At 34.6% G+C, this 71,425-nt stretch overlaps 5 protein-coding genes across 13 annotated transcripts; 2 read left to right on the top strand and 3 right to left on the bottom strand.

Moving 5' to 3' along the window:
* Window positions 1-15,022: 15,022 nt before the first annotated feature.
* Window positions 15,023-24,579, bottom strand: LOC112706246 (kinesin-like protein KIN-4C). Of its 2 annotated transcripts, none has more exons than XM_072200738.1 (27): window positions 24,149-24,579; window positions 23,854-24,000; window positions 23,427-23,579; window positions 23,094-23,338; window positions 22,814-22,953; window positions 22,236-22,360; window positions 21,798-21,834; window positions 21,166-21,257; window positions 20,969-21,085; window positions 20,758-20,871; window positions 20,550-20,633; window positions 20,292-20,463; window positions 19,920-20,020; window positions 19,599-19,697; window positions 19,389-19,502; window positions 19,200-19,316; window positions 19,024-19,104; window positions 18,779-18,850; window positions 18,604-18,697; window positions 18,460-18,491; window positions 18,137-18,237; window positions 17,414-17,485; window positions 17,083-17,310; window positions 16,766-16,910; window positions 16,448-16,519; window positions 15,818-16,339; window positions 15,023-15,704 (listed from the first exon to the last, which is right to left on the bottom strand). In XM_072200738.1, exons 1-27 carry the CDS (start codon window positions 24,272-24,274, stop codon window positions 15,363-15,365), a joined length of 3,744 nt encoding a protein of 1,247 aa, XP_072056839.1. In that variant the 5' UTR covers window positions 24,275-24,579; the 3' UTR covers window positions 15,023-15,362. The 2 variants fall into 2 exon arrangements, with proteins under 2 accessions (XP_072056839.1, XP_025613228.1); XM_025757443.3 differs by having other exon boundaries at window positions 18,152-18,237.
* Window positions 24,580-35,646: 11,067 nt separating this feature from the next.
* Window positions 35,647-41,584, top strand: LOC112706245 (mechanosensitive ion channel protein 2, chloroplastic). 4 transcript variants are annotated; one of them, XM_025757440.3, is made up of 14 exons: window positions 35,647-36,044; window positions 36,479-36,619; window positions 36,733-36,792; window positions 37,021-37,178; window positions 38,132-38,255; window positions 38,349-38,446; window positions 38,520-38,633; window positions 38,873-38,933; window positions 39,263-39,412; window positions 39,593-39,703; window positions 39,866-40,033; window positions 40,139-40,252; window positions 40,472-40,528; window positions 40,615-41,584. In XM_025757440.3, the coding sequence occupies exons 2-14, from the start codon at window positions 36,539-36,541 to the stop codon at window positions 41,413-41,415; spliced, it is 2,097 nt and encodes a 698-aa protein (XP_025613225.1). In that variant the 5' UTR covers window positions 35,647-36,044; window positions 36,479-36,538; the 3' UTR covers window positions 41,416-41,584. The 4 variants fall into 4 exon arrangements, with proteins under 4 accessions (XP_025613225.1, XP_025613226.1, XP_025613227.1 ...); XM_025757442.3 differs by having other exon boundaries at window positions 35,781-36,044; window positions 36,983-37,178; XM_029288348.2 differs by having other exon boundaries at window positions 35,790-36,044; window positions 36,987-37,178.
* A 956-nt stretch (window positions 41,585-42,540) lies between these two features.
* On the bottom strand, window positions 42,541-47,000 carry LOC112706244 (O-fucosyltransferase 31). Its single transcript, XM_025757439.3, has 10 exons — window positions 46,676-47,000; window positions 46,386-46,448; window positions 46,196-46,277; window positions 46,022-46,092; window positions 45,779-45,867; window positions 45,460-45,663; window positions 44,419-44,689; window positions 43,586-43,813; window positions 43,268-43,465; window positions 42,541-42,911 (listed from the first exon to the last, which is right to left on the bottom strand). Exons 1-10 carry the CDS (start codon window positions 46,808-46,810, stop codon window positions 42,702-42,704), a joined length of 1,551 nt encoding a protein of 516 aa, XP_025613224.1. The 5' UTR covers window positions 46,811-47,000; the 3' UTR covers window positions 42,541-42,701.
* Window positions 47,001-52,449: 5,449 nt separating this feature from the next.
* LOC112706242 (mechanosensitive ion channel protein 2, chloroplastic) lies at window positions 52,450-58,654 on the top strand. Of its 5 annotated transcripts, none has more exons than XM_025757434.3 (14): window positions 52,450-52,723; window positions 53,038-53,194; window positions 53,296-53,355; window positions 53,549-53,694; window positions 54,092-54,224; window positions 54,312-54,406; window positions 54,481-54,594; window positions 55,182-55,242; window positions 55,558-55,707; window positions 55,848-55,958; window positions 56,065-56,232; window positions 56,340-56,453; window positions 57,106-57,162; window positions 57,549-58,654. In XM_025757434.3, the coding sequence occupies exons 2-14, from the start codon at window positions 53,081-53,083 to the stop codon at window positions 58,311-58,313; spliced, it is 2,088 nt and encodes a 695-aa protein (XP_025613219.1). In that variant the 5' UTR covers window positions 52,450-52,723; window positions 53,038-53,080; the 3' UTR covers window positions 58,314-58,654. The 5 variants fall into 5 exon arrangements, with proteins under 5 accessions (XP_025613219.1, XP_025613217.1, XP_072056840.1 ...); XM_025757432.3 differs by having other exon boundaries at window positions 54,309-54,406; XM_025757435.2 differs by having other exon boundaries at window positions 52,491-52,723; window positions 54,295-54,406.
* Window positions 58,655-59,188: 534 nt separating this feature from the next.
* On the bottom strand, window positions 59,189-60,378 carry LOC112706243 (uncharacterized). Its single transcript, XM_025757437.3, has one exon. It carries the CDS (start codon window positions 60,239-60,241, stop codon window positions 59,402-59,404), a length of 840 nt encoding a protein of 279 aa, XP_025613222.1. The 5' UTR covers window positions 60,242-60,378; the 3' UTR covers window positions 59,189-59,401.
* Between the last annotated feature and the right edge of the window lie 11,047 nt (window positions 60,379-71,425).

Below are 71,425 nucleotides of genomic sequence, written 5' to 3'. Positions count from 1 at the left end.
AAAAAAAATTAAATTCACTCATCATATACTCATGTCAAAATCACCTGTCATGAGTTTTTCAAAATCAAAACAGAGTGATTCATTTGCTAATCCAAATATTATATCATCAACATAAATTTGGACTAGAATAAAAGAATCATTAGAGTTTTTAATGAATAGAGTAGTGTTTGTGGTGCCTCTTTGAAAATTATTTTTTTAAAAGAAAAGAACTAAGTCTTTCATACCAAGCTCTTGGAGCTTGTCTTAATCCATAAAGAGCTTTTGAAAGTTTAAAAACATGATTTGGATGCTCTTTATTTTTCAAAACCAGGTGGCTGAGTCACATACATTTCTCTATCAATAACTCCATTTAAAAATACACATTTCATATCCAGTTGAAATTATTTAAAGCCACAATGGGCAGCATATGCTAAAAGAAGCCTAATAGCTTCCATTCGGGCCACAGGAGAAAAGGATTCATCAAAATATATCCCTTCTTCTTGAACATATCCTTGTGCCACCAATCTTGATTTGTTTCTAGCAATGCCTCCATCTTCACCCAATTTGTTCCTAAATATCCACTTGGTACCAGTCACTTTCTTTCCATTTAGTTTAGGAACAAGTGTCCAAACTTGATTCTTTTCAAATTGTTAAAGCTCTTCCTCCATAGCCTTTACCCAAGAAGGGTCATCAAGTGCATCTTTGATGTTCTGAGGCTCAATTTGGGATAGAAAGGCCATTTTTGCTTCTTCATTTGTCTTTCTAGTGGATGATCGAGTTGTGACACCTTGAGAGACAGTCCCAATGACAAATTCCTGGGGATAGTTCTTCAAAAATCTCTATTCTCAGGGTCTTGAGGACTTAGGAATAGATCCGGTTAAGCTGGGATCAATGAAACTGGTATTCCCAGGAATTTTGTCAGTTTTAGGAGATAAAACGGAATTATCTCCTACAGAATCTTCTGCAACAGCAGCTTCAGAGTCAAGTTGCCCAGAATTTTCTTTTTCTTGATTTTGGGCTTTATTGGCATTACTTTCCACTTGGTTTTCTGCATCACAGTCTTCCAAAATACTTTGAATCATGTTAGTATTACAAAAAGTAACATGTATGAACTCCTCAGTAACTCTAGCATCTTGATGGTAAACTCTATAAGTTTTGCTAGTTGTGGAATAGCCTACAAACAAACACTCTTATGCTTTTGCATAAAATTTTTCTAAATTTTTTTTGTTATTTAAAACAAAATTTTGCATTCAAAGATATGAAAATAATTCAAATTTGGTGGGTGTCCTTTCCAAAGCTCATAAAGGGTTTTCTTTAAAAACTTTCTAATGATTGTTCTATTTAAAATGTAGGAAGACGTAGTAATAGCTTCCGCCTAAAAGAATTTTGGAACATCACTTTCACATAGCATGGTCCTAGCCATTTGTTGAATGCTTCTATTTCTTCTTTCAACAACACCATTTTGTTGTGGTGTTCTTGAACAAGAGAAATTTTGTGATATTCCAAACTTATCACAAAAGAATTCAAAAGATTGATTTTCAAATTCTTTACCATGATCACTTCTAATGGAAGCAATCTTTAAATTCTTTTCGTTTTGAATTCTTTTGATAAAAACCTCAAATGCTGAAAAAGTATCATTTTTATGAGCAAGAAACAAAACACAACCGAATCTAGTATAATCACCCACAATCACCAAGCCATAATATTTTTCACCCAAACTTTGAGTTTTCGTTGGACCAAAGAGATCAATATGTAGCAACTCAAGTAGTCTTTAAGTGGAAATGTCTTCCTTTGATTTAAAAAAACTCTTTATTTATTTTTTCATTTGACATGCATCACAAGTCAGATCTTTGTCAAATTTGATCAAAGGAAGACCTCTCACCGAACTCTTTTTAACAAGCTTGTTTATTTGAAACATGCTAGCATGGAACAATCTCTTATGTCATAGCTATTTTTCAGATTATTTAGAATGTAAACAAGCTACATTTTGATTCTTTAGTTCATCAAGAATAAGACCATACACATTATCACAACGATTAGCAACAAACAATACTTTATTGGTCTTTTCACTCACAACACAACATTCTAATCTTTTGAATATCATCAAGTAATCCAAATAACACAATTGGCTAATACTCAAAAGATTATGCTTCAAACCATCAACCAAAAAGACATCATCAATAAAAGTAGAATGATCTTTGCCTACTTTTCTAAATGCAATGATTTTACCTTTGCCATCATCTCCAAAGGTCACAAATCCTCCATCATATTTGTTGAGTTTGATGAAGAAAGTTGACATTTTTGTCATGTGTTTTGAGCATCCGCTATCCAAGTACCACATGTCTTTCTTCTTTTTGGATGCTAGGCAAATCTGCAAACACTCTTAAGTAACTTTAGGTATCCAAACTAATTTGGATCCTTTGAAGTTAATCCATCTTGGTTATCCAAGTGTATTAAAATCACAAATAACCTTATATGTTTAGTTTCCTACTCTTCTTTTGTCAATAAAACATTGAGAGTAAGAGTGACTAGGTTTTTTGCAATTAAAACAATGATTTTTGTGTGCATGTTGTTGAAATTGATTGAAGTTTTGATGTTGATAATGATTAAAAGAGTGAAATTTTCTATCTCTTGATAAGGGTGTATTTCTTTTGACAAATCATTTTTCATATTAGCAACTTTTTCAAAAGATTTCAGACCAGAATTTTTAAAGGCAAATGGACTTCTTGAATGAGAGGTTCTTTTGAAAAATATGGTCTTTTGAAAGCAACCTCATTATTTGACAAGTAGCCCAGACCCTACTTGTTTGGAACAAGTTCAGTTCTTGAGGAAGATGCAATTTCATCAAAATATGGCTGTTTAGAAGTAGCATCATTGTTGGTAAAATGTCCAAGACTAGATTTATCAAAACAGGTTTTTGTTTTTAAGGAAGAAGCCATGAATTTTGCAATTGGTTTTTCAAAAACTGCATCCTCTTTTGTCATATAGCCTAAACCTAATTTTTCAAACAATGGTCTTTGACTTGCAAGTAGTTTGTCCAAGTTACTTGAACTATGAGCAAAATTTGCTAAATCACAATACAATTTTTTAATCATTTCATTTAATCTTTCATTTTCAGCAACAAGTTCTTGATAAGGATCAACTATGTACTTTTCTTTAAGTTTTTCAATTTTAGATTTTAAAAACTTATTTTCTTCAATAAGATCAATAGCACATTCGGTCTCCTTCACTTTTTCTTTCAAGAAATCATTCTCAGCTTTCAATATTTCATTTTCAAATTTGCATTTGTTATATTTATTCATCAATTTCTCATAATGGTGGGTGAGATCATCAACAATTACATGTAAATCATCCATAGACAAGTCATAGTAATTTATCTCATCTAGTTGATCTTCACCAGCCATAAAATAGACTTGAGCTTCATATTTGATGGGTGTTTTTATGGAAAACTGAATTTCCAAACACACAACTCACCGGCAAGTATACCGGGTCGCATCAAGTAGTAATAACTCACTTAGAGTGAGGTCGATCCCACAGGGATTGATGGATCAAGCAACTTTAGTGGGTGATTAGTTTAGTCAAGCTAACATTGATGAATTGCGTGAAATTGTAGCCAACAGAAAGTAAATAGCAGTGAATTTAAAATTGCAGAATGTAAAATTGCAAGTAACTTAAAGAACAAGACAGTAAATTAGCTGAAATTTAAATTGCAAGAAATGTAAATTGCATGAAAGTAAAGGGGCTGGGGTGCTGGAAATTAAAAGAAAGCAGTAGATCAGAACTCAAAACTCTTGTAGCAAGCTTAAATTGCAGGAAAGTAAATTGGGAGCAATGTAAACAGAGAAGCAAAATTGCAGTGAATCAGAACTTAGAGCAATTGCAGAGGAATTAGAATTGAGCAGGAAATGTAAATGAAATTTGCAGCAAGCTTAATGTAAACTGAATTGAGGAACCAAAAAAAAGTAAAATGCAGCTCAATTGCAATAGCTAAAGGAAAGTTGAAGATCTCAAGGGTTGGATGAGACTAGAGAACAAGTCTAGATCTCACTCCCTTCCTTGATCCAACAGAAAACAAGTTTGCAGAAGAAAGAAGAATGGAAGTAGCAAATGAAAACTCAAATTCAATCCTCAATTTCTTAGAATTATGCAGCAACGCAAAACAAAGAGAAATCTCAAAGGGAGAATGAAACAGAATTCCTTCAATTCTCCACCCAAGATTCAAACTCAGAAAAGAAAAACTAAAGAGAGAGCTCTCTACTACTACTCCTAATGCTCCGTAGTGGAGCCAGCCTTTAATGCTCTCTATTAGAGCCCACCTCCCCCTAGTGAAATGAAACCAATGCCTTTATATAGGCTTTTACAAAATAAAAACGAAATTGAAAACAAATTAAATTTCAAAATAAAAAATCCTAATCTAACTGATCCTTGTGCCTTTGAGTGATGTCAATTGGGCTTTGCTTGCTTTGGAGTGGAATTGGGTTGAAGATGGATCCGAATGGCCTTAGTCTTGAGCCGCTTGCAATTTGGACCTTGGGGTATTTACGTTTGAGTCAACGTTTGAGGCAAACGTTGACTCAAACGTCTTCGTGTGTGGCATTATGCAGAAGGCCATTTGTTGTCATTGGCGTTTGACCTCACGTTTGAGGTCAAACGTTGGCGCAGGCGTGGGCTTCCTCCAGGGCATTCATCTAGCAACGTTTGGCCTCACGTTTGCCTCAAACGTTGGCGCAAACGTGAGACTCCTCCCAGGCAACCATTCAAGAAACGTTTGGCCTCACGTTTGCCTCAAACTTTGGCGCAAACGTGAGGCTCAGGCGTTGGGGTTCAAGTCTTGGGACGCTTCTTTGTCCTCTTGTCAACGTTGCTAATTTCATGCCCACTATAGACTATTATATATGGTTGGAAAGCTCTGAATGTAATCTTTCCAACGCAACTGGAAACACATCAATTGGACATCTACAACTCAAGTTATGCTCCTTTGAAGGAGATAGGGTCGCTGGCTTTGGTGTGCAACGTTTGAGGCGACGTTTGCCTCAAACGTGGTCGAAAACGCCAGATTCTGGAGGCTCAAACGCATTGTCCACCCCATACTATTATATATTGTTGGAAATCCCTGAATGTCTACTTTCCAATGCCATTGGGAGCGCATAGTTTGGAGCTTCATAGCTTGAGTTATACTCCATCGAAGGTGCAGAGGTCAGTTGGCTTCACTGCAGGTTGACACCATGTTCATTTGTGCACATTTCGGGGCAGTTTTCTCCCTCAATTTTAGTATTCACCATGCAGTGCCATATATGCTTGGAAAGCTCTCGATTCCTACTTTCCATTGCTTTTTAAATCATCTCATTTGGAGCTCTGTAGCTCAAGTTATTCTTGTTGGAAGTATACCCCTTCAGGATGTGGTTGCACTCTTCCTCATGTTTGAGTCCAAGTTTGAGGCAAACTTGAGCTCAAACGTGATCCTTCTTCTTGCCCCTTGCTGTCCCCTTGCTCTCCCATTTTCTTCAACCTTCTTTCAAGCCTCTTTCCACCTATCATCAATCAACAATTGCATCAAAGTTATGCTATAATCATGAGAGTTCTTCTTCTTCTTGATATATAAGCAATTATTGCACAAAAACTCATAAAAATGCATCAATTCATCCATGGTTGATTGAATCTAAGGAAACTTGAATTTCTACCTAAATGGCTTACTTGTAACTCAAGAAAGTGCATAAAACCTATAAAAAAACAAAGAAAAAACATAGAAAAACATGACATGATGACATGTCATCAATATTCAGAGTCATCTTCCTCATCCAAATTATTTTCTAAATTCTTCCAAGAAGTCATGAGCACTTTCTTCTTTTCCTTCTTTGCCTTGTCCTCCTTTTTATCTTAGGACAGTTGAACTTGAAATGTCCAGCTTCCTTACAGTTATGACATATTATTTTGCTCAAATCCTTCTTGTACTCCTTTGAGCTTGATTCTTTGTGCCTGTCTTTGTTCCTCATTAGCCTCCTTAGTCTCCTAGCAAAAACCACAAGTTTGTCATATGAAAATTTGTGATAAGACTCACTCTCATCAGGTTCTAATTTTGATTTTAAGGCTATTTCTTTTTTCTTTGTGTCTTGGATTGTGTGTGATTTCATAAGCTAGAGGTTTCTCTCTTAGCTCATCATAGGTTAGTGGACTTAAGTTGTTACTCTCAGCTAGGACAGTGGCTCTTGTTTTTCATTCTTTTGTAAGGCTTCTAAGGACCTTTCTCACTAGAGTTTGTTCAATGTGTGTTAAACCCATAGCATCAAAGCTGTTGATGATGATTGAGAATCTCTCAAATATCTCATCAATGCTTTCTCCATCCTTCATGGTAAACATCTCATACTTATTTTGCAGCATATCAATCCTTGTTTTTTTTTACCTGTTTGGTGCTTTCATGTGTGACTTGGAGTTTCTCTCAGATTTCTTTTGCCATCTTGCATCTAGACACATTTCGGTACTCCTCGAAGCTGATAACACAGTGTAGCAAGTTGATAGCTTTAGCATTCAGTTCCACTTTCTTTTTGTCATCATCATTTCATTCAAGTTCCTCCTTTGGAGTCACCACTCCATTAGCACTAGTCTTTATTGGAATTTTGGAACCACTCACAACTATCCTCCATATGTTGTAATCAATTGATTGAATGAAGATCCGCATCCTTTCTTTCCAGTAAGCGTAATTTTTCCCATTGAAGAAGGGAGACCTGTTGTTTGATTGACCCTCTGTTAGCGTGTAGGCCACTGTGGTTGTGCTCAAATTATTCGCCATTGGACCTTTGCTCCAAGCTGTTAAGCTTGATTCTTGAGATGTTGGCTCTTGATATCAATTGAAGGTTCCAGAAAGCTTAGAGAAGGTGGTTGAATCTATAACCTTCTTTAACTTTGATATAGTAAGTCTTAAAACCAGAAATCAAACTTGGCTACTGTTTGGTTTGCGCAACGGATTATGCAGGAGACAATTTCATTTTGTCTCATAAAAACCAGAAAAACAGAACTAAAGCAGAAAGGAAGAATGTGGCATAGGCATATATCCTAGTTCAATTGCCTTGTGCAATGCAACCTACATCCAATCTCCACCACAACATTAGTGGAATTTTCACTATCAATCCAAGTATACATACACCAATTCCCTAGGACTTAACGTAATCCTATCTGGGCACACAAGTTTCAACATAAACTTGACTTGGCTATGTAAATACCTAGACTCACCACACTAAGTGCTTACCCAACTTAGCAAGGGATATCTCTTAGGTACATGACACAAAACAAAAAATACAACCAAAAAAAAAGTTCAAAATCATTATTGACTATTCTCTCAAGTATTTCTCTCAGCCTTTTTCACTCTATGACTTTTTCTCAATGCCTCTCTTTCTTGCCTTTTACCACTCAAAGAAAACTAAAAAAGATATATATTAAAAATGAAATACAAAACAGTAAACAATGAAGGAGATGATGATTCACAGTTTTGACCTTATGCACTGAACCCAACATCTGAACTCATAACCTTGTTCTTCATCTTGGCAGAATGCTCCCTTTAGTGTAGGTGCAATACTTTCAAGACTTCAAACTCAGTAGTGAAGATTCTTCATCTTTTCTTTTTTGTACCTTAGTCAGACCCACGGTTAGAATTTTTCCAAAGTCAACTTCTTGGACCTTGGGCTTTCAGAAATCACCCCTTCTCTTTCTTTAATCAACCCTAAAATTAGGGATTTCAAATCTGGTTCTTTGTTTGACCGAAGAGTGTAGATCAGCAGAGATTTGTTTGCTCAGTGACAATCCCAAATTCAAACCCTTGAAATTGTGCTTTGACTCCAAGTAACAATTTGAGCCATTAATTAATAGCAAAGATAATCAACCACCATTTTCTTCATTTTTTCCAAAATGGCGTTGCAGAGAGTAGGAGAAGATGTGAAGAAATCAACTTGCATGCAAATGAAAATTATTTACCTTTAACCTCTTACTTAACTTAACATGCTTTTGATTAGTGTGGTTAGACATTGCTTTCTTAATTTACTTTCTCTTTCTTTCTTCTCTGGTGTGTGAGCTTGAAGATAAAGAGCTCTCTTTCTCTTTCTTGTATTTACCTGAAGTTCACATATGAATCCTCAAGAGGATTCGCGGCATGTCAAGCCCTTGTAAGGTTCTTCGCTTTGCATCGAATTAAACCACATGCTCCACCGCTTGTGCGGGCCCCCGTCAATTCCTTTGAGTTTCATTCTTGCAAACGTACTTTCCAGGCGGGATACTTAACGCGTTAGCTACAGCATTGCACGGGTCGATACGCGCAGCGCCTAATATCCATCGTTTACGGCTAGGACTACTGGGGTATTTGATCTCATTCGCTCCCCTAGCTTTCGTCTCTCAGTGTCAGTATCGGCTCAGCAGAGTGCTTTCGCCGTTGGTGTTCTTTCCGATCTCTACGCATTTCACCGCTCCACCAAAAATTCCCTCTGCTCCTACCGTACTCCAGCTTGGTAGTTTTCACCACCTGTCTAAAGTTGAGCCTTGGGATTTGACGGCAAACTTAAAAAGCCACCTACAGACATATTAGGTTTGATTCACTAAAGCTTGGTTGGCGTTGGATTTAGTCGGTGAATCCTTTTTCCTTTCAACACACTTGAGTACATTTATCTTCATTTGTTTGGGTCTGCACAATAAAATACTTCATCAAAGTCCACTTGGATTATTAACCTAATTAACATATTTATCATCGTCAATGTGTTAATTACTTTTCTTAACTTAACATTGTCTATTATAATTGTAAATATTTAAGTGTATTATTTAAAGTAGGTAAACTACGAAAATATACCAAAAGTTGATGTTATTAATAAAAATAATTTTAAAAGATATAAATGATCAAATGTTTCATATATATACTTAAAAAGTTTTATAAATTAAATTTTGGTACTATTTTTTGGAAGTATGATTATAATAATAAGAGGTTTTCATCATTAAACTTTAGTGATTGGTAATTTATGTTAAGTAAATATTTTGCAAATTTTTTTTAATAATTGAAATTCTTTAAGAAAAATGGGGGAAAAAAGTTAGAGGTTGAATTTTGTTTATTTTTTTGTGAAATAATACATTCTCCCTCCTTGACATGCAACTTCTTCGTTATAAAAAAAAATCAAACGTGGTTTTTGTTGTAAAATAAATAAATAAAAAAAATAAATATAAAATATAAAATATAAATAAAAAATTTTAATATTAATAATTTCTAATATCAGTATCTCAATATAACTAAGATAATACATAATTTTTTAATAATATATTCACTCTTTCATGTACATATATTATTTATGAGGGTATAAACATACTATTTTATTATGTTTGTATTGTGTGTTTTGCCTCATACCATAAGATATAACCCTATTTACATAGGTACAAGTTCACTTTTTTTTTCTATTCTCATTAAACTTAAGTTTTCTATAAGAATCTTAACCAGTCGACTTTTTGAAGATTTTTGCTTTCTAAGTTGCTTTGAATGGTTAAAAGGGTCAAGACTTATTAAATGAACATGCATATCACAACTGATTTTCGTTTTCATAGCTAGCTTTAGACATTCTACTCTCTTTATTTATGTTGATGATAAAAGCAATGAGAGTGAGAAACATGTGCAGTTAGATATGTGCAGCAACCACAAAGTTAGTTAGTGTGTCCAGCTTAGCACAATTAGTTAGAATGTATTAAGCAACTCTGTAGTCTGTATATATAGTACAAACATGTAAATTAAAATTAAGTTAAGAAAATACAGATTCAAAATCACTCAATGTAATAGCTCTCTCTCTTTCTCACTTCTTTCTATCTTCTTCTCTTTTCTTGTTCATCATTTCTTCATCATTTTCATCTCAATTTGTGATACCTCACATGGTATGAGAGCTAAAGATCCATAGACAACAACCACAGCACCACGCCAATCACTAGAGCTCCAAGGAGCCCACTCAGTTAGAATGCCTTCGCTGCATTCTCGGTCATAAAACTCAACGATAGCAATTTCAAAGCGTGGAAGAAGCAAGTGTTAGCATGCATCAAAGTTAACAAACTATAGAATCACCTAGATCCAAGAAAGATCCCAGTCAAGTTCACCTTAGAAGCAGATCGAAGTCGTGGAATAGACTTCAGAATATGCAGAATGGGAGATCAAGACCAATGGCTTGTAGCGTGGCTCATAGCATCCATAGAGTCAAACTTCGTCAATCAAGCGGTGCAGTATGAATATGCATATTAGATCTCGAATGTTCTTGAAGAGTACTTTGAAGCTCGAGTCAAATCGAAAATCAAACAACTAAAAATGCAGCTGAAATCGTTCAAGAAGCAAGGTTCAACAGTCACCGAGTATATGGCCAAGATCAACCAAGTAGCAAATGCAGTGCAGTAAATGCACTAGGAGCATCACTTTAGGATTGATGAATTGTGGAAAAAAGTCTAGAGATCCCAAGGAGCAGAACTGATGAAAAGAGTGCAGAGAATTCAGGCAGAGTTGATGATAGAAATCTCAATATTAGGGTTGATGTTAGTAATAGAAGTGTCAACAAGAATAATAAGTAGTAGGATTGATGTTGATGATAGAAGCAATGAGAGTGAGAAGCCTGTGCAGCAACCACAAAGTTAGTTAGTGAGTTTATTAGTGTGTCCAACTCAGTATAATTAGTTAGAATATGTTAAGCAACCCTGTATATATGGAAGGATTACGATGTGTTCATAACACGTAGCGGAAGAAAAGAAAATAATTTTAAAGATTTATTTTGTGCTTAAACTTTATTCTAATAATAAATATATAGTAGATCAGATCTAAATACCTGTGTACGCTAGTAAAAATTACTTTCTCCTTCGATGGTACGAAGGCGCTATGCGTATCCACACCGAGACCAATCTTTGCTGTCAACTCCTTGACCAATGGACATCTGATCTAAAATGAGAAACCTCTTGCAACTCTTTGCATGCCATAAAATTCATCTCCAAGAATTAGGCTCACATACATTTATGTGTATAGAGGTAAAGGAATAAAACTCTTGTTATTCTCTCGTCTTTCTCATATTTTTCTCTACTCTTGGCATACATATATATAGTATGAGATTTGTTATTGATTTTAAATTTGAATCTCAATTGAAATTTAAATCATATATTGAAATTCTAAATTTGAATCCTTCAAATTTATGAATCATATCATAACTCAATTTGAAAACAGAATCAGTTAGGATCTCATCCAGATTTAGAAATAGAATAACTAATTATTCTCAAATCTCATTTAATATTCTCAATTATCATACTATTATTATATTCTTGGTGCTAGCAAAGAATATAATAATATTCCATTTGAATTAATATAATTATTTATTTGATCAAATCAAAATAATAATTAAATAATTTTACAACAAAGATTAGAACACTCGTTAGTGTGTGACCACATATGTTCAATACTAAGCGGGTAGTAAACTAGTCATACTAAATTTACTAATCAAGGTTGGCGTCTAGCAACACTTCTCAACGACCCGATAGTATGAAGTAATATAATTTTACTAAGAACCTTAGAAGAACAAAGTATAATTCCTTCCATCTTTCCAACTCTTGGTTAACCCTTAGAGTATGATTTAATTGTCAAACTCTAACTTGTTACCATTATTATAATGAACTGTGAATGACTTAAGAAACTCATTTTTTCATTCATTCAATCCCCTTGGCCAAGGTTTTATTCATCTCAGTTATTATAATCATAGAGCTCAAACTCTTTACCGAGAGTTGACGGATTCCTTATTGACTAATCATTAATTCTACAAGTATTTAAATCATATCCAATATCCATTCAACTAGCACCCTAAGGTATTAGGTGTCCGAAATCAAAGAATAATAAATACATTGTTAATTACTATGATAGTCGCAGGTCAAAGGAAACTCTATTACTATGTTCATCTTGCCTATTGACAAATATGCGGTAATTATAACCATTAGGAATTCTCAAAGTGAGACAGTTCAATGGTCATATCCCTATATGCACCATCTATATATATAATTTAATAAATAAGATCTATTAATCTTCATCCAATGAAGACCATTATATATATACTGATCTTTTCGCATTATTAATGTCCTTTTTAATAATCTTATGACCAAGAACAATTTAGATTAAATTATAAAAATTTATCTCTCAATATTATGATCACTATTACAATGATAAATCTCTAAATTTAATCAAGGACCTTATTATATTAACATTTTAATATAATAATAACAACAAATTATTTAACACATGATTGATTGGATTATAGTCATACTCCTTATTTCCAACATATATAGTACAAACCTGTAAACTAAAATTAAGTTCGGAAAATACAGATTCAAAATCACTTAATGCAATAGCTCTCTCTCTCTTCCTCTCTTTTCTTGTTCATCATTTCTTCATCATCTCAGGTTTTGATACCTTACAATTTACACTTATTAAAGCATACTCTATATTGTTAATTCTATAAGATGATAATTATTTTATCATATTTTAAACTCTAAATAATAGTATCTACTTATTTAGCAAAAATAAAAAAGACAGAAAAAAATGACAGAAAATTTAGTCTAATAATAATAACAAGAAATTAGCTAACCAGAAAATTATACTTGATTTTTTTATTTTAAAATTTTCTGTATTTAGAATTTTATAAAAAAAAAGTAAAAATAATAAAATTATGTTTTCACTTTTTTTTAACAAAATTCTAAAATAAAAAATAAAAGTTCAAACTTAATACGCTCTTAATTTTTCAATAAAATCTTTATGTTTTTGCTTCCTTATACTTATTAACCAAACCCTTATAATAATGGTTAGTCAAAAGTTTTTTTTAAATAGACATTTAGCAAAAATGCTGAGTTTAAAATAACATATTTTCATCTTATTTCAATTTACAATTTTAAAATAATATAAATTTAATTTGGTATTTGGTAAAGTATTTTAGAAAGAAGTTGTGCTTATAGAAATCACAAATACTTATAACTTTGAAAGTTATAGATACTTTTAAAAATATCTTAAAAAATATTTTTAAAATTATTTTATATTTATTAAATAAAAAATTTAATATAATATTATATATTAATAAATATTCATTATGAAATCTATTAGACGACTAATATTTTTTTTTGTCTTACATTTGACCTAGTACTAAGCCAATTTTTTTTTACCCTAAAATGTTAGTATTCTAACACCCTTCTTAAATTATTATAATAAAGCCACATCGCAATTTTTTTTAAACCAAGTTTCACTTAACATATGCGCGTTTTGTTGTCGTGGTTAGGGGTGTTATTGATTCGGTTTGGTTCGGTTTTAGATCAAAAACTAACTGAATCGATCTGTTTGGTTTTTATATAATACCAATTAATCGATTTATTGTCTGCACAATAATCGAACCGAACCAAAAGTGGTTTGGTTCGGTCGGTTTTTCGATTCTTAAATTCTAACTAATAGAAAATTAATCTTAATAAAATGATGTTCAAAACAATCAATAAACTGAAATAATATTATATTACATTCAAATTCAACACAATTTCAACTCATTCCAACAACTAAACATAAAACAAACACATTTGTTAAGTCTAAAATTTCTATTTCAATGTATTACTAAACCACTTTTGCGGTTCGGTTCGGTTCGATTTCTGCCGAGCCAACCGAAAACCAAACCGAACCGATCGGTTTACTTCGGAAAAAAATAAAAAAAAAAACCGATTTTTCGGTTTTTATTCGGTTGTTGTAAATTTTGGTTCGGTTTTGTGATAAATTTCGATTTGATTCGGTAACTTACACCCCTAATCATGGTTGTGGTCTTTTTCTTTCTTCTTTAGGCTTCTCCTCTTGCCTTTAATATCTTCGTCTCCTTCTTTCTTATTTTTTTTATTTCTTTTCTTTGTTCTTTTTTCTCTTCTTCCTCATTATTATCATCGTCATCTTTTTTATTTTTTTTCCATATATGTTCAGTAAATTATTGTCTACAAAAGTTTTGATGCAACACAAATTTTAGTACACAGTACATAAATTTTGGTATATAGTAAAAAAATTTTGAAGAACTATATATCCTAAATATTGACACTCAACAAATAAAATATACACAACACATAAATTTTGATACATAACACAGGAATTTTGAAAGGACAGCATGTACAACTAGGACTGGCAATGGGTAGGGTAGGATTTGGACTCTACCTTAACCCTACGCGCAAGTTAAAAACTTTTTAAAAATTCTACCCTATCCTAATCTGCGGGTTGAGAAACCCGCACTCTAAAGTTCTAAACCTTACTATATCCGCAGAAAAATAAAAAAATTTCAAACAAATATAAAAATCCAACCATTCTAAATTTCATATATATGAATAAAATAGAAAATAAAAAACTAAGTTCAAGTTAAAATTAAAAATAATAAAATCTTAGAGAAATCTAACATAAAATTACAAATGATATGATCATCAATTAGTCACCAAAAAAATAATATGATCATCAATTAGTTTAGTGGTTATTTCAAGTTTTTATAAGAGAAAAATTGTGGGTTCAACACTTACTTTCTTCACTACATACATAACTTTTACGTAGGGTAGACAACTCTACTCGAACAGGTTGGTCCGAGTTGATTACCCATTAGTAGGGTATGTACAAAATTTTTTATGCTATATCAATAAATTTATACTATGTGAAAAATTGTGATATATATAAAAATTTCTATATTATATCACTAAGTTTTTGTGATATATGCACACATTTTTTTTGTTCGATTTATGCCAACTTAATTGGACTTAATTACAAAAGTACTTTTATATATATATATATAATCACCAAAATTATTAATGCTAAATTTCATTCACAATCAAAATTTTCTTTTTATTGATGCCTGTTACTATCAATTTAAATTTTAAAAATTATTTTATCAAATATAGTTGTTATTATTTATATTTATTAAAAAAATACTTAGTTTGATTTATCGGATTGTCACCTCTTTTTAAAATTAACTTTTATAAGCTACTTAACAAAAAAAACTAGAAGCTTTTGCAAAGCAAGCCGTAGACGATCAAAACCTGTGACTTCGGCTTTCATTTCAACTGTGAGAACAAAGAAAAGCAAGCCAAACAAAAATCAGGCCAAGCCAAAATGATTGTCTACTATTGGCAAGCCACACTATACACCACTCTTCTTTATTTGTTCTGCAGACCCACCACTAGAAGATGCTAAGGTATGCATCTTACATTGTGATCTTTGGTCTTATAAAAATTCCAGAACAAGTAAAGAGGGGATAAATACATACATACAATTAGCTTCTGTTGTCTTCTTTCTCTTCCCATGATCTTTTCGATTGTAGAGGATTTCTAGACAGAACCACTTCATGCTCTTTCTTGTTGATAGATTAATCAAACTTGCCAGCATTCCTATCCCACAACGGAACATCACTGTCACTAGATGATGCTGCCCTTCGTGCAGCCCTTAATTTTAAAGGACTGTTATCTGGGTCCAAGGCATTACCTTCTACCCTAGGGGCAGAGGCAGCATGTTCAGGCTTAGAGGAGGGTAGTCTTGGTGGTATATTCAAAGTTAGTGTTTTTGAATCAAATATGTCATCAATTTGTTTCTTGGACTTGGGAGGTCCAGAATTCTCGGGTTGCAAGGAAGACGAAGGATCGGACACAACAATTGTGGCGGGTTTAGGCAATTTCTTTCTCTGATTACCCTTTTGAGCTTTTGGTTTGGCCTGCAAAAGGAAATAACAATGCTTCAAAAAAGTTGAGGGAAAAAATAAACAAAAAAAGATGCCATTAACTTTATGCAATTCTAAAGAACTTGACTTTTGGAGGGCTTACACACCAAAGTATTTCCTACGTCAGTAAGAGCCTTTCTAGGTTGTTGGCCTATTGCGGCAAGCCCATCAACCAGTGCTCCACGAAGTAACTCTGCACCTTGAGCAACAAGAAGGTTGTCTTTGTCCATCTCAACTGATCCCAGATGTGTTGACTCATTTGAGATTGATGCTCTATTAGCACACTTGGTTGCTAGGCAACCACAAGAACTACTGCAATTGTTTCTTGTGGTTTTGCACTTGCATTTTGTTGTGTTACATGATGAAGTTTTACTACAAGAGCAGCAAATATTTGATGTTATTTCTCCAGATGTACATCCAGGTTCATCTCTTGAATACTCTTTATCATCATGTTCTGAAAGGTTGATATTCTCTAAGCTTGCGTATGTGCTTGTGGATTTCCGTTTATTCTCAGTTGATTCTCCTGGCTCAAACCACTCGTCATCTGTTGCTTCCATGTCATCAAAATATTCTGATTCTGCACCAGACATGTATATATCCTCCTGTACATGTGTAGAATGGCGGTTTTCCTACGTTTAGAAGAAATTATACCGAATTAACCAATAGCAGTTTATAGTCAACTAGGAGTTAGAATCCTTTTAACCATTTTTGTAAGAAAACTAGTGTGCGAGACCAACCGGCTTGTGCAAATTCATGTTAGTGTATTCTGCTTCTCCCATAGATCCTGTATACCTCTTTAAAGTTTCACTCTGTCATAAAGTTCAAATGATAAAGAAACAATTATTTAAAAAGAAGATACTAAATAATAGGGTAATCAAAATGCTAAATATTCATTGACAGTGGAATCGTGCCCCAATTCTACAAATTGGAGCTAAAAGTTTGTAAAGTAGTAAAGAGGAATATTGGTAAGTTTCTATATACGAAGAAATTTTTTTGCAGCAAAACGTTTTTTAACCATATAGCTATTAGCTAGATGATGTGGCTCATAAACAAACCTGTGATTCCAACTGACGAGTAAGTTGAACTTTTATCATTTCCAACTGTCGAACTGCATAGTTTAACCTTACTACCTTTTCCTTTAAATCTTTAATCTCCATGTCCTTCTCTCTGCAGATTATTTCTTTCTCTCGCACTAAACACCTAAGATAAAATAAAAGCCAGATCAATATGCCAGTCAGATTACCACTTCAGGAAATTTTTGGATTACTCACAAATTAAAACCTATTGCATTTTAACACAACATAAGCAAGTTTGATAACTTTGCAAGAATTGGTTAAATCACGGGACCAAATTGTTGCAGAGAAATTGTTACCTCGAGGAAGATGCTATGTTGAACAGATAATTCATCACATTCTTAGCATCTGCAACGGACCGGACTTGGTTCCAACGTCCCTTACCACTAAAAACCCGTTCTTGCTCTTCTGCCTCTGACAACTGGGAAGCCATAGACACTAGAGATGAAGAAGAAGTAGAAAGCATGTTTTCAAGGGCAAAAATCCTTGAATTTTTGGCTCCAGGAGACATTAACACGGAGCCATCACTACAATAGCAACCAGTCAGAGAGAGACGTGCATAAAATCCCAAACTAAAACCACAAACATTGTTTCATGTTTTTAAGGGAATAGGTAATTACAAGGCATCACCTTGTACCATATTGATTCATCATCTCTACTTCCTCCTTTAGCTTACTCATCTCTGAGGCCATTTTATTCCTCCTAAAATAAAAGGATAACTAAATGAATAAGTGAGGAAAGCCCCATGGGAAAAAAAAAAATTAACAATTCAAATCCTCCCTGCAAAGTTGTCACACCATCTAGCCTAAAATAATTGGTTATTGAACTCAAATAATTAAATTTGGCACATATTTTATTACAAAATATAACCAATTGCAAATTTCTTTCTAGAGTCTTCCATTGAATGTTTATGGACTGACAATAACCATGGGTTGGAGCCAGTCTAACAACATAGAAAGGTACCTAATCCAAGAAAATTAGTATATCTGTTTAACATTTCTCACACTTTAATTTTGACTACCATGGAGAATTTTATTTTATTTTATATTTTATATTTTTTTTGCTTTGGTATTCAGTATGGAGAATTTATAAGAACTAAATTTTGCATATAGAGTAAATACTATGCTTAAGTATCCATATGCAGTGTATGTAATTGGTTAAGCCACACTTATATTTAAAAGAAAATGAGGGAGAATGACACATTATCATATCCTATAAACATAAAAACTGGGGGACTTTCCGAACATTCAAGTGAATAGATATGTGTATTATGAGAGAGGTGTTATATTTGATGGTAAATTCTAATGCAAAAATAAGATAACTTCAAATGTAATCAAGCATCAAGCGTTCCACCTAAATGTCACGTACTCTTCCATTTGACGCTCATATTCCGAGCGTACTTCGTGCACTCGAACAGAAACTTCAAGCTCATGCTCGATTGCCTTCATCAAAGCCTTGAAAAAAAAAATATTTGCATCAAGTAGCAGTTACTGATATGTCAAATTGTCAATACATCACTAACAACTCATTAGCATGAATAGCTATGACCTGTCTTTTGATCAATGGGAAAAATACAAAAGGCATAACACCTAGTAAAAAATCCAGCACTCATCCATGTTGAATTTTAACATGCAATTTACTCCTTGTGTTTAATTACTCCATAAAGTTACTTGTACCTGAATTCCAGGAGCACTCCCACCACCAACACCTGTGTTTATGTGAAAAACGAAAAAGGAAAAGGAAAACAAAGTGCCAGATATTAGGCAAATTCAACATAGGGGAAAGAGAGTAAGAGACTACATGACACAGTTTCTTCTAACCCATGGATTCACGTGAGGAAGCCTTTCGAGATTCCAAAAGTTCTTTCAGCCTTTTGGTAGCCATGGAAGCTTCTTCTGTCTTCCTTTGCAGTACCTGCAATGAACATATAACTTGTAATTTAAACAACTAAATAAGACTTCAATGCAACAACACGTGATTTGAGCATGAACTTACTAGCTTTTGCCTTTGATTTAACGCTAATAGCTTATGCATCTCATATTCGTTCCTCCTCCCCTCTTTCTTAAGCTGGTATTTAAGCAAATATGTCAAATGACTAAAAATTTTTATTCTTCATAACTAATCTATCGTTATTTAAAAGTTGGGAAAAGATTATTGGACCCCAAAAAAAATTAAAAAATAAAAGTAAGAATATATTAATATGTAAAGGTAAAAGAAAATTCTCCCCTTATGCATTTTACCTGAAGAACTTCTTTTTCACGTGTAGCTTTCCATAACCTAAATTGTTCAGATTCCTGCTTAATCTTTTGTTGAAGTTGAACCTAAAGAAAAGTAACCATAAGCAATTCCCCCCCCAAAAAAAAAAATTTCTCCTTTCTAACAGACAATGCACGTTTGATTGACGGGACTATTGCACCTTCTGAGCTTTAATTCGTTGTATTTCATCATAAAGTCGTTTTGCAGCCTCATCACTCTTTTGTTTTTGTCTCAAAAGCATAGCCTGATCTTCTTGTTTCCTCTTCAGTTCGGAAACCTAGAAAGCAAATAATCAGTTTATGGCATTGAGTGGCCATTGAGGTTTAACAGGCTTAAAATATCAACTCACTTGCACTTCAAGTGCATTCAACTTTTGTAGATAATCCTGCTTTGTCTTTTCAGCACCATCATCAGAGTTGGAAGAAATATTTGCAAGATTCTCTTTAAGTTGCTCAATTTCTTTCTATCAATTATGTACAAAAGAAGGGTTAGTAAAAAAAAATTTAAAATAAAACAAAATTTTTTAACTGATTGATAGTGATATTTTCAGAGCAACCACCTGCAAAATTTTCTTCTCTTGTTCCATCTCAAGAAGTTTCCTTTCATAATGTTGCCTAAGAATTGAAGGATCAGAGTTATTGTACAACTTCATTTCAGCCTTCAACCAAGGGGGAAATGAATTATTAATTGAAACATGTAAAAAATTAGTTGCATCCCTATAAAACATTTAATACAATAAGCTAAATAGATATATTAGCAATTTAAAAAGCTCAATAAAACAGATCTGTGCCACTCAGGTGAGGACATGTGCACATGTGTGCTTGTGTAGAGAGAGATTTCAACATCTTAAGGAGTTAAAACTAGAAAAGGTTGCTCTTGCCTCCTTTTGTTCAAGTTTTTTGTCTAGTTCTTTGAGCTCCTTGTCCATTTTTTCTTGGAGAGAAGAGTGTTCTAGCTCCTTTTCTTCATCATCTGATTCATCTGCAAACAAGTTATATTAATGTTGAGAAAGAAAGCATACTTAGATTGAAATGCCAATCAACAAGATAAAATAACAAATAAGTACGCTTCATTATTAAGTGTAACATTGTTGTTGAATCTTTTAGTATCTAACAAATCGTCCTGAAGATTCGACAGACGGACTTTTCAAAACCAAAACAGATTTGTCAAAATTTATGTTTCGAAGGTCAAAACTAGTGCTAAAATTCTGTAACAGGATCCATCACAAGAAATAAAATTTCCAATGTGATACCTGGTAAATCCATAGCTTTAGCATGGCTATCAGATGAAAGTGGTTCATCATCTTCGGAATCAACATAGTTAACAAAATGTCTTGAATTCGTGGTGTTTGAAGTCTTCAAACGTCTCAATTCCCCTTCAAGATATTGGATCTTTGACACATAAGATTTTACCAAGTTGTAGTCCTGAAAATAATTTATATAATTTTTAGGAGATCGATCACTTCTGAGAATTGTAACCAAGCATTAACAAGAACTTGTTGCATCCAAACCTGATTTGAATTAGAGTCAATCTTGTCCAAGGATTTACCGTTTCGTATAGCTTCTATTTTCATAATCAGCTGATCTCTTTCAACCTACAAATATTATCACTGACTTGAGTGAGACTCCAAAAGTTGCTGTAAAAAATACTATTAAAGATATTGCATGCAACTAACAAATTTATTATAAATGAGATAAGACAAAGGATAAAAGACAAACCTGAGCTTCAAGGGCAGATTGTTGTAAACTCTCACAAGCTACTCGACGTCTTTTTAGCTCCTGTTGTAGCTCTGCGTTGCTTGCTTCAAGTAATGAAGTTTTATGTTTAAGCATCTGAAAATAAAATAAAATTTAAAAGAAAAAGTAGACAACATTATAAACATGTAGATTAAAAAGTGAGCATCTTTTGACATTTTATAAAAAGAAGTACCTGAAGCTCCTCAAATGGTCCCACACCTTCACCTCTATAAAATAGAAGCTCAGCTTGCAACTGCTCAATTTGATTTCGCATTTCCTGTGCCTGAGCTGCAGCTGGATCACGATTAATCTGAAACATGAAAAATTTGAAATCACTCACATTAAGAAACTGAAATTTTCACAAATTAAAAAATTACTAAACACACTTACAATTGCTTTGTTCTGAATGTTGCGAGCACGATTTGCATACTTTAAGGTGTTCAGTGTCTCTTCAATATTGTTGTCAGCTGGACTAACACATGCTGTGACATTCCCAACAAATTAGATTATATGCTCCAAAGGAAATAATAGGTTGAATTATGTTGTAATTAGATCATTTCAATTTTCAATTAAGTCCTTATAGTTTAGAATTTATAATCAAATTATTATATTATACTAAAATTCTCAATCAAGTTCATATAGACTTCTAATTATGTCTCTGAACAGTACAGACATTTTTTAACTGGGTCCCTCTAATTTAAACTTTTGTGATCAAGTACCTGTATTGCAGAAAATTTTTCAAAAAGACAGCTTACCAGCCAATTTATGGGCTTGATCAAAATTTTTCAGCAACAGGGACTTGGTTGAAAAATATTTGTACAGCATAAGGACTTGTTTGGAAATATTAACTTATAATTACATGATAGAAAATTATTATACAATATAAAAACTTTATTACAAACTCTTAAAGTATAGAGACCTAATTGAAAATTAAGTAAAATTATTATGACCACTACAATAATTTAACCACCAACAAAAATATCAGAAATTCAGAATATTGCCAACGTGCACTGATTGTGTACCTATCATCACTGTTTTGCTGTTTCCCCCCAGAGAATCCTACATGTTCATTATCCCATTCTTTGTCAGTCATAATAATACAATATTAATCCATTGAAGCTATTTTGAATTGAACACTATAAATATAGCCTTTTTAATCACTTTTTTAAGTAGCAGTGACTATTGCAAATAGGTTTAACTAGCATTACATTCATATTCAAACTGTATTACATATAGTACAAGAATTATCATACTTTGAAAAAAAAAAAAGAGAAGCACACACCCGGCAATTGATGAACTCGTGAGTAGAGTAGACTGTAAACATTCATGCATAACCAAGTTTTTGGTCCAGTGTGTTACTTACTTTACTTTTCATTTTATGAATAGTCATCCAAACAAACACAATAGACTTAGGTGCATAAGTAATCTCAATAAATTGCTTAAAAAAATATTGGGCAAACCTGCAACAGGCGTGTCAATTTGCTATCACGATATGGAACATGACCTCCCTCTTTTCGCTTTTTTTCATCTCCCAGTGCACTTATAACATTTCCAAGAGCTAACAACCCCTTGTTGATATGAATTCCTAATCATAAGAACAATATTCAAACTAAATACAATTTTCATTCAGAAATGAAATTAACTAGCTTAAAAATTCAAAATTGACATTTCTGTGATATTACTTTTTGTGTTACGAGTAAATATATTCTTTAGTCATAATATCTCCTTTGGTCCTAAAATGTCTTTTGATCAATTAAGTCAATACTTTAAGTTTTGACATCAATTTTATCATTTTAATAATATTATTATTCTCAAGTTAATAAGGTAGAAATAATCTACCCCATTTTGCCAAGAAAATCAAATAAGTGCATCAATGCGCCAAGTAAGATGAATTGTAATGAAAATTACCTATAATTTGACAGAAAGATAAAATTGATGCCAAATTTACAGATTAATTTCAAAATGTTAAAACTAAAAAGGATATTTGCTCTTGTATTAATAATATATCAAACTCGGTAATATTACCAATGAGAAATACCTTCTTTTAAACGCATGCCATCTGCCCCAGTTCGTTTTGCACGCTCAGAACCAGCAAGATCTACCAAATGCAGTTTGGCACATAAGATATCATCACCTTTCTTTTGCTCCATTGTGATGGTAAATATAGCATGTGAACGACTGGATAATGCATACAAAACAAGTAGTCAACATACTAAAAGATATTCTCCATTAAAGTATAGTTTCATAATGAACCATGAAATTAGACCCAAAGCTAAAAAATAAATAAAATGTTGCATGCTTTTTATTTGGCATTTTACCTTGATTGGCTATTCATATTTGTACTCCCTGTGGCACGCGATAACGAACCACTTGATAGATAAGATGCCATTTCTTCTTTTGTCTTAACTTCAGCCTCAGTCACACCAGATAGAGTTATTCCTCCATTCACTGTTTCTCTGATTTGTATGGGCACTCTACCTGGCACAACAGGCTTCGAAGCAGAAGTTGCTTCTCCTCTCGATGAATTGGGATCAAGCAAATCAAAAACCTCTTCCTTGAATATCTGTCCTTTTTTTAAAAACCAAATCAATTATTCATCTCAATTGAGAATTATAGAAAATTTATCAACTAATTATACTATCTTTTTTCACCTCAATAAATGATACTCTGATCAAGAACTCCATGGAGTCCTTTGCTTCCTTAACCTTTTCAAATATGCTCTCTAATACCCTTGGTATAATTCCACCACTACTTCCCTCTCCATTATAGTTTGTTCCCATGGTGTATGTTTTTCCAGATCCAGTCTAACAAAATGAGAACAAAAATATAGTGTAAAGCTACATAAGAGATTACACACAGAGATAAGTTATTTATACTCATTATGCCTCATACATTGAAACGAAACATGCATCTTTCACATGGGATGAATCTCACACCCCATCGGCCCATCAAATAGTGAAGAAATGTTTGCCAATTTTGTGTACCAAATAAAATGAGTACACAAGATATTACTCAATATATATCAAAGCAAAGTTTCCAAAAGTCATAATTAACCAGCAAACCTTCAAAAGTTTATACCTGGCCATAAGCAAGAACCGTGGCATTATAGCCATTAAATAACGCATCAACAAGCGGAGCTACACAATCATCGTATATCGTAGACGAAGATGGCCCCGTGCTGCCATAAACATAATCATAGGTGAATGTATGAGTCCCAATTTGCACCTACCAAATTCACAAGCAACAACAACAACAATGCATCATATATCAATCTCTCATATTTTCAAATAATTGCAACACAAATTGTAAGCAAAGCTCAAACTTAACCAGAGAAATTGCATATATAATTTCGAGAAAACGAAGGTTCTAGAACCTGAGGTTCGCCTGGAACAACAGAAATGCAATCTGTGCATCCTAGAAGAAGCTCCGACGTGATCAATGGGCGAATGTTAACCGCTACACGCACGCAATCCACGTTCCTCCCATCTGAGTTCTCCATTGTTGTTGCGTCACTCAGCTCGATCGTCTTGAAAAACCTTAGAACCAAAATTCGAACGCCAAAAGAACGAAAAAATAAAGCATGCAATGGGTTAAAAACTAGAAATCACGATGACGGTGAAGAAAGAAACACGAAAGTATTGATCGTGATGCCATTCTGCATTAGAATGAAGTAATGAAGGAAATTGCAGAAAACAAAAAAAAAAAGAAAGAGAAGAATGAAGAAAACAGATAGATAGAGGGAAAGAAAGGTTCTTCTCTTCTCTACGTACGTTACATTTGAACGTACGGAAGCAGAAGCAAGCAAAATGGCTTTGCGATTTTTCGATAAAAAAAGGTTTGGGTAAAAATTGGATAGCAGAAAATTAGTAAAAGTCACTGTGGAAAGGTAGAAATTAGATGGAGTCAACTTTGTGTAAAGTTAATAATCGAGAATTGTTACATAAAAATTTAGTTAAATTAATTAAATTATTTAACATCTCTTAATTGTTAATTTTATGTGAAATTGACTGTATCTGAATTTTTATCACGTAAAAATTAGAGTTGGAGATAGATAAGATTAATGTTTTAATATATTTTATTTTTTCTTCCTCTTAGCCTAGTAATTATATCTAACCATTATTATTTGAGTTTTAATTTAAAAAAAAATTACCACATTGCACTATTTCTAGGTGCATTGCACTGTTTCGGTATTTCCATCACAAACAACCTATCTATACAATAATCTCATTCCACACTACCGGGAAAAAATAAATAAAACTATTTCCACAAATTTAGCTAGTTAATTAGCTAAAGGTCCTAACGTAGAATTCGAACCTCATCCACTTATCAACTTCTATTATTAAACTATTTTCTTTTCAAATAAATACGAATTTGGAATTTAGACAACTTTTTCTTTTTGACAGAAAAACTTTAATTCTTTCAAAACTTTATGAATCAAGACAACCATTATATGTCGAAAAATTATTACATTATTATAGATTTCAGTGACAAGAAAGAACATGATTCTTTTTAAACATGATTTTTCAATGAATTAAATGTATACGAAGAAAGTTATATTTTTACACGAGTAAATAGCTGGTTTGATTATCGTCTATCGAAACATTTAAAATTGACAAAATAATATTTAAAAAAAAAATAATAATAATAATAAAATAATTTAAAAATATAGATCACAATATAAAATAGCTCAAATGTTTAGCCAACGGTCAATTAATATATTAAATTAAAATTCTTTATGAAATTACTAATATAATTTGTAATTATATTCTATCCTTTCATTATTATTAGCATCACGGCATCACCTATTTGATTCTAGGATAATGTTAAAAGAGATAAAAAAAATAGCTAAAATTTATCTTATTTAATATTCATTAATTATCGCAATAATTAATAAATACTAAATGAGACAAATTTAAATTATTTTTACTAATTTTTTTTAGTTAGTAAATATTTCGTTGATCCCACTAGCACCAACCTATCTCGTTGTTCTTCATCTATTGCCAACATTATCATCCATCCTACCATCACATCCTACTTTACTATCACCGACTTTTGTCCATAGCTACCGATCTACCTCTATTATCAAAAAGAGTATAATCATAAAAGAGGAAAAGACAAGAAAAATTAAGAGACAGAAACAGATAAGGCAAAAGGTGGTGGAATTTGAGGTTGTGGCGATGGTGGATTTATAATTATTGGTGTTATTATTGTTATTGTTAGTAAAGTGATGGTACGATGAAGGTGTAGGTGTTGAATTAGAGAAAGTATAGAAAACAATGATAATTACAAACAATGTGAATAATGGATTTACAAAGAAACATAAATTAAAAATTTTAGGTTTTTAATTAATTATTTAATTGTAAATTTTAAATTTGAAAAATTAGAATTAGTAATTAAATACATTCGTATTACTTACGGTTAATTCTACTTTCACCATAATCTCCTAATTTCTGGTTCAAGTTCAAAATTTGTCATCGTCGATCTTCAGTTTATCCTAAAATTCGTTGGTGTCGAAAACAGCCATTCTGACGCATCAAACACCGCCGTTTCCCTAACACCGTTCAGCCGTTGCCCGTGCATGCCGCTACAACCTCACCCGCGTTGCTGTCCCCTTGCAGCCAGTGTCGACGCCGCCGCAACCCACGCCAATACTGTCGCAGCCTAACTGTACGCCATTGTTCCTCCACCGCCCGTAGCCGTGAAGAGAATTAATTTCGTCCAATTGACTTAGTTTAACTATAAGTTATCACATCTCTCTTTCGGCGAAATTTTTTGTTGTCTATCTAACAGAATCGGTTGAATTATTAATAGTGATGATATCGACAGAGATAAAATATATAATTAAATTATATATTTAGAATATTGTAATATACAATTATTATTGTTTATTGATAAATTAAAAATATAATTTAAACAACTTGAGATGATTAAAAGATCATTTTATTTATCCGCTTAAATAAATGTCAGAAATTCAAATCTCGTCTTGTACATGTCACAATTAATTAATCAGCGATACACTTTTAAAATGAGTTCACAGATTAATCTTTGCACCGTAAAATTTTAGAATATTATGGGTAATAAAAGAAATAAAATCTTCTTACATTGAGCAGTGACATTTAAGACATTATTTTTGGTTTCACATAAAATTAATATCTCGAAAGAATAAGCCTTTTTAATCTTTTAGATGGTGTTAATTGTCAAGGATTTTTCCAAAACCGACCATTTCACATAACCATCTTTGGGGTTGGCACTTGGCACCCACCTCCCTGAACACTTGGTCATCTCCATTCACACATTCTTTTTTAGTAAGAATGTTTTCCTTAAGCTCCAGAAGTCCCTTTTCTCACCTGCCCTCACCATCGACCTTCCTCCTTTCGTCCTAATTAGCTGCTTGATATGAATTTTCTTTCTACCTTTCTCCCCTTTCGCAACAATGAATATTGAATAACAAACATGCCCTAATGAACATTCATTTACAAATCCAGCACGCTTAGCACGTTTGTTAATTGCAACTATGTCCATATCATTGATACGGACAAATTCTCAACCTTATGTTCCTTCTATATTATCCATCCAATTTTCTGAAATATTTAATAAGCATAGTTGGTTCTCTCACTACCTTTTTTCCATTTTGTATTTCCTCATTCTAAATGCAATAATAGCATAAAAAAATTATTATATACGTTAAAAATTAACTATTAAATCAATTATATTTTATATATATAATATTAGATGTATATTAAAATTAATCATTAATTAATATAAATATACATTAAATTACAAAATACATACTAAAAATAAATTAATAAATTATACATATTTATACATAAATAGATAGTAACTAATTTTTACGTATAAATAATATTTTTAATATATAATTATATATGTGTGTATTTATTAATTTATATATTTTTAACTAAATAATCAATAATTAGAATAATCCAATGTATTGTAGTAAAATAATTAAATCTACAAGAGATTAATAAATAATAATTAAGATTATTTACAATAATATAATATATTTTTTTATAAAATATTAAACACATATTTTTATATACAATTAGTGATTACTTTGTTTGTAGATATATACATAATATAATATGATTGAAAAATTTTTTACTTACACCGTGTCACGGCCTTGGACACACTCCAACGCTATCGTGCCGGCACTCGAACTTACTCAACCTCTTGAGCTAAGACCAAGTCAGCCTAACCCTCAATACTTAGCAAGAAAGCTAAGAATACAAGAGAACACAAGAGAAAGGAAGCTTTGGTGGAAGAACACTTTATTGCTCAAGTGTGGTTACAAATGATTCACACACCCCCAAACTCTAACTCTTACCCCTATTTATAGCCATCCACCTCCTCAATGGATAGTTAGGATTAAATCTAATCAATGGTCCAGATTAATCATCCAGAACCTTCTTTACAAATATCTATCCTACCACAACTCTCTGAATGTTTCTAGATTATTTCATACCACTCTTTATACTTCTATATACATCTATACTCTTCTAGAATACTCTATGACCTTCCAGAGTCTTCTAGAACCTTCTAAAGTATTTCGGGACCTTCTAGAACATTCTAGAACGTTCCGGAACCATCTAGAGTATTCTCAAACACTCCAGAAAACTATACAAACACTGTTAAATCTAACCTTCTAAAATTTTCTGTGACATTCTCCCCCACCTAATGCGCAGACGTCCTCGTCGCGTTCTGTTCATGATAGCGCTCTAGGTGTTCTTGGAATTGCCACAGATCTTCGCGAGTTTCCCAGCTAGCTTCGGTTATCGAGAGCCCTTTCCACTTGATCAAGTATTGGATACTTGGTGGCACCCCTCTTCGTCGCACGATGCGATTAGCTAAGATCTCTTCGATTTCTTTATCAAATGATCTAATTACTACAGGCGGAGCGCGACTTGAGTCACCTCTACTCGGTTCGTCTTGGTCTCCATGATATGGTTTAAGCATACTCACATGGAAGACCGGGTGAATCTTCATAGAGGGAGGAAGTTGTACTTTGTAAGCAACCTCCCCAACACGTCCAATGATATCAAATGGCCCTTCGTATTTGCGGATTAAGCCCTTATGAACCTTGCGAAAGGCTTTGAATTGTTGTGGAAGAAGTTTGATCATTATCTTGTCTCCCACTTGATAGCTTGCATGCCTCCTCTTCTTATCTGCCCATTTCTTCATCCTCTTGGCAGCTTTGTCGAGGTAAGAACGAGTGACATCTGCTTGTTCTTCCCATGACTTAATCATATGATAAGCTCCAGGGCTCTTCCCTGAGTAAGAGGAAGAAAGAGAGTGAGGTGTAAGCGGCTGTTGTCCAGTCACAATCTCGAATGGGCTCTTCCCTGTAGACTCACTCCTTTGCAGATTGTATGAGAATTGAGCAATGTCTAGGAGTTTTGTCTAATCATTCTGATTAGCGCTTACAAAATGCCTCAAGTAACACTCAAGTAAGGCATTCACTCTCTCAGTCTGCCCATCGGTTTGAGGATGGAAGCTTGTTGAGAAATGAAGCTCTGACCCAAGGAGTTTGAACAACTCTGTCCATAGTCGTCCTGTGAAGCGTGGATCTCGATCACTAATGATGCTCTTAGGCAATCCCCAGTACTTCACCACATTCTTGAAGAATAGTCGTGCTGCTTCCTCTGCAGTGCAGTCAGTAGGGGCAGGTATAAAAGTAGCATACTTCGAAAATCGATCCACTACCACGAGAATAGATCCAAACCCCTCGGACTTCGGTAAGGCAGAGATGAAATCTAGAGAGACACTTTCCCACGGTTGCTCTGATGGAGGCAGAGGTTCCAACAACCCGCTTGGTGTCTTGTTTTCAATCTTATGTTGTTGGCACACAAGACAAGTCTTCACATAGCTCTCCACTTCATCTCTCATTTGAGGCCAATAATAAGAAGATTCAATGAGTGCTAAGGTCCTTCGCTGACCTTGGTGACCAGCCCACTTGGTGTCGTGGCATTCTCTTACCAACTTCCTTCTCAGATTTTTCCATTTAGGAACGTATAGTCTTCTCCCTTTTGTGTAGAGAAGGTCGTTTTCTAACCAAAATCTTTTGGTCTTATCTTCTCTAGCCAACTCCACCAACTTCTTGGCTAATGGATCGTGATGCAACCCTTCCTTGATGGTATGCACAATATCTCCTTCAACCATAGAAATGGCCGCCAATTCAGCCTTGCGACTCAGCGCATCTGCTACCACATTAGTCTTGCCTGACTTGTATTCAAACTTAAAATCAAACTCAGCCAAGAAGTCTTGCCACCTAGCTTGTTTGGGGCTTAACTTCTTTTGAGTTTGGAAGTAGCTTGTAGCCACATTGTCTGTCTTGACGATGAAGTGTGAACCAAGCAAATAGTGACGCCAAGTTCTCAGACAATGTACCACCGCGGTCATCTCCTTCTCTTGGACAGTGTATCGCCTCTCTGTATTATTCAACTTGCGACTCTCAAAGGCAATAGGATGTCCTTCTTGCATCAGAACTCCTCCAATAGCGTAGTTAGAAGCATCAGTGTGGACTTCAAACACCTTTGAGTAGTCGGGTAGTGCTAGTACTGGTCCTTCTGTGATAGCAGCCTTCAACTCATCAAAAGCCTTTTGACACTCCTTTGACCATTCCCAAGAGTGGTTCTTCTTGAGAAGATCAGTTAATGGTGCAGCCTTGGCGGAGTATCCCTTGATAAACCTCTGATAGTAATTAGCCAACCCAAGGAATGACCTCAATTCAGATACCTTGTTTGGAGGTTCCCACTCTTTGATAGCCTTCACTTTTTCTTGATCCATGCAGAGAGTTCCATCTTTAATGATGTGTCCCAAGAAGTGGACTTCGTCCCTTGCAAAGGAACACTTTTCCTTCTTCACATATAGGTTATTCTCTCGCAAGATCTTGAACACGGTTCGTAAGTGTTCTACATGTTCCTCCAAAGTATTGCTATAGACAACAATGTCATCCAAGTAGACCACTACAAACCGATCGAGGTAAGGTCGAAAAATCTCGTTCATCAAGGTACAGAAGGTCGCAGGAGCATTGGTCAAGTCAAAAGGCATCACCAACCACTCATACGATCCATACCTCGTGACACACGTGGTCTTAGGTTCATCACCATCGGCAATTCTCACTTGGTGATATCCTGACCTCAAATCTAGCTTTGAGAACCACTTAGCTCTACCAAGTTGATCAAACAAATCGGCTATCAAAGGAATGGGGTATTTGTTCTTGATGGTTACCTTGTTAAGTGCTCGATAGTCGATGCATAGTCTCAATGAACCATCATGCTTCTTTTGGAACAAGACTGGTGCGCCATAAGGTGCCTTCGATGGACGGATGAACCCAGCATCTAGCAAATCCTTGAGTTGCTTCTTCAACTCATCGAGTTCTGGCGGTGCCATCCTATAAGGTGTTGAGGCGGGCGGCTTTGCTCCTAACTCCAATTCAATCTTGTGGTCCACCTTCTTCCTAGGTGGTAGTTGTTTTGGCAACTCGGGAGGCATCACATCCTTATTTTCTTCAAGGACTTCCTTGATTTTGGGAGGAACGTCTTCTCTTTCGGATGTTGACTCCTCTTGTAATAGAGTCAAATATGTAGTCTCTCCCTTCTTGAACCCTTTCTTGAGTTGCATGGCAGACAGTATCGGTGGTCCGCCAACTTTAGAGACTGTAGGGACCATGCATGGAGACCCTTTCTCCATGACGCATACTACGTCATAGTATGGCATATGTATTATATTAGATGTGTGCTATTGAGAAATTCACAAGGCCCTTCCAAGAACCAAGAGTCATCTCAACCCCTTTTGCTACTCCCTTAAGGGGTTCACCCTTGGTATTCACGGGTTTGAACTAGCCATTCTTTTCGGTGATCTTCAACCCAAGCCTCTTTGCTTCATCAGGCGTGATGAAGTTGTGTGTAGCACCAGTGTCAATCATAGCCATGACAGGTTTTTCATTGATAAAGGCTTTGACATACATCAAGCCTTTCTTTTCTGCAGTGCTTGCCTCTTTGGCCTTCACAGCATTTATGTGTTGGATAGATCCAACACACTCAGTTACTTGAGTTTGAGCTTCTCGTTCCTCAGCGATAGATGCCAAAGTCCCTAGCTTGGGACAATCCTTCATTTGGTGTGGTCCCTTGCACACGAAGCATCCTCCTTTGGGCACGAAAGCCTTCTTCTTTTCTTCGTACTATTTCTTTGAAGAGTATTTTCCTTCCTTCTTGGTTGAGAAACTCTTCCCCTTGTCTCCCCCACCTTTAGCAAAACTAGGCTTGGAGGAAGACTTGGGTTTAGAGTCTCCCCTATGATACTCAGTGAGTGATTCGGCCACCACGATGGCCTCATCGACATCCTTAACATTCCTTCTTTGTAGTTCTTGCTTTGCCCAAGGTTGGAGTCCATCAATGAAGAAGAACAATGCATCCTCTGATGCTAAGTTGGGGATTTGAAGCGTGAGAGTAGTAAACTCCTTTACGTAGTCGCTAACGTACTCTTGTGCTTCAACTCCCTCAACTTCTTCCTTGCTTCATAAACCACATTCTCAGGGAAGAATTGTCTTTTCAATTCCCTTTTGAAATCTTCCCATGTGGCTATGTTGCAAGTACCCTTTTCCATATCTACGCTCTTTCTCCTCCACCACAAAGTAGCATTATCAGAAAGATAGAGAGCTGCAGTGCGTACCTTTATTGCTTCTTCGACCACCCCTTGGCCTTCAAAGTACCTCTCCATTTGCCATAGGAAGTTCTCCACCTCTCAAGCGTCCCTCACGCCCTTGAACTCCTTTGGCTTTGGGAGATCAATCTTTGTCATCTCCCTTATAATGGTTGGTCGAGATTTTGCCTCCTCGAACCAAACTCAAACTTCCTCAAATAGTTTCAAGGAATTCTCAAGCTTCTCTTCGATTTTGAGCATGCTTTCTTTGAAAGCATCTAATTCTCCCAATACGTGAGCCTCGAGGGTCTCCTTATCATGTTCTATCCTTTGGAAACGCTCATCCATAAAGGATAGAACATTCTCCAACACAGAAACTCTCTCTTCTAGGAAGTTAGAGTCCTTACCTCTAGGCTCACTTGAAGAACGGATCTTCTTACCTCCCCATTGAGAAGGAATAGCATCCCTTCCCCTTTGAGACTCAACATGCTCCATGGTGATATTAGAAGCCATTCCCACAAACCACTTGTGCTCCCTCTCGAACCTTGCTCGGATACCAAATTGTCACGGCCTTGGACACACTCCAACGCTACCGTACCGGCACTCGGACTTACTCAACCTCTTGAGCTAAGACCAAGTCAGCCTAACCCTCAATACTTAGCAAGAAAGCTAAGAATACAAGAGAACACAAGAGAAAGGAAGCTTTGGTGGAAGAACACTTTATTGCTCAAGTGTGGTTACAAATGATTCACACACCCCCAAACTCTAACTCTTACCCCTATTTATAGCCATCCACCTCCTCAATGGATGGTTAGGATTAAATCTAATCAACGGTCCAGATTAATCATCCAGAACTTTCTTTACAAATATCTATCCTACCACAACTCTCTAAATGTTTCTAGATTATTCCATACCACTCTTTATACTTCTATATACATCTATACTCTTCTAGAATACTCTATGACCTTCCAGAGTCTTCTAGAACCTTCTAGAGTATTTTGGGACCTTCTAGAACATTCTAGAACGTTTCGGAACCATCTAGAGTATTCTCAAACACTCCAAAAAACTATACAAACACTGTTAAATCTAACCTTTTAAAATTTTCTGTGACAACCGGCTTATAATACAATAGCCGTGTGATGTCATTTATAAATTTTCTAAAATTATAAAATATTGCTTATTGAAAAAGTGTTTAAATTTGTATGTGCATCTTTGTGGCAGGAATTATTTTTAATATAAAAATAGTGATAGTATTTTATTTGAATATTAATATTTAAAATATATTATAGTATTATAGAAATATTTAATATGTTCTCTACATGTTTCAATACGTTTTCTAATATTTTAATATGTCTTCTCATTAGTTGAGATATTATCACATCTCTAACACATTTTTTACGTGTTAATTTCATCTCTAAAATTCACTGATCTATAATTATATTAAATAATTTCATTTCTAACAAAAATACAATATTTTTTTCATATAAAAAAAAATTAGCCTCCTTGTGGAGTAGTGGTCCCTCGCCGATATATAAACGATATCTTTTATGGTCGCAGGCTCGCAGCCTTCGAGGAAACTATCCAACCACATTGGGACAAAGAAGAAAGAAAAACGAATTGTTTATGAAAAAAAGTGTGTACATGAAAATTTAAATAAAAAACAAATACATAGAATGAATGAATGATAGAATCAATTGTAAGCAGTGTCTAATTAAGTAATTAGTATGCACAAATAAAATTAATCATTTTGATACTATTATCTTTTGAAAAGAGTTATGCTTTTAGGAATAAAAAAATAAAAAAAGTATAAAAAGCCAATGGCCTAAGCATACAATATATACAATAGAGATTTAGGAATATTGATATATAATCATTAGTGTTATATTGTCCTGTCAGGTTATGCTTTTGGAATGAGTAGGTTCATGACATGGTATTAAATTTTTAGATCTAAAAAATCAAGAATTCAATTCTTGGTGAACTCAGCAGTACCCAAAAAAATATTACTTCTTAACTTGTGTGATAAACTGACAATATATAATTAATATTAATGCAAATATTTTTACAATGACAATACATAAAATTTAATTTATTAGATTCTTTGTTTTCTTGAGAAAACAATTTATTTTATATTCATTAACCAAAAATAAAAAATAATAATAAGACAAGTAAATTTTTAAAAATTTTGTGATAAACTTATAGTTTTTTAAGAAAAATATCAAATAAATTTTTGAAATAATTTTCTAGCATATTTATAAGTCCTGAAAAAAAAAAGAAAAGAAAAATATGTTCTTGGAAAAGTTTTGCAATGTACTTATAATTATTGAGAAAAAAAATCTTTGGAAAATTGCAATAGTAAACTCATATATCTTTAATAGAAGGAATAATTGGTAATTGTGACCAATATTGCAATTCTTTAGAGATATATAAATATAGTATTTAATTTTAAACAAAAAGTTTATTTGATGTTTTATTTTCTGTAAAAATTGATTGCAAAAGCTTTTAAGAACAACTACTTGTCATATTGCTAAGAAAAGTAATTAAATAAATAAATAAAAAGAAAGATTTACTACTTGTCATATACGATTTTTCTGTAGACATAATACATGATAGAACACAATAATATCGTTTGATTTATGTAGCCAACTCTATTTAATGGGACAAAACTTTGTTGTTATTGTTGTTATTGTATAAAAACATATTAAAATTTCTATTAGTATAATTTTTTACTTCAATAAATATATAATAAATATATTTAAAACTTAAAATTTGTATATTTATTCATAAACTTTCTAGATTAATAACATTAATAAATTTAATTTTTATATATTATCAATGTAAAAGAATTTTTTATAGACAATTAATTATATATTATACTTTAATAAAAATATTAATTTGTAAATTTATTACATAAAAAGACATATAATAAATTTAGGATATTTTGTATAAAATTAAACTCTAACCTTATTTATTATAGTTAAAAAATTTAATTTTAATATATTATTAATATAAAATAATTTTATATATATATTTAATTATATAATATTATATTAATAAAATTAATTACTTTTATATTAATCATATAAATATTATTTAAAAAATTAGATATAATTACACAATTATATTTTAAGTGTTAATATATCAAAATTAAACTCTGGCACTAAATCCATTAGAAAATGAAAAAGTAAAAGGGAAAAACGCATAGCGTGTACGTTATTTCAACTGTTAGGATTTCATTCACAGGCGTCGTGTTGTTTTCTAGGCGCCACATAAATCCATTAAAAATAAATAAATAAAAATTAATGTGCAATTTCGCGGGTTAATGAACATAGATTAATCCGAAACTCTGCGTTTTGATTGGACCACGTCCCTTAACTAAGGAAGAAGAAGAAGTAGAAGAAGTAGAAGAACGCAGGCATAGCCAACCAACTTGGGCTTTTTTCTATGTACACAACCTAACGAACCCTTCCTTCACCTTCAACGCCATTACCAGATTCTCTTTCTCCCTCTCTCCATCATCTCGTGTAATAATGCGAGTTATTTGATTTTCTCGGGAATTTATCTCCGTTTGTTTTCGAGAGAAAGTTTTTACTTAGTGCATCTTTACCTTTAAGGTATACTTACTTAGATCTATAATTTCACTTAATCCAGTGTTCTTAATTGTGTTGTTTTTCATAATCACGTGCTGTATTTGGTGATTAAGCTGCTTCTTGCGGTTAATTGTATTAGTATAAGCTTAATCAGTTACTTCGCATGAAAATTTAGGGTTTTATTAGCTATTGTTTTCCTTTTTCAAAGACCATTACTTCGAGGTAGTAGTTAATTTTGTGGTTTTTTATTTTCGTACTGTGCTTAATTTTAATGAAGATTCTCGAGCTTAGTTTAGTTGATGAAAATTTGTTAAGTGATTGAAGTTTTCATTTTCGATTTTTTAGAAATGAATCCTCTCTCTTAACTGTGCGGTGAAGGGGAAGGATGATAATTATTATTGGAGTGAGAATTATCGTATACTCTACTCTGCTGAAGTCATTGTTTTTTTCTCTGGCAGGACTGATTGAACTGAAAGGGTAAACTGGTTTGCATGACATTGGCCTTCAGTTACTAAACTATGATGGCCTACACAGGTTCAATGCAGTTGCCTCGTGAAATTAGGCTACACAGTAATAGTGGGATCTGTAGTTTCCATAATGTATGCACTAATGTTATTCATATTTATTTATTTATTTATTTATTTTTTCAAGTGAGAGTCCCTGCAGTTCTCAGGTGTAGAAATGCTGACATTACTTGATTATTGTGTGACAGAATCCAATAGGTATTGGGCGATTACATTTGGTTACCATAAATATTTCACCACGCAGTTGGGTATGGCTTTTGTGGATTAAGAATTTCATGCTTCCTTTCCACTCATTCCCATATTTGATGAATCTATAATTCCTTTTTCTGTTTTTTTCAGTTAGGTTCTTGTTTTTTTTAGTTAGGTTCTTACCTTGTCAGCAATACAATTGCTTTTTTACTTGTATTAGATTTTCACTTTCTATTTGTTTTGCATTAGTCAGAAATCTGATTCACAGAGAATTTTGGAATTAACAGAAGCAGAATTCTTCAGCACGCCATCTTTTCAATAAAGTACACGCCCCAATAAGACATGTGTCTTCCAGATGTAAAGTTTTCATATGTAGGTCTGTCCTAATACCAGGTGGAGGGAGTGGGACTCCACTCATGAAATCTGCTGCTGTATTTTTAACAAGGTTGGCCTCTCTCCTTTTCCTGTTAACTGAGAGATGTTCCACAATTTAGTGACTATATGACTTTCCCATTGGTTGCCTTTGTCATTTTGCCATAAAATTTACGTTTGTTAGGATTTCTGCTCTTTACTTTTATGCAATAACATTTCACTTTCTCATAATAATTCATGTATGTAATTGTACTATACAATCATGCTTTTGTCATGGTTATTTTCTCATCTCTCCAGATTTTGTTTTCATGTTTGTATTGTAGTATAGTCAGCTTGTATTTGTGAAAGCTATATAATTTTATATATCCTAATAGATTGGTAAGATTTTGGACATCATTCTCAAATCCAATTTGACTAATCTCTAAACCACCTCATACCACATATTGTCACTCATCTACTAAGTGCAGTTGCATGGCTACACTACCAGCTCTTGCCTCCTTTCACTTTGGCATCTATTAGCTTGTTGAGTGACATGTAGTTTCTGGATGAAATTAAAACAGCTGTATCATCTGTTTTTGTTTTTCTCCTTGATGACTCATGGAGGAGACTACAACTAATGTAACCTATTTACTGGCCTACCAAAACTCAAATTAATTAGGATATAAAATTGTAAGTAATCATTTGCATGATATTGTAATGCATTTATTTTGAACTTTTTGTGCTATATCTGGAGGAGGGAATGGATCCTCTCAATTTTTTCATCTCAAGTATTGTTGTCAAGTGTGATTTCTTACAATACAACATTTTCTCTCACATGTTTTCTCTTAGTTCCACTTAAAGAATGCATGGTGAAATATCACAATTGGCAACATCACTTGAGAGAAAAAATTAAAAGGATCCATTTCTATTTGAAGGGCCGGTATCTAATTATTCTAACTTATCTTTTTGGTGCATCGATTTATTGTTTAATCTATCAATTAACGCATTATCTATATTGCAAAAATTTATGTTTATACGTTTATGCAGGTCGCAGGAGACTTTTAGTGGGAACCCTGTTTTGCTTCGATTGATCCCAGCACTTGGTATCATTGCCTTTGCTGTTTGTGGCCTTGAACCACTCATACGTCTTGGCAGAGTTCTTATTCTTCAAGTAGTTACCGTACATTTTTTTCTAGTTCATCCATTCTGATTGAATGTTATTGTACCCTGTTATTTTTTCCTGATTGATGGCAAATATTTTCAGAGAACTGACAGTACTTGGAAGAAAAGTAGCTCCAGATATATCGTGACATCTTACTTCCAGCCTTTGCTATTGTGGACTGGGGCAATGCTCATATGCAGGTTTTTTTCTAGATCGGCAAGTATATTGCACCAGAATCCCCGTTGGTACTGATTGTAGCTTAATTTTCTTCAGGGCACTAGATCCACTGGTCCTACCATCTGAGGCCAGCCAGGCTGTGAAGCAACGGCTGCTGAATTTTGTGAGATCTTTGTCAACAGTGATTTCATTTGCTTACTGTTTATCAAGGTATTTGATTCTTGGAGAAGCATGCATGGAAGAAATTGGAAGTGTTTATAAATGGTTTTTCATTTTGATTTATTTACTATTAGTTTATGGTATGACTATAAGATATGCTCCTTCCCCTCACCTCCCCTTCACTCTAAAATGTTGGAATCTGTTTGCTTTATTAACTTTCTTTTTAGGTGTATTGGGCCCTTCATAGTGTGTAAATTATAACTTTATGTGGTTGTATTTCTTGATTTCAGCTTTATTCAACAAGCACAAAAATTCTTTTTGGAGGCAAATGACTCCAGTGATTCAAGAAATGTATGTTTCATATTGATTTAATACATTTGTCAGTCCTTGCCACTTTATAATTTCTGTCATTTTCTTTTTTGTAATAATACTGATAGCCTAGTTACTTTTTTGTTGTCATTTATAGTTATATTTGTATATTTATGTCTAAGAAGATCTATGTGATCCATGTGTGGGAAACTTGAAATGTTTACATTTGAATTCACTTGCTTTCAGTTTACGCGTAGGGTGTTCTAAATAGTATCCTCCTTCATGTTTGGATCTTTTAGTGAGTGTATTGCAATTGTTAAAGTAACTTATTGGCTTCTCATTTACAAAAAAAAAAAAAAAATGACTGACAGGTGGGATTTGACTTTGCTGGGAAAGCTGTATATACTGCTGTATGGGTTGCTGCAGTGTCATTGTTCATGGAGTTGCTAGGTTTCTCCACACAGAGGTGGTTAACTGCTGGTGGTTTGGGCACAGTATTGCTCACTCTTGCAGGTCGCGAGGTAAAGAATTATTTCTTGTAGTAGTGCTACTAGTATTTGACTCAAGTTATTCATTGCAACTTGTGGATCTCTATAAGAGCAAGTCCTTCAAATTCACTATAGCTCGTAGCCCACGTTAGCCAATTAAGCTGTTCTCTCTCTTGTGCTGCCATTTTAAGTCCAGATTTGTGATTGATCCAGATATTCACAAACTTCCTGTCGAGTATAATGATCCATGCAACTCGGCCATTTATTATGAATGAGTGGATTCAAACAAAGATTGAAGGATATGAGGTTTCTGGTACAGTTGAGGTTTGTTTCTTTGCCTTACATAAATTGAACCCTTTTATAATATATATATATATATATATATATATATATATATATATATATATATATATATATATATATATAAGTGAAATTTTAATTATTTATTTATGTTTGATTAAAATGCCCCTTTTTCTCCCCCTACAGCATGTAGGATGGTGGTCACCAACAATTGTGAGAGGTGATGATCGGGAAGCAGTTCATATTCCCAATCATAAGTTCACTGTAAATGTTGTGAGAAATCTGACTCAGAAATCTCATTGGCGCATCAAGAGCTACATTGCTATCAGTCACTTGGATGTTAACAAAATTAATGTTAGCAATCTTAGTTCCCCTCCTACAAACCTGTTCAGGAGTTTCTGATGTGTATTATTTTCCTCTGAAAACTAAGTTTTTCTCTATTCCAATCTACTCATGCAGAATATTGTAGCTGATATGCGGAAGGTTTTGGCAAAAAATCCTCAAGTAGAGCAACAAAAGTTGCATAGGAGGGTTTTTCTGGAGAATGTCAATCCGGAAAATCAGGCTCTTATGGTAAGTGTCAGTGCTGTTCTTCTGCAAGTCTGAAACTTTCTTTTGATGCATGTTTTGATGTTTTCTGCACTGACTGGGGAGTTATTTATCTATCAATATTTTTAAGGGTTCACTATTATTCTGTGTTTTATCGCTGTTCAAGTTTTTCCTTGAGAGTAATTGTTATGTTTCTGTTTTTTCCCTTAATTTATCATTATCTTACAGCCTTTCTTATTGCAGATATTAATATCTTGCTTTGTGAAAACTTCACATTTTGAAGAGTACCTCTGTGTTAAGGTATGACCTAGAGCAATTACCATTGCATACGGTTAGAGCAATAAGTCGTGTTCTGGTAGTTGTTTTTTAACGTGTAATATCTACAGGAGGCAATTCTCTTGGATCTTCTTAGAGTTGTCACTCATCATCGAGCTCGGCTAGCCACTCCCATTCGTACAGTTCAGAAAATATACAGTGAGGCTGACTCGGAAAATATACCTTTTGGGGACACTATTTTCACTCGATCCAGAGCAGCAGGAAATCGCCCATACCTCCTTATAGAACCGCCATATAAAGTTAATGGTGAGGATAAACCTAAGCCTTCAGCTCGTTCGACTCGTCCAAATGAGGAAAAAGATGCCAAAGTTGATGAAACCTTGATGTCTGACCCCAAAGGAGATGAGAATTCAGTGGTGACATCAACCACCTCACCTGGTGTAAGCTCCAAGGATAAATCCAAGACAGCTTCTGAAGCCCAGAGTCAGAATCTGGGTTCTAATGGTTCAGTTGAGAAGACCTCCAAAACCTTGCAGCCCAAAAAGGAAAATGCAAATGCAGGAAAGGGAGCAACAGTTCCCCTATCGAAAAACCTTGCACAAAGTGCTGTGCCCGAAACTTCTCCGGTGACTTCACATGAGTCTAGCAAGGGAGACACAACTTCTGCTAGTCCTTCACCGATGAAGCAAGATGAAGAGAAATCTGCTGTGTCCTCACCTTCAATTAGGCCTTCTTTGGAAGATAATATCCTCCTTGGTGTTGCTCTCGAAGGTTCAAAACGAACTCTACCAATCGAGGAAGAAATGACTCCCCTTCCTATCCCTGGAGAGTCGCAAGAATTTGCTGTCCAAAGGAATGGGAGTGGACCTCCTGCTACCAAGGATAAGAAGGATCCTAAGCAGAATGATTAGATTAGTAGCTTAGAAGTTGATATTTTAATACCTGCCTTCTATTGAAATTATGCAGAAAATGATCCAGCTGTCTTTTTTAAAGTTGGAATTATGCATTGTATTCACCCTATAAATAATGATGTACATAATAATCAATTCATAATATTGTTAACTATTACCTTCTGAATAATAGCGTTTAGTTTTATGGTTTGTTTCCTACGCAATCATAAGTAGAAAGGGGGATAAAATAAGTATTGTACCATCTACCACTGCCCACTGGCATCTCATTTAGATTATCTGTGTACATATTAGTGTGGAGCTTGTGGCCATCATTTTTGTTTGATGCTATGTTTGGAAGGGCAAGCAAGCAAAACTTTAAATTTGGAATAAGAAATACTGAAAAGTTCATCTAATGTTTTATGTTAGAGAAAAAATAAGTATAAATCATAATTAATATCAAATCAAGGAAGTTTTCAACATTTATCAGACTTGAACTAAATTTGGTTCAGTTTAAAGGGTGGTCCTCTAATTAAGGGTTGTAACTAAAGGTAAATAATAACTAAGAGGAGACTTCAAATTCAGACGAAAGCATAAAAACGAAGATTTAAATATAAAATAGCTGTCACCAAAAAAAAAAAAGGAAGCTCCAAACACAATTTATGATAGAATACTTTGAAGACATTTGATCTATGTAATGAACCTCATCTAATAAACACTTTAGTTTCTTGTTGCATAGAATGAGTCAATCTATTTGAACCAATTAAACATCAGAAAAATTATCTTTTTATATACTTGAACAAGAAATAATTAGTCACATCTGAAACAGCATTAGCAAGTCAGAGGTCACAGAGAAAGTTGCCCGTCATTCAGATAGCACTAGCAATGCTCAATGTTTGTTCAAGTCACATATAATGCTCCAAGTTTGATGTATAATGTAAAACGAAAGAAGGCATTCTCTTTTCTGATATGAACATAAAACAAACAATAATTTGCACCAAATAAAAAAAAGAAGCAAAAAAAAAAAAAAAAGATCCCCTTTAGGTAGAATTAGTTTCCAAGTGTGCATTAAGTTCCCATATCTGTTTGATGCTAATGTATTGTTTACTTAACACAATTGATGAAGTGAGACTTTCTTTGAAACTAGTGTCACTCCAAAAAAATAGTTCCATTTAATCTTTAATAGAATGAATTCTAAAACTCCCAGAGCAACATTACAATTAGAATCGTGTGAGAGGAAATTTCTGTGGAACTTAATAAATCAATAACAACTCGATGTAGCTAATTACATAAAAATCCTCTTCTCATCTTTAAGCTTTACACATGCAATCAGGAGCAGGGTATGTATAAATTGATTGCTTCTCTTTTCTTAATCTTATCTGGCCTTGTCTATTTCTATGTCCATCAAGAACTGTGCGCTGAAATTCTGGCCAGCCTATGCTTTTGTTCTGAAATAGCTGCCCCAATAGCCCCATGTTTGGCCTGATAGTCTTCAGATTCATATAAGCACGGTGTCCCACCTACAAATGCATAGGGTGTTCCGTTTAAATAGTAAGATTTATTCTTGATATCTTGCATCAGTTTATGTTTGGTTTCTATTTCTAGTTCTTGTTCTCAGGATTTAGTTAAGAGAAAAAGTGAAAGCAGAATAGAAAAGATTATGTTGCTTTCGGCATTTTCATCTTTTTCCGTTGTAAAATGTTGCTTTTCATATTGACAATGGAAATAGGAAAAAAGAAAAGAAACCAAACAGGCTTTAATAGATCAGATTCAGCTTTGTTTAGGCTCCTTTAAAACTGAGTAGGTGTGTAGTATGATTCTTTGGAACTGTTGAATTTCAAATAAAATGCTTTTAACAATAAAAAATGGATCTTACCAGAGCATTGTGCATATTGCCAGGAGAAGCAGAAATGAAGATGTCACTGTGCATGCTCACATAATAATCAACAGCAGCTAATAGCGATGCCTTTCCATTAACCTTGGCCAGTTCCTCAGCGGAGATTAGACTCCTCTTATCTTCCATCAGTGGAAACAATTTGCTTAAAGATGCTATCCTAGCTTCTCCACCATAAACCTGAAAGAAAAGATTGCTATTAGATTATTAATCACCAGCTACATTCTTATGAATATCACAAATGAATTACTTGGTGTTATGTAATCACAAGCCATCATACTTTATATGATGTCCACGAACCTTGTGGGAAGCGAGATAAAGCCGTGTTTTATTGTTGAACCCCAAAGCTGCCAGAAGCAATCCGATCTCTTCAGGAGTCAGCGGGCAACGCCCCTGATTTCTTAACTCTTCATCGGTGAATTGAGCTTTCAACACCCTTCCCTGCCAAATCACCTGCCTGTACTTAGCTAGAGCAAGTTTCTCAGCTTTACCCCCACCAAAGTCACAGGCTGAATGAGCAGCCATATCCTGCATAGGAAATCTGGATTCAGTCGATTACGAAACTAAATAGGAGTGTCAATCTTCTGAGAAAGATGATGAAGAGCAGCAATTGAGATGTGCAGAATTCAAGATGAAACGTGCAGTTCCTTAACACAGTAGTTGATCTATAGATTATAGATCTCTACAACAAAAATAATAATTTTTGTTCTACTTAAACATGTATATTGGCTAATATTTTACAATAGCATAAATCATCATTCAAGCACATGCTTACACACATGCACAAAAAATAAAATAAAATTTGCCTAAAAGCTTGTAGTTACTTTAAAAGGTCGTCATGATAGATATTAACATATTCATTGTGCAGTGTACAAAGTGGCTCATCTGCTACTAAAGCTTAGATCATGAATTCGTCATTCAAACACAGCAAGTATAATTACAGAAACAGAAGGAAAAAAATACTTGTGTAATAAGACAATTATATCAATGGTTCTACTTCATAATATAAAGCAATTATTCTGTGGTTAGAAAATGGTAAAATAAGCTAGAAATTTAAGAACACTGCTGTATTATCAAAAGTCTTGAGGAGATAATGAGATATAGTGAGATATGACTGAGGTAAAGACTAATACCTTGTCAAAACGCAGATGCAACACAACATACTTCCCAATTTGCTGTTTTATAAATTCATCAGTTCCCTCCACCATATAGTTATTCCCCTTTGCTTGGTTGATGCTAGGAGTCTGTCGAAGGCGATGAACAATGGTTTCTCCTAACTCCTTGACATGTGGAACAAAGGTCAATGCTTCAAAGTTGACCTTACAGCGGAGACGCTGGATGTCTGATGGCAAGTTGTTGAATGTCAAGCGATGAGAGAATGGTGCAATAGCAGCAATCCCGTAACTGTATCAACCAGAAAATCTACAACATTTGAAAATAGACATTTATGTAAATAGTATATATGCAAAGTAAGATATTGAATGCCTCATGGCCTTTACCACAAACTGGGGCCTATGTTATTTTTTTTCCCCCTTCCAGTAAGAATACTTTGCATACAATTAGGCTATTGTAGGAAGAACAAAAGCTAAATTCAATGCATTTAGGATCCTCATTAACAACTAAAAGTGCCAATTAACACACTTGAAATCAATGGTTATCCAAGGTGTCTGCCTAGCAATTGACTTGAAGTGCCAACTAATCAGAATTCTGTGTCTCTACATACATCATCATCAAAATATTTTCTTATTTTGTACAAACAAATGAAGTATTAAAAGTGTATAAAAAACCTGCTGCCTTAGTTAGTATGAAAAATCTAATATTAATAGTACTTCATGTCTTCCATTTGGACAAATATCATGAGCTCACCAATACTTGTTTCTAACTGTCTCCATTTTTTCCAATCGATGAAGCAAACAATAATACTTCATGGGAAACATGTTCTCCAAGCATAAAATGGAAGTTATGTCTTTATAATTATCTAGAGAATCACCTACAAATTATATCATAGAATTTCACACTAATCTTCAGCATCAAAAGCTTCTTACAAATGTTGACAATGATAGAAGTAAAAAACTATCCAAGCAAATCAATGACTATAGTAATGGTAGAATGAAAGTTCATTTGTAATGAAAAGAAATGCTATGACAGGATTGGAGGATAAGCAGTTTGCATACCTCTGAAGTACAGGCAAGACATTTTCTATGTACCAGTCAGCAGTGGCTTGAACTGGTGCTGTTTTAATTCTAGTAGCTCTTATGCCTGTGGCATAGTATTGCCTTGTGCTCCATGAATAGTCACTAGGAAGTTCTTTCACAATTGAGACGTCATCACGGAGGACGTCAATGAAGTGATCTACATCAAATATATCGGCAAATGAACTGCAGGAAAATAGAAGAAAAAAACATAATATTCAGGTAAATAGATACATTCCATATTTGAAAATGAAACAAAGAATAATAAAAAATGTTGCGAAAGAAGCTACTCTATATATACCTTGAATCTTGCCAAACAGGATTAACTTCAAAATGTGGAACCACCAATGTAACATTCAAAATCTTAGCAACAGCAACAGCATCGCATATCTATCAAAGAAAGCACGCGGGCAAGTGATATAAGAAGAATGATCAAAGTGTTTAGCCAAATACCATGCTGTTAATGAATAATCAATATACACTAATACTATTCTTCATCTCTTTGATGAAATTACATCCTTCCAACACAAAATCATCTACTTACCCCCATCTTCTGCTGGTTCAAACCTCCATCAAGGAAAACCTGGATATAACCCCGAGACTTTTTGGGTAATGCTGCAAAAGAAATTCGAATCAAATATGTAAAATAAGCAACACAGTCCTCATTTCCAAGAGAAACAAATTATCACTGAATAAGAATTTGCAAAATTGAACTCACAAGGTGATTTTGGAGGCTCAATACAACGTTTCCATCCTTGGAATTCCAAAGGAGACCAGAGACTAGTTTGAAGTTCCACAGGCTGAAAAAGAAACAAATAATTGGAAATTCTCAAACAGGTATAAATACACCAAAAAAAAAAAATTGGTAAAAAAAGTTAAATGAATAAAATAATGTGAACTATACTCACAGTTTGGCGTTGCAAAGCACCCTCAAGCAAATCCACATGCATAGGCCTTGGAGCATTCCATTCCTGCAGTTGAAAACAATTTTTTTAATTCCATAAAAAAAAGTTCCATATTCAAAATTAAACTTTTCTTTCTTTTTATGGTTATATTTCTAGAAGAAGAAGCGGAAGCTAAAACAAAAACAAATAAAATCGGAAATTCACGATTCTTCTTCCAATACAGATCACAAACAACTGAAATGTATCAAATTGAGGAAATAAAGAAGTGGATTAAAGAGAAAGAAGGGAGTTACAGAGAACATAGAAGGAGAAGCGCGACCCAAAGGTTGGAACAAGTTGGGAAAGAAATAGGGGAATAGAATAACGGAAACTGCAGCAAGAGCTGATCTTTGAGAGTGGTTGAGTTGATCGAACAAGTGAAGCTTCATTGCCACAGTTATGGATTCGATTATTAAGAACACTGAATCATGCAAATGCAGTTTCAGTTATAGTGATTCATGAAATTGAATTATCAATCCATCATCCAGGGTTGAAAGGAGGGGGATACCAGAAAAAAAAAGGTTAGAGTATATTTGATTTTTTTTTTGTGACTAAATAGAAAAGAAAGAAAAAAGAGACAAAACCAAATTAATTGGCTAGGGTCATATCTAAATCTATTAGATGTTGAAGTTTACTCCATGGTTGGCTCCAATTTGAGTGAATGTCCGCGACAGAAGCAGCTGCTTTAGCCATACAATCTGCAACTATTTGCAGTCCTCTGAATTAAAAGAATAGAGACTCTCCAATTCCAATTCATAACCTCCTGAATATGCTTTGCCAAATCCCATTCCGGAATATCCTTACTAAGCATTCTTTGGTTTACCAAGAAAAGAGCTTCTAAACAGTCTGTTTCACAAATAACCTCACGAAATCCACTCTCCCAAGCAAGAAGTAAACCTCTCCAAATTGCATACAATTCAGCAAAAAGAACACTGCACACTTCGACTTTTCCAGTGCAACCTTTCAACCAACATCCATCAGGATTGCGAATAATACAACCAAAACCAGCATAGCCAGAAGGAGCAAACCAACTAGCATCACAATTCAATTTAACAGAATGAACTGGAGGTGGAACCCAATGAAGGAGGAGACAGAGATTGATGCATAGCAAAAATAGTGTGAAACTCCCTTACTGAACTACGAATCAAACTCACCACTTTACTAGCACTCCATGAATCATCTATATTAAATAAGTCATGATTTCTGCTTCTCCAAATCCACCAGATAGTCGAAAAGAAAAGAAAAGCATCTCCACTCCTTGCACCTCTGTAGAGCCAATCATGTAAATTCGAGTTATTTGAATACAAGTCTAAAAGGGTCCAGACCTCCTTGGCACTAGGGCACTCCCGAAGACAATGAAGAGTGGATTCAGAACCATTCTGACACCGATGACAGGTGCTAGATAAAGCTAAACCACGACCCAAACGAAACTCTGCTGTAGGAATAGCATTATGGAGACTGAGCCAAATCAAGAACTTATACTTCTCAGGAATATGCAGACGCCATACCCACAACCAATTATCATGCTCATTCCAGTCAAACTTTCTTTTGGCTAGCCAACTGTACCCACTCCTAGCTGAGTAGAGTCTAGAAGATGCCATACCCCACGACCAACCCGAACTCTCTCCAGCATTCAAATCCGGATTATAAGCATTCAAACGCTGTTTGACATCTTCTGGAATGATAGAGAAAATATCATGGAGATTCCATTGACCATCTTTCCAAACGTCTCTAATAGTTAAATCAGAGTCAGATATATGTACAAAAGGGACATCTTGAGCAATTGGGCCCTCAATACTCCAATTGTCAAACCAAAAAGATTGATCAAGTGACCCAACACACCAAGAGAAGGCATCCTTAAGAGCACCAAAAGCCTTTGAGATACTCTTCCAAACATGATAAGCATTGCAAGGGACAGGGCCATCTAAAACTCCCTCATTCCTCAGATACTTCGCCCTCAATAGAGCAACCCAAGGCTTGTCCTGACAATGAAAAAGTTGCCACACCAATTTACCAAGTAAAGATATATTAACACACGCAGGGTCTCTAACACCCAGGCCACCAAATTTTTTTGGAGTGATCACGGTCCTCCAATTAACAAGAGAAAGACCTCTACCATCAACTTGACCCTTCCAAAGGAACTGTCTCATCATAGAAGATAATTTATCGCAAACCCAATTTGGAAAAAAGGATACCTGCATATGATAGACAGGAATGGATGCTGCAACAGAATTGATCAGGCAAAGTCTCCCTGCTTTATTTAGAAGCCTTCCTTTCCAATTAGCTAATCTTCCCCTCACCTTTTCAATCACCGAATGAAAAGAAGCCCTACTGGTACGGGAATGATTAAGGTTAACTCCAAGATATCTTCCTAAGTCCAAAGCAAAACGTATTGAAGAAACACTAGTAAAAATATCTCTTCTGCGAGCAGTCACATTTTTAGAACAAAAAGCTTTAGACTTTTCAAGATTCACTTTCATGCCAGATGCCTTGCAAAAAATATTAAGAGAATGCATGACCATTTGGACCTGACTTTTTGTAGCCTGGCAGAAGAGCAAGAGATCATCTGCAAACATCAAATGAGAAAATTTTGGGCCACCCCTAGTGACAGAAACTGGTTTCCACACACCCTCGACCACCTTATGAGATATATAGCAGGCAAGTCTTTCCATACAAAGCACAAATAAGTAAGGAGACATTGGATCGCCCTGTCTAAGCCCCTTCTAGGAGCAAAACTATCCAATCTATTCCCATTCCACATAATAGAAAGAGAGGATGCACGGACACAAGTCATAATCAAATTAACAGTGATGATAGGAAAACCAAAAGCAATGAGAGTACTCTCCAAAAACCTCCAATCCACCCTATCATAAGTTTTTTCAAGATCAATTTTAAAAGCAAGAGTACCTTTCTTGGATTTTGTGTGCTTCATGAAATTCAAAATTTCTTGGGCCACAATAATATTATCAGGAGCACCACGACCCGGAATAAAACCTCCTTGTAAAGGACTAACAATATCTGGAAGAAAAGGCCGAAGTCGGTTAGTCAATACTTTGGTGATAATTTTATAAACAACATTACACAAGCTAATAGGCCTGAAATCCTTCATAAAGGTAGGATTATCAATTTTAGGAATAAGCACAATCAGAGTTTCCATGATGCTAGGATTTAAGAACTCTCCCAAAAAAGCGCTCCGGACAATATTCCAAATCTCAGTGCCTACTATCTCCCAATATTCTTTAAAAAAATAAGCTTGAAAGCCATCTGGACCAGGAGCCTTAAAAGGGCTCATACTGAATACTGCTGACTTGACTTCCGCAAAAGAGACAGGGTCAATTAACCTAGCACAAGCCTCAGTGCTTAGAGTGGGCATCGGAACATCCCCTAAACAATCAACCTCAACCTCTTCCGTTGTACCAAAGAGATTCTTGTAAAAAGAGAGGGCTTCTTCCTGGAGAATATCTGGATCAGTAGACCAAGACCCATCTCTAACATATAATCCATGTACTCTATTATGGTTTCTACGCACCAAAGTCTGAAGATGAAAGAATTTAGTGTTTCTATCCCCATACTTGACCCACTGCTCTCTAGATTTCTGGTACCAACAAAGTTCCTCTTGCAATAAAAGCCTATTATAATCTTCCCTCAGTTCAGCTTCTTTAATTCTCAGAGATAACACATCGGTAACCTCCAAACGCCGTTGAATCTGATCAATCTGATATTCCAGCTTATTTTTTCGCACAAAAATATTTCCAAAAATCTTTGAGTTGAAGTCCAAAGAAGCCTGTTGAACCATCTTAAGCCTTTCAGTAACGCCTCCAAACTCTTGATTCCAAGCCTTACTAATAACATGTTTATAAGAAGGATGTGTTGCCCACGCAGCTTGGAACCTAAAAGGACGAGAACCTTTCACTCTGGGCTACCATGACAACGAACTAAAATAGGACAATGATCAGAATGAAGCCTGCTAAGAATTTCAGAATAACCCTCAGGAAACAGAAATTTATGGCTAAGATCAAGTATATTTGATTTGTGTTTTTATTTTTTTTATTTTTAATATTTTTTATTTTTTAATTTTATAAAAAAAATAAAAATAAGAGATGAAAACAGAAATAAAATTTTATTTTTTTTATTTTTTATAAAATTTAAAATATAAAAAATATTAAAAATAAAAATAAAAAATAAAAATACAAACCAAACAAATTTAAAAAGTAGTGTTCTAAATTATGAAAAGGACTTAGAAGTTAATATTTAATTATTTATAGTAGAGACTGGATTGTAATTTGATTTAGCATAAAACATAGTAATAAAATGTTTAAGAATTTGGTAATTTTTATCAGGATTTAATTTAAATATATAGAGCGTGTAATTTTTTTTATATTATCACTTAATTATACTTCACTCCATCAATTATTTTAATTAATTCTTGACCAAGTATTATTAAGACTTTGATTATTTTTTATCTGAATTAGCTAAAATTTTACGAAGAGGGTCGCATTTAAACTCAAAATCTTAGAGAACAAGGGATTTATTATGTTGAATGATTATTATTAAATATATATTTAGGATATTGAGATAAGGATTGCATTGTTAATTGATCCTAAAAAAAAATACATTGACATAAAATTTCAGCCATCAATTAATTATTTTTAAGATATATATATATATATATTTGATATTTATTAAAAGATTATTTATAATACTGTAAAAAAATTTGATAATTTACAAATTTGACTATTGTAATAGTTAAGTATTTTACTAAAAATATATAAATATATAATAATGATTTTTTTATGTTTATAAAACGTTTTTATTAAAAACTAAAAGAATATAAAACACATTAAAAAATTTTTTAATTAATTATTACTTAATTTTTACTATTTTCCATAATTATTCTCCTTCAAATATATTGTTATATTGTTATAAATTTTCTCCGAGACAAAATATAAATATGATAACAAGAAAAAATATTTAGAAAAAATTAATAAAAACAATAACACAGTCTATGCATTTAGGTAGCGTTTGGTGAAGAGACAAAGATAAAAAAACTGGAACTGATAAACATAGATTAGGAGACAGAGATTGAAATAAATCTTAGTATTATATTTAGTACAAAGTGAGAGACAGAAATTGAAACAAGAATAAAATTCTAATTTAATTTACACAAAAGGATAAATTTAGAATTAATTAATTGAAATGAAGGTATTTTAGGTATAAAATATTATTAAAGTTTTAATCTTTATCTCTAAAAATTTTAATCTCCTGTGTTCCTATTTTTAGAAGTGCTGAAATACTGAAATTTTGGGATTAAGATAAAAATTTTAATACCAATCTCTAAATCAACAGATATGATATTAAATTTTAATTTTTTTATATCTATTTCAATACTTCAAAACAAATGCTACTTAATACAGATTGTACTGGGGAGTTTTTTTTTTTCTCTTTCCAAAAGGTAGTAACTATTATTACTAAAAATAATAAATGTTTTGTTAGTATATTAAAAATTTTCTAAATTGACCTTAATGTTACTTAAGCAATTACGCCTATGCTAGGAAGAATGATAACTGATTTTGGTTGCATCAACCCCCTGTATTTTTGGAAACTTTTCTATTGACTCTTGTTGTAAAATATGATTGACTTAAAAATAAAAAAATGATCATAAAACACTTATTTTTATTTTGAAAAAATGGCAAATAGACTTTTAATTTTTTAATTTTGTAGATATTTAAGTTCTTGATAATTTAAAAATATATTAAAATTTTTTATATATTTTAAATTTAAACATATTAATTTCTCATGTTTACTTAGATTTATTAATTCAACAGAAATATTAACTCTTATTGTATTAAACTGATTGATATGAATACACATGAAAAAAATTTTAAAATTAAATAAATTACACTCAAAAATTAATATATCCAAATTTTTCGAAAATATTAAAAATTTAAATATATTTTTAAATGATTAGAGACTTAAATATCTACTGAAATAAAAAATTTAAAAAGAAAATAGACAATTATTCTAAAAAAAAACAGACAATTTATTTGTGATCCCACTTTACGCCATGTCATCGCTATTTTCATTTTCATGCTGTGCGAAGCCAAAGCCAGAAACGATAACGTGTGCGCCGACTTCGTTTTCAATTCCAATTCCAATGTGTGAGTTTGTTCTTTCGTGCTAAGCTTCAATCTCCAAGAGGCCTTAGTTCTGAGGAATATTCCTTCTTCCTTTCCTTTTGTTTCTTCCCTCAAAGCTTGGAATATCGCAAACTCAGAATCATACTTCGTTTGCATCACTCAGGTGTATGTAACTAACTCGCATATCAATTTTCACTTCTCTCTTTATAATCGATGGTTTCATGAACTTAGGTTTACTCATGTTTATTTATTTTATCTAATTTTCTCTTTTTTGAGTAATTTGTTTGACCTGAAAATCTCTCAGCTTATTTTAGACTTTTAGTTACTGATAAAACTGCTAAAGTATGGATCTTTGGATTTTTACCCCCTTTTTTTCTTCCCTTGCAAAAATAAAACAACTATTTTTCTTGTCTGCTAAGGTGGTTATGTTCAACTTTTTTTCTTTCATGCAGTTCTAATTGTCCTTTTTTCTGTTACAGCTGTTTTTCTGATTGAAAGGATAAACTAGTTTGAAACTATTATATGATGTTGTGCTCATTCCATCATCATCACCTTGGGCTTCAGTTCCATTCAACAATGGCCTATTCGGGTTCACATAGGCTACATAGCAATATCGAAAGCTGCGGTTTTTGTCATGTATGTTGTTATTATTTGATTTGATTTGGATTTGATTTGTTTCCTTAAAGAGTTTGCCTTCTTTTAATGTACAATGCTGAGTTTTATTTATTTCTTTACAGAAGCCCATGTGTGCAGATCGATTATGTTTTGTAAATATCAATCATTCGCCAGAGTGTTTGGTATGACCCTACTGCTTTTGCTTCTTGAAATCTCCTGTGTATGCATATTGTTGGTAGTTTTATTTTTCTGAATTCCTGTTGCCTTCCAGTTTGAGATACTCTCATTCGCTCCACTTCTTCTATACGGTTATTGTACTAGATGTATGCCTTCTTTTGTTCGTGGACTAAATTGATGATGAACTTTGTTTGACAGAGGCGGGATTCTTCTGCACTTATCCTATCCAGAGTACATGTCCCACTTAGGCCCTTACGACGTGTTTCGGTGTGCCAGTCCACACTAATACCAGCTGGAGGGTGTGAGGCTCCACTCAGGAATTTGGCTACTATTTCTTTATCAAGGTTCCTCTCTCTCTATTTTGTTCCCAGTAATTCAGAGAAAGTTCCACAAATTCATTGAAAACATGTCCATGTGTTTATTTATGGCAACATCACTTTCATATTATGTTATGAACTTGAGATTTATGTTGGGCATCTGATGCCACTGAGCTATGGTTCCCTTTGAGAAGTAGTGGGTAGAATTGGGTAATTGATCAAACCCTAAGAATACTTGATTAAAGCTTGAACTTTTGATACTAAGTTCATTTATTATGACAGTTATATACACATGCTGCTTGCATAGAGTTTTCATCTAGTGCTGAATTCAGCGCATCTCTTCCTTTATCACCTATCTATTGCAGAACACAATCTCTGTGGACATACTTACGTTTTTAATTAATTTATTTTCAAATTAATGTAGGCCACAGTGCACTATATCAGGAAAACCCATTGTACAATTTGTACATCAATTCATCCCTGCCCTTGGTATCATTGGTTTTGCTGTCTGGGGTCTAGAGCCACTTCTGTGCCTGAGCAGGACTCTATTTCTGCAAGTTAGCATCTAATCTTCGTCTAAATTAAATCGAATGCCAGCATTAGTTAACTTCCTGTTTGGTGACATAGTGACATGTTTTCAGAAGACTGACAAAAGTTGGAAGAAAAGTAGTTTGCGTTATTTAATGAAATCTTATCTTCAACCTTTGCTGCTATGGACAGGGGTTATGCTCATATGCAGGTAATCTTATAGTTCAACAGGTATTTTTCCACTGGAAACTTGAAGAACTCTAATGATATCATAAACTCTTTCAGGGATTTAGATCCATTAGTCTTACCATCAGAAACCAGTCAGGCTGTGAAGCAACGGCTGCTGAGTTTTGTGAGATCCTTGTCAACAGTCCTTACATTTGCTTATTGTTCTTCAAGGTAGATATTTCTCAGAATTATGTCCCACAATTATTGTTATATTAACCAAGTTACTATTATATTGTACCTTTTGTAAGTCAAGCTTCTCTTTCTTGTTTGGTAATGATAGTTGCACACCTTGATTGATGTTCAATTTTTACCCTATTAATTAAATTAAAGTATGGAGAAGATAGAAGGAGGAAAAGTATGTGGGGTTCACATTCAAATCAATGGTGGTGGATTGGGTGTATAAAGTGAAACACCTATCTAGGTGTAGAATTATCATTTTCCTTTCTTGTTATCTGAACTCGAAGTAAAACACAAACTATTATGCAAATTTAAAACATTTAAGATAGTATAGAAGGAAAAATAGGAAGTACAGAGAAATGCTGGGTTCTATCTGCTTGTCATAGATAATTCTATTCTATTTTATTTTGATAATGGTTTCACATTTTATTTGATTGATCTTGTTATTTTTTAATATTATTATTCCTATTTATTGTTGCCTTGTAGTTGTAAAATAATTATTTTGGTTCTTACTATGATGCATTTGGAATCTGGTGTGTTGTTTCAATTATAATCTAATATGCATGTACTACTTCTTTCAGCTTAATTAAGCAAGCACAAAAAAGTTGTATGGAGATGAATGACTCCAGTGATGAAAGGAATGTATGTTTCTTTCTCTTCTCCTTATCATTATTCCATCCTCCACATAACATTTTGCTGCAATAATGATATAGTTATTTTTTGTTTTTGAGATCACTTAAATGAAGCTTTAAATTAGTTGTGTTATCAACTGAAGTTTCAAAGCAGTCAACTATTAGTGAATGAAGATTTGTATGTGACTAAGATTTACACATAACTTTGAGTATGCAGGCTAAACAAAGCAGTGTTGTAGGGCATTTTTTCTCAGTTTCATCTTGTAACTCTTGGGGGCATTCCTCAAGCGTAAACACAAATCTCACTGAAAGTTGTGAATGACAGATGAGGATTGATTTTACTGGTAAAGCTGTATATACTGCAATATGGGTAGCTGCTGTGTCACTGTTCATGGAGTTGCTGGGATTCTCCACACAGAAATGGTTGACTGCTGGTGGTTTGGGCACAGTATTGCTTTCGCTTGCAGGTCGTGAGGTATAGTATAGGATCTCCAATACTGTTCATGAGAATCATTAAGCCTACCATTTGCTTTTTGTGGATCATCCTTTATATTAAGTTTAATAAGTTTCTCTTGTTTGCTGCTGTTTTAACTTCACTTCCTGTGATGCATTCAGATATTCATGAACTTCCTTTCAAGTATAATGATTCATACAACTCGACCATTTGTTGTGAATGAGCGGATTAAAACAAAGATTAAAGATGATGAGGTTTCTGGTAGAGTTGAGGTTGGAATCTCTTATTCATATATTTTCCCTATATGAATAGTTTTTATTATAAATGATATTTTGTTTTCTTATATATTCAATTTTCCAATTTCCATATTTTTTATAGCATGTAGGCTGGTGGTCACCAACAATTGTTAGAGGTGCTGATTGTGAAGCAGTACATATTCCTAACCAGAAGTTGAGTGTAAACATTGTAAGGAATCTTAGTAAGAAATCTCATTGGCGCATCAAGACTCACCTTGCCATCAGTCACTTGGATGTTAACAAGATCAATGTGAGCACTCTTGGATTACTTGCTTTAAAACTTGTTGAGGGACTTTATTTTGGCTATCTCATTGTGTGAAAGCTAAGGTAATCTCTTAACTAAATTTTTTGATGCAGAATATCCTAGCTGATATGCGCAAGGTTTTGGCTAAAAATCCTCAAATAGAGCAGAAAAGATTGCATAGAAGGGTTTTTCTGGAGGATATCAATCCAGAAAATCAGGCTCTTATGGTAGGTACCCTTTTTTTGTGCCCATTGTTTTTTGAAAAATTGAGCTCATAAGTTCACATCTTGTTTTCCTTTGTTTATCTTCAATATATGCTTTTAAAGGCATTTTCAAGGCTTATCTTTAGATGCATCTTGTAGCATAATCTAAGGCAAGATGCCCTCAAGGCTCAAGCTTAGGATGAAAAGCTCTGCTTTCCTATGCCTTTTCAAATTTTCAAGTGAATGATCTCCAAGTTAGAAAAGACACAGTTTCAATTTTTAACTAAATATAAATTGACATATATAGGTAAAGAAGACTTAAATTTTTATCTTAAATAATTTGGGACAGACTATTAAGCAGCTCTGGTTCATATTGCTTAAGACTACTAAATTCTGCTTCACAATCATACATGTATCATAATGCTTATTGAGCACCAGTTACACCAGTTACGCTCTGAGCAACTTTTCAAGTTTCTATTCATTGTATCTTGGGCTTCCTGTTCTTTTTACATCTTATCTTGTAATTGGATGTTTAAGGCATCTGATTAGTTAGCATTTCTTTCATTGGAACTTTGGAATATGCAGAAATCTATTTTTTGTCTGCCTTACTAATTAATTACAAGTTCTCGATTTTCTCCTTTTTCATTTCTCAACTGCATGGTTTTTTCTGTTACAGATATTAATATCTTGCTTTGTTAAAACTTCACATTCCGAAGAGTACCTTCGAGTTAAGGTGAGTCTTGATTGATTATAGCAGCTGTTGATGCATAAAGCATGATGGTTTAATGGTGGAGACTCGCATGCAGTTTGTCTTCATGTGAAGTTGATAGTTAAAAACCGTTAGATGATAATTTAGTCAAACATATCAAATCATCTAATAGTTTTCAACTACGAACTTCACATAAAGACAACTACATGGAGTGTATAGATGTTTCGTAATGCAGCTCTTTCAACTCAATTGTAATAGTATTCTCAATCCCTGTTATGCTTTAAAACTCATCTGTAATGGTCTCCAATTAGTTTTGCTTCTATGCATTCCTTGGTAAGGGGCATTTAGTATCAGTTACGGATAAGTGGCTTACTTAGGTAACTGACGAGCAATTTTTGTAATAAAAACAGGAGGCTATTCTCTTGGATCTTCTCAGAGTTATCGATCATCATGGAGCTCGACTAGCGACCCCTATCCGCACAATTCAGAAGATGTACAGTGTCACTGATTCAGAAGCCGATCCATTTGATGAGAACCTATTCACTCGTTCCAGAGCTAAGGCTAACCGTCCATTCTCATCAAAGGATTCACCTTACAATGTTAAGCCTTCAATTCATTCGAACATTACAAACGAGAAGGATAACAAGTTTGAGGAAACCTTGACATCTGACTTAAGAGTAGATGACGACTTTGCAGGGCCATCAACCTCCACATCCAGCGTAAACTCCAGCAACGAGAAATTTAACCCTTCTGAATCCAAAACCAAGAATATGGATCATGATAATTTGGTCCAGAAGACATCCAAATCCATGCAGCCCAAGGAAAAAGCAGGAAGTGCAGGAAACAAGACATCACCGGAATTTTTGTTGACTTCCAAGAAGTCAGGCAGAGGAGATGCTACTAATTCTGTTACCTCTTCACCATCAAAGAAAGGTGAAGAAAAAGATAAATCTGGTGGCTCATCATCATCAACTATTCCTTCCTTGAAAGAGAATATTGTTCTTGATGCTGCCTTGCTGGGAGCGAAACGAACACTTGAAATAGACGACAAAGTTAGTCCACCTATCCCTGCAGAGCCTCCAGAATTCGCTATCCAGCAGAAAGGATGTGAACCTCGTGGAATTAAGGATCACAAGGGTTGTAAGAAGTCTCCTAATGCTAAGCAGAGTGATTAGCTGGATAGTCTCCTAATGCTAAACAGAGTGATTAGCTGGATAAGCAGAGTTTAGATGTGTTGTTTTAAACATATAAGAGAGCCTTTTTCCTTAAACTGTGCAAAAATGATGCAGCTGTTATTTTTATGCTGGCATTGTGCATTGTATTTTTTGTACCTGATTCCCTTTATGTAAATAACTGCTGGATTTACACCCCTAATTAGAACTCCCTTTATGTAAATAACTGCTGGATTTGCACCCCCCAGTTAGAAGCTTCTGTATATCATCAAAGCAAAGAAAGCATTTTTGCTTATGACATACTCACAGATGGTACCATGAGCTATCAAAAACTCTTCATAGAAGCATAAAGTGTTTTCATAAGGTCAAATGCCATATCAAACCAACCAGACTTTAGTTTGTACTTTGATTTATTCAACCATTAAAATTTATGGTTAATCAACAAAATCGTTCTCCAGGTGAAAATGTTTAAACCAGAAATTTAGATGTCATATTGAATATGTTATCACCTATAGTTTTGATCGTTGGTTTCAGAAGGTAATAGAGTTGAAGATTTGTGATTCCTTGCTTCAATGACTAGCAACTTGAGCAGCTTTCTTAGCTTTATGGGGATTTAAGCACAGCCATTGTCTATGGTTTGTTGAATGTATATCTTATAAGGGAATTCTTTTCGTAGTTACTACAAATAGTGTTGCCTTATTCAACTAGACACTGACATTAATAAGTCAAATGTTATATAAATGTAAGCATTAAGAATGCTTCCAAACCCACCTAAACAGAGAAATTTTGAATGTCCCTTTTCAAACTCATTCTGAATGACAAACTCCTAAATGGTAAACACTAAACACCCACGTTTAAACAGCTTCTGTAGGAGCAGATTTGAACAGAATAGTGCTACATTTTAATTTATCAACCAATGAAAGAACAATTACTACAAAACAAACAAACAAAATGTTCCACATTGCATTCAGATTTCCATGTTCCCTGAATAGAACAAAATCATATTGGTTTTCATCCAAAAAAAGAAAAAGGAACACAGAAAATGTTTTCTGAAACTAACCGCAACTTAAAACCATAACATTTTAACCATCTCAAACCACCCTCCGGGGCCTCCCTCGCTTCCGCGAACCCACACTACCCGAAACATCAACCGCCGCAGGCGCCACCGCAACTGGCACCGGCTGCTGCATGCAATCGGAAGCCACCGTTTGCGGCGCAGCATTTCCATTGGATTTCAAGCTCTCAAAGACAAAACCCATCGGAAAGAAGCCCCAATTGCAATAATACTTCTCCTCACCAGGCACTAACGGCGGCATAGCAGTAACCGCAGCACCGTGAAACGACCTCTCGCAATTGTCGTTTTGGCACCTCAAGCAACACCCTTCGTAAACCCTAGGGTATTCATACATCAAGTAACAGTACGGACACGCCGTCCAGAAGTTCCCCGAATAAGGATCGCTCCCTCTCCGAACCGGAAGCTTCTCCTGCTGAACCGAACCGGAAACATTCCCCTGGGCCCGGTTCAGACCCGCATCGTAGGCGAGTTTTTGGGCCGGGTCGGATAAGACGGACCAGGCGTCGGAAACGAGGGCGAATGCATGCTGGGCGAAGGGGAAGCGGTTCTTGTCAGGGTGGAGGAGGAGGGCGAGCCTGCGGTAGTTGGACCTGATGACGTGGAGGTCTTGAGAGTGTAACACGTCGACTTGGAGTATTTGGTACCATTGCGGGGTGTTATCGGTGGTGGTGGCGTCGGAGACGAGGAGGACGTCGGCGATGGCAAGGATCTGGTCGGAAGTTTCTAGAAGGGGCTCGGTTTCTTGGGCGAGGATGGCGAAGTCTTTGGCGCCGTTGAGGTCGCGGTTCTGTAGAAGCTTCTCTGCGATTCCTATCAGACGTTCAGCTTCTTCTTTGTTGTTGTCGTTGTTCTGCATTTTTTTTTTCTTAATTATTGCAGTTTCGTTTGGTTAGGTTTGTTGTCTGAGATGGGCCTCAGCCAACTGTCTCAGTTTGAAATGCTAACTAACTCTCTCTTCGGAAAGAAGCACTTTTATTACGCAAATTATTTTTTATATTGGGTGGGGAACAGTATTTTGCAGATTCATTGATGGTAAACTGTTAATGTCAAATGTTTTTAATACTGTTTAACGGGTAATTAGTTAAATCTGTTTTTAAAATTTTAAAAGTGAATATTTTAGTTTTAAAAAAATTAATATATAAAAATATTTTTAAGGTTTTATTCTAATAGTAAATCAGTTTTTAATTTATTTTATGACAAAATAATTATTTAAATTAGTCTTTAAAATTTTAAAAATAAATATTTTAATTTTTAAAAAAATTAATACATAAATTAGTTTTTAACATTTTTTCTGTCAGACATAATAAAATTTTTTATTTATTTTTTAACGTAATTCACTAATGAAAAATTCAAAACTAACATATTTTTTGTTAACGTAATTTTTGCATATATTATAAATAAAAAAAATATGTATGTACCACATGGATGTGTATGTTATGGTAGTCTATTTATGAAGTAGAAATTCAGTTAGCTTTTTGAGTTAATTGATAATTTGGTAATTAAGTTGATATTCAAGTTAAAATAGAAGAATAATTTTGATTATACTTAATTCCTAGTTATCACATTAATCTAAGTTATATTAAATATAAAAATATCAAATAGTTTTAACCTTGATCAGTTTCTTGTAAAATAATCTCTAATAATTTTATTGAACCACTTCTCTAATAATTAATATTTGGACCACTTTTTAATGAAAGACATATCTAATTTGGAGTTAGAAAATACTCAACATAAAAAAATAAAACATAAAAATCACAATACATGAAACTAAATAAATTGCAATAATATACTTTTAATTTAAGAGAATATGAGACTCAGTACATCTATTTTTGTTAGATTTAAAATTATGTATGTAGTGAAGATAGTTCAATAAAATTTTTTTTGAAAAAAATACTATATTAGAAATCAAATAAGTTTAACTTAACTTTAAAAGTTAATTTGATTATAATATCTACTAATATTCTTTTTCTAATAAACACTTGAAGAATTTAGTGGGTCATGCCGGAAAATAGACGAGCGACTGTTATATCTAATGGAACATACCGAAAAATAGACGAGCGACTGTTATGTCTAACGAAAAAAATGTTAGGATTGATCTGTGTATTAATTTTTTGGGACTAAAATGTCTAGTTTTAAAATTCTTAGATTTGGATAATTATTCCACCGAAAAATAAATTGGAGACTGATTTATCTGACGAATTAAAATATTGGAGATGTTTTGTATATTAATTTTTTTCAAAAACTAAAATGTTCGCTTTTAAATTTTTTGGAGACTAATTTAAATAATTACTCCTATTTAATTTAGAGTGTAAAAATTAAATTTACTTATTTTTGAAGAGTAAAAATCGGACCACGTACAATTTGTGAATTTTGAAATAAAAAATATTCACAATAAAAAAAAAAAAGATTCTCTGGTTTAATATTAAAAAATTATTAAAAATCCTCCTACAAAGTAATTGGATGGTCCAATTACATATTTTTGTACAAATAAAAACACCTACATAACCAATATAACTGAATTGCACACCATCTTTATCCATAATAAAAAAAATTGAGCCCCTTTATGATTGTTTCCAATAATAAATTATATAAGGAGATAAGAACAAAAGATAAATAAATTATACGAATAAATTAATTTTGTACTTATTAAAGCTGAATTTTGATTGATAAAAGTAAAAAAAATTCCAAAATTTTTTGAAAATTTTTTAAATTGTTCTTTCTAGCCTATTTTACTATCATAAAAATAGAAGATAGCGGCAACTAATCAACAACTGATTTGCTAACCGCCGCTATCTACTAATTTTATGGCGGTTTTGGTGGTGATAGCTGGAAGAACAACTATTTGATTCGATTTTGCGGTGAATTTTAAGAAACCGAAGCTAATCTATCTTTACTTGGCGATACTTCAACCTCTTTTTCTCTTAATTTCATTTTTCATTTGTTACCACAGCTCCAATGTCTCTCCTCTTCCCTTGGGTTCTCCTGTCACAGCATCCTACCACCATCAAATTTGACCTTTGACACCGCCAACCCCATTAGAGGCGTCCTTTTCCCTCTTTCGGCTCATTGAATAAACATCCTAAACCTTGCTAACCCTAACCCTTCTTCCCCCAGGTACCATCCGGGAAGTTTCAGCTCATTCAGACAAAGATGACAACACCAAGCTCTCTATTTCGTCTTGTCTGTCATATTTTCTCTCCATCTCCTCCTACATTATGCGTGGTTCAAATTTACTGTAGTTATATAGGTTCCTGCCTCCATCACCTCCAACCTTTAACAGCGCACACCCATTGCAGGTTCAGATCTGTTGGTGCATCCTTTCTCCTGCTTTGCTCATTCACTTCTGGTTTGTTCTTTTTGGTTTGATTTGTTCTGAATCTTCTTTCTATGAACTTTGAAATTGATTTTGCTTATTTTTTGTATCCATTAATTGTTTTGCTTCATCGATGAAAGAAAAAAAATAAATCAATAAAGACTAATTATAGGCATTTTTCACAAAACTAATATTATCATTACCATAAGTTACATTGAAGTTTGACATATGGGATATAGCAGGACAAGAAAGATACCATAGTTTGGCTCCTATATACTACCGTGGTGCAGCAGCAATAATTGTTGTTTATGATATCTCAAACATTGTAAGAGTTTCAACTTAGTTAATTTTAAAAGAATCCAACAATTCTAGTCTTAGTTTTTTACTAAAATTCATGAAAACTTTTCTAATATATATCTTATCTTTTTTGTTTTGTTTTTAATCCCAGAATACATTTGTTAAAGCCAAAAAATGGGTCGAAGAATTGTAAGTACATAGTAATGCCTTAGAATACTGAAAATGACAATTACTACAACAACCTCAATGTTCTTTTTTAACCCCAAGAACTCATTGTTGAAACTCATGCTTGTGTCATGAGAAACTTTAACTTCAATTCAAAACTAGCCACTTATAAATCATTCACTATCCAAATTTATAATATTTACTCAACTTGATCTGTTGTTCCTTTTGAAAACTTCCATTTTGTTCTTTTTCGTTGTTCTATTTGTACTAACAAAAGCAAATTCAGATTCAAATGCTTATGCTTGTCTCCGTCTCACTATAATAAAACTTTAACACTGTCTATAGAAAGCCATAAGTTGGTAATGGAATTGGTGGCAAACAAATTGGATTTGGAGCCAAATAGAGAGGTTGAAGTCGAGGTATTGTTTACTCACTTTAGAGGATCCAAACCCACGATCTTGACCGCATTATATTGTTTTTGTTTCCACTTAAATGAATTAAAATTATTGCAGGAAGGGAAACAATTTGCTCATGAGAGTGAAATGTTCTACATTGAAACATCTACTAAGACGGGTGATAAGAGAACATCAATGAGCTTTTCTATGAAATAGGTAAATAATGATGAAAATCATCTTCATTTTCATCTGATAGTGAGCTTAAAATTTGTGTTTATATAACTGGCTAGAGATATAAGTATGTGTTGCCTAGCTGCGCAAGCAACGATCAGGAGAGTTGGTTCATAATATGTCCCCCTTAGGTCTTTAGCCTTTCACGTTTTATCTTAATTCTTGCTGCATTAGTGTACATGTTTTTACAACCAGACCATGGTCTAGAAACGAAATATATTATTTGGGCTAATCTCATTTACCATATTTTTATTATTAAAGAAATACTATGTTAGTTTAGCAAAAGATACTTTCTTCGAAACTATTTTCAAATCTTTGATACACTATGCCTTAACTGCTTGCTCTGCCATGTATCTTAACAGTATTGCCATCTTCATTTGAACTTTCTATTTGAACAATTTTCTTATTATCTTCAGAAATCTTCCATTAAAATTTTTCTCTGTCAGGTTATAGAGACTTATAATTATCACAAGTGAAATTGAAAAAAATAAAATAATTATAAATGACTAAAAGCTTATCCCTGATATAAGATATATTCTTAGACCCTTTTATGTATAGCCTTGTAGTTGACACATCATTGTACAAAAGTTGAAGTCTATTCTCTTTATGTTACCCTTTGGCTTATATATTTATCCTTTTGTTTGTACTACAGTACTTCCTAGAGACTCTAAGATTTGCAATAATTTGAATCTCTCTTATATGATATAGCAAACACCATGCACAATGCCTTGTAGTTTAGAGGGGCTACTTGCTATATTTACATTACATTTCTTGTTTGAAGATATCATATTTATTGCTTATTGTTTTATATTTTATTACTACAAGTTGCTATATTTATGTTACATTTCCTGTTTGAAGATATCATATTTATTGCTTATTGTTTTATATTTTATTACTACAGGTAATGTTCTTCTGTTAAGAAACAACATAAATTTGAATTCAGATATTTCTGAAGTCTCACAGGAGAAATTATTGTCATTGGTTGTAGAGCAATTAATTGCTACTTGCTAAATGAATCAAGTTGTTAGTGTATTATCTAATTTGGTTCTTTAATAGGTCATTACTAAATTTGTTATTACTTTACTTGTGATATTTTATCTATTTTTAGCTTGCTCTTATTTTTGTGTTTGTCTAGATGTAGAAGCAATATAATTGAGTAGTTTTATGAAGCTAAATTTTTTTAATATAAATGTAAAAATTGTGGGGGGGGGGGGGTTATAAATCTCTGCAATATGCATTTTTTTAAACTGCTTTCAAAATTGCAGCGGTTTACAAATCGCTGCAATTTTTTTAAAAAACCTGTTAGCAAAATTGTGAAGGTTTTAAACCACTACAAATAATCTAATCCTATTTTGCGACGGTTGTACCAACAGTTCATTAGAATCGCCGCAAATTCCTATATGAACCACCGCAATTTCCCGCTTCCTCCATAGTGCTTTATCTCAACCCAATTATGAATTCTTTACCACTACTCAAATCCTTCCTCATCCAACTCTCATTTATAGCTACTTCCATTATCACTGTCGTTTTTCACTGCCACAACTGTCATCATCGCTTTCTCTTTACCACCACCATCGCACAAATGGACTTAATGGTCAAAGGCAATCTCACCAAAAATAAATAAATAAATAAAGAGAGAATAAGTGGAGGTTACTGTTGTGAGAATACACTGCTACATTTACCTCTGTTACCAACAGCCATTCCGAGGCGTATCATAAGGTGAAAGCCACCGAAGCTCAACCGTCAATAATAAGGTGAGATGTCACTAACATTTGGTGGCGCACGTTTATATTACTAACTCGCTTTATTATCGATGGACAGACTGTCAGTATTATATATACTGCGTAATTATAAATACAATATTTTTTATACTGAATACCGACAACTAGGTCTTTGATAATCTTCAACAAATAAAATAATTCAATGAACAGGACTCCCATGCCAGCGATCCTCACCATAGACTCCATTTGTAGGAATAGTGAAGGGAAAGTTGTGAGAACTTATGGTTTCCAATAGGATACTAGCAAAGGAATGAATCGTAAATCGATCTCATAGCACAATTCTAGAGATTTAGATAATCGTGTGTTTTATCATGTTAACCTTGGGTTCAAAGTCTAATCTTCACTCGTTTATCATAGTCTCAATATCTCATTAACTATGTCATTGTTTGTTTTAGTAAACAAGCAACAATAAATAGTAAGTACAAACAAATCACAAAGCACCGAAAATAGAAAATAAACACAAAGAAAATGCGACAATTAGTATGATGCATGTCTGTCATACGCAGGCCGTGAGCTCACACGTCGATTGACTACCTGCAACCCGACATTATCTGAGACCAAGCCCGAATATGGTTTTTCAACTGTGTACACCCAGCATATGTATCTTATGGGTGGAACCATGTATATTCGGGATTCTTAGCAATCGACGCAAAGCTTGATCCCACAATATGCTCCTAGTTGAGAAGCAGAACTTATCATACAAGTGGGTGTTTCCACATTATTGCACTACGTAATTGGGACCAAACCACTATTCTTGTTAGGTACATACTCAGAATAGGGTACTGTTCATACCCTGGGTCGAGTTCTCCGACCCGAGATGTTCTACAGACAAAGCAACTGACCTCTTTAAGGTCAGGAGGACCCGACCTCTTCTCAAAGAGGTCGGCCAAATCATAGGAAGGCTCAATAGAGGGCCCAAACGGAGGAACACGCCCCAAATCCTAAGGCAGCCCAAGCCTACAGAGAGAAGGGCGGTTCTCTTGAAGATAAGATGACCTCAATTAAAGATAAGATAAAGATAAGATAAGATAACTAACTTATCTTATCTAAGAAGGTCACTCTATGCCATTATAAATACATTGGAGCACCCAGGTATAACTCATACTCTGATTCTACTCAATACCTACTTAATACCCTTGCTAACTTAAGCATCGGAGTCCCTTGCAGGTACCCCCACCCTCCGAGAACGAAGCATCAGCACCACCACCGTGTCCAACAAGTCGGACACAGCGGCTCCAGCCACCGTCAACAGGTCAGATACAATAGCTCCGACCAAGTACCGAAGATCTCGTCTAAGATCGACCAACAGTTTCAGGTAACCCTCGAAACATTGGCGCCGTTGCCGGGGAACCTGGAAGTCATCCCAGCACCATGGCAGACGACCATGACAACAACCACGGCTCAGATCTAGAGGATAGAACGCCGCACAAAAACGCGGACACTACACCAAAAGATACTCCCCAAATCAACAAAAAGAACTCCCCAAACGAGGGAGCCCTGGATGCGTTTCAAGATCGGCTAAAACAACTTGAGGAAGAAGCTCTACGCCAATGAGAGGCTGAGAAGGACCTGCAAAGAGAAATAAGGCGACGTCGGGAGTTGGAGAACAAACTCCTAAAACTTGAAGTTGATGTCAAGACTAAAGCCGGCCGTTCCACTCCCGAAGATAGCACCCGCAAAGAGCAAGATCCATTCACCAAAGAGATCATGAAGACAAGAATCCCAAAAGACTTTAAACTCCCAGACATGACCTTGTACGACGGTACTAAGGATCCCAGCCATCATCTCAGCAACTTCAGGAGCAGAATGTATCTCACAGACGCCTCAGATGCAGTTCGGTGCAAAGCCTTTCCAACTACTTTAACAAAAACATCAATTGGATGGTTCGATAACCTCCCTCCTAGATCCATCTCGAGTTTCGATGACATGGCCAAGAAGTTCCTGGCCAGATTCTCCATGCAAAAGGACAAAGCTAAACATGCGCCAAGCTTACTGGGAATAAGGAAAGGAGAGAGGGAAACCCTGCACAACTACATGGAGAGATTCAACAAGACCTGCTTGGATATACAAAACCTGCCAACAGAAGCCGCTATCATGGGCCTCATTAATGGCCTGCGAGAAGGGCCTTTTAGTCAATCTATATCAATGAAGTACCCTACGTCTCTGAACGAGGTGCAAGAACGAACGGAGAAGTACATCAACATGGAAGAAAACTCCCGATTAGTAGAGACCTCAAAGGCCAAGTTCATCTCTCGGGATAAAGACAAAGATTCTAGAAAGAAAGAAGATCGCCATGGAGAGAAAATAAAAAATACCACAATTACACCCCTCTTCGGGTGTCTCTTGTGGATGTCTACAGAGAGGTTTGCAACACAGAAAAAATACCACCAGCTCGGCCACTTAAAGGCAAAAAAGGAGGAGGAAACCGGGCTGAATATTATGAATACCATCGAATCCGGGGGCACTTCACCAACGAGTGTTTTGACTTAAAAAAGTCATAGAAAATCTCGTACGAGAAGGAAAGTTAGATCGATACCTAGCAACCCATGATGATGAACAAAGGAAAAGAAGAAGAGCAGAAGACGTCGGACCAACTGCGCGGTCATCCCGGACGCCAGAAACACATATCCACATGATACACGGCGGATTCGCCAGGGGAGGAATCTCCAAATCATCCCGCAAAAGACATCTCAAAGACGTATACCACGTCGCAGAAAGGAAGGAAGCACCCGACATCCCGGCAATCACTTTTACCAAGGAAGACGTATCCGGCATCGCGACAGGGCATGACGATCCCATGGTCATCACTATTATACTAGCAAACGCAAATCTTCATCGCACACTGATAGACCAGGGGAGCTCTGCCGATATCTTATTCAAAACCGCTTTCGACAAACTTGGCTTGGAAGAAAAAGAACTCAGAGCATATCCGGACAGCCTGTTTGGGTTAGGAGACACCCCGGTTCAACCAATGGCATACATCCCGCTCCACACAACTTTTGGAAAGGGAAGTCAGTCAAAGACACTCAAAATAGATCACATCGTCGTTGACGTAAGCTCAGACTACAATGCCCTAATAGGTCGGGCAACACTAAATCAACTCGGCGCAATAGTCTCGACCCCGCATCTATGCATGAAGTTCCCGACCGCCGAAGGAATAGCCACAGTAAAGGCAGATCAGAAGATAGCGCACTGCTGTTACAACGAGAGTCTAAACCTTAGAGGTAGAGGAGAAGAATTCCATACAATCGAGCTCGGAGGAGTTCGGAGGCGGGAAGAGCTCCGCCCACAACCTGAAGGAGAAGTAGAGAAAATCCAGATCGGGAACACCCCAGACCAAACAACCAACATCGGCATACTCCTAAAAGGGGACATAAAAAAATTACTCATATAGTTCCTACGCGACAACACCGACCTCTTTGCGTGGAAGGCCGCATATATGCCAGGCATAGATCCCAAACTAATGTGCCACAAGCTAGCAGTCTACCCAGGATCTCGGCCGGTACAACAAAGGCGCAGAAAGCTAGAACCAAAACGCTCTCAAGCAGTGGAAGAACAGGTACGAGTTCTACTGGGGGCAGGCTTCATAAGAGAAGTCAAATACCCGCTATGGCTTGCTAATGTCGTTTTGGTAAAAAAGTCAAATGGAAAGTGGAGAATGTGCACTGATGAGCGGATAATTTGTACGCTTTTTGGCATTATTTTTAGTATGTTTTTAGTATGATCTAGTTAGTTTTTAGTATATTTTTATTAGTTTTTAGTTAAAATTCACTTTTCTGGACTTTACTATGAGTTTGTGTGTTTTTCTGTGATTTCAGGTATTTTCTGGCTGAAATTGAGGGACCTGAGCAAAAATCTGATTCAGAGACTGAAAAGGACTGCAGATGCTGTTGGATTCTGACCTCCCTGCACTCGAAGCGGATTTTCTGGAGCTACAGAAGCCCAATTAGCGCGCTCTCAACGGCGTTGGAAAGTAGACATCCTGGGCTTTCCAGCAATATATGATAGTCCATACTTTGCCCAAGATTTGATGGCCCAAACTGGCGTTCAAAGTCACCCTCAGAAATCCCAGCGTTAAACGCTGGAACTGGCACCAAAATGGGAGTTAAACGCCCAAACTGGCATAAAAGCTGGCGTTTAACTCCAAGAGAGGTCTCTGCACGAAAATACTTCATTGCTCAGCCCAAGCACACACCAAGTGGGCCCAGAAGTGGATTTTTATGTCATTTACTCATTTCTGTAAACCTTAGGCTACTAGTTTTCTATAAGTAGGACCTTTTACTATTGTATTGAGACATCGAGGGGTAGCTATCTTCATTGTTATGCTATCTTAGATCATTGGGAGGCTGGCCTCATGGCCATTCCTAGACCTTGTTCTTATGTATTTTCAACGGTGGAGTTTCTACACACCATAGATTAAGGTGTGGAGCTCTGCTGTACCTCGAGTATTAATGCAATTACTATTGTTCTTCCATTCAATTCAGCTTGTTCTTGTTCTAAGATATCACTTGTTCTTCAACTTGATGAATGTGATGATCCGTGACACTCATCATCATTCTCACCTATGAACGTGTGACTGACAACCACCTCCGTTCTACCTTCGATTGGGTGAATATCTCTTGGATTCCTGATTGCACGATGCATGGTTGATCGCCTGACAACCGAGTGCTCGCCTGACAACCGAGCCAACCATTCCGTGAGATCAGAGTCTTCGTGGTATAGGCTAGAACTGATGGCGGCATTCAAGAGAATCCGGAAGGTCTAACCTTGTCTGTGGTATTCTGAGTAGGATTCAATGATTGAATGACTGTGACGTGCTTCAAACTCCTAGCAGGCGGGGCGTTAGTGACAGACGCAAAAGAATCGCTGGATTTTATTCCGGCCTGACCGAGAACCGACAGATGATTAGCCATGCTGTGACAGAGCATAGGAACATTTTCACTGAGAAGATGGGAGGTAGCCACTGACAACGGTGAAACCCTTGCATAAGCTTGCCATGGAAAGGAGTAAGAAGGATTGGATGAAGACAGTAGGAAAGCAGAGAGACGGAAGGGAAGGCATCTTCATGCGCTTATCTGAAGTTCCTACCAATGAATTACATAAGTACCTCTATCTTTATCTTTATGTTTTTATGCGTTCATCACCATATCCATTTGAGTTTGCCTGACTAAGATTTACAAGATGACCATAGCTTGCTTCATACCAACAATCTCTGTGGGATCGACCCTTACTCGCGTAAGGTTTATTACTTGGACGACCCAGTACACTTGCTGGTTAGTTGTGCGAAGTTGTGTTTATGCCATGGTATTGAACACCAAGTTTTTGGATTCATTACCGGGGATTATTTGAGTTGTGAAAAGTATTGATCACAATTTCGTGCACCAAGTTTTTGGCGCCGTTGCCGGGGATTGTTGAGTTTGGACAACTGACGGTTCATCTTGTTGCTTAGATTAGGTATTTTTTCTTCAGAGTTCTTAAGAATGAATTCTAGTGTTTCAAGGTGATGTTCTTATCATCACCAAAGCTGATTGATCTTCATCAATTTAGCTCTTGAATGCAATGTTCTGCTGAAGCTTGGCTGACCATGTCTAATTCCTTTAGACTGAAGCTTTAGACTAACATTGCATGATTCCTGGGATTCTCATTAAGAATTTTGATATCTTTTTCCACTTAATTTTCGAAAAACACAAAAAAATCAAAAAAAGCATAAAATCCAAAAATTTCTTGTTTGAGTCTAGTGTCTCATGTTAAGTTTGGTGTCAATTGCATGCATCCATTCATGTGTTCTTAAGGATCTTCAAATAATTCTTGATGATTTCTTACTCTGATCTTTGAATTCTCTTGACTTGAGTGTTTTA

This window comes from Arachis hypogaea, chromosome 8, assembly GCF_003086295.3.
Source record: "Arachis hypogaea cultivar Tifrunner chromosome 8, arahy.Tifrunner.gnm2.J5K5, whole genome shotgun sequence".
Lineage (NCBI taxonomy): Eukaryota > Viridiplantae > Streptophyta > Magnoliopsida > Fabales > Fabaceae > Arachis > Arachis hypogaea.
Note: the sequence above shows the minus strand (reverse complement) of the source record. Positions and strands in the feature narration are given on the sequence as shown.

Excerpts from the sequence above, each read along its gene's own strand:
- LOC112706242 (XM_025757432.3), top strand. The coding sequence starts at position 53,081 with ATGATGTTGTGCTCATTCCATCATCATCACCTTGGGCTTCAGTTCCAT. Across the intron at positions 54,407-54,480 it reads GGGGTTATGCTCATATGCAG|GGATTTAGATCCATTAGTCT; the intron begins GTAATCTTATAG and ends AAACTCTTTCAG. Across the intron at positions 55,243-55,557 it reads ACTCCAGTGATGAAAGGAAT|ATGAGGATTGATTTTACTGG; the intron begins GTATGTTTCTTT and ends TGTGAATGACAG.
- LOC112706245 (XM_025757440.3), top strand. The coding sequence starts at position 36,539 with ATGATGGCCTACACAGGTTCAATGCAGTTGCCTCGTGAAATTAGGCTA. Across the intron at positions 38,256-38,348 it reads GCAGAGTTCTTATTCTTCAA|AGAACTGACAGTACTTGGAA; the intron begins GTAGTTACCGTA and ends AAATATTTTCAG. Across the intron at positions 40,529-40,614 it reads AAGAGTACCTCTGTGTTAAG|GAGGCAATTCTCTTGGATCT; the intron begins GTATGACCTAGA and ends TAATATCTACAG.
- LOC112706244 (XM_025757439.3), bottom strand. The coding sequence starts at position 46,810 with ATGAAGCTTCACTTGTTCGATCAACTCAACCACTCTCAAAGATCAGCT. Across the intron at positions 45,868-46,021 it reads TGAACCAGCAGAAGATGGGG|ATATGCGATGCTGTTGCTGT; the intron begins GTAAGTAGATGA and ends TTTCTTTGATAG. Across the intron at positions 45,664-45,778 it reads CCTGTTTGGCAAGATTCAAG|TTCATTTGCCGATATATTTG; the intron begins GTATATATAGAG and ends ATTTTCCTGCAG.
- LOC112706243 (XM_025757437.3), bottom strand. The coding sequence starts at position 60,241 with ATGCAGAACAACGACAACAACAAAGAAGAAGCTGAACGTCTGATAGGA.
- LOC112706246 (XM_072200738.1), bottom strand. The coding sequence starts at position 24,274 with ATGGAGAACTCAGATGGGAGGAACGTGGATTGCGTGCGTGTAGCGGTT. Across the intron at positions 21,258-21,797 it reads CAGCAAAACAGTGATGATAG|CATGTGTTAGTCCAGCTGAC; the intron begins GTACACAATCAG and ends GGAATGTCACAG. Across the intron at positions 18,851-19,023 it reads GTGAAAAAGAAGTTCTTCAG|CTTAAGAAAGAGGGGAGGAG; the intron begins GTAAAATGCATA and ends CTTAAATACCAG.